Genomic DNA, 72,089 nt, shown 5'->3' on the forward strand with positions numbered 1-72,089 from the left:
GCAATTTAATTGATCCCCAAAGGTTTTTATTGAATAGCGGAATAGGAAATATGATCAAAAAATGTGTATGTATCTCACACGTACAGAAGCACACTAGGCCCCAATTACTATTGTTTGTACACCTAAAAGGATGGATGAGGAGGAGGAGGAGTATGGAACAGGCAGCACCCTCAAAGCTTCAGAAGTATGAGATGAACCCCAAAAACTTGGAAAGGTGGATCTCACACGTACCGACACAGACTATCCCGCAATTTAATTGATCCCCAAAGGTTTTTATTGAATAGCGGAATAGGAAATATGATCAAAAAATGTGTATGTATCTCACACGTACAGAAGCACACTAGGCCCCAATTACTATTGTTTGTACACCTAAAAGGATGGATGAGGAGGAGGAGGAGTATGGAACAGGCAGCACCCTCAAAGCTTCAGAAGTATGAGATGAACCCCAAAAACTTGGAAAGGTGGATCTCACACGTACCGACACAGACTATCCCGCAATTTAATTGATCCCCAAAGGTTTTTATTGAATAGCGGAATAGGAAATATGATCAAAAAAAGTGTATGTATCTCGCACGTACAGAAACACACTAGGCCCCAATTACTATTGTTTGTACACCTAAAAGGATGGATGAGGAGGAGGAGGAGTATGGAACAGGCAGCACCCTCAAAGCTTCAGAAGTATGAGATGAACCCCAAAAACTTGGAAAGGTGGATCTCACACGTACCGACACAGACTATTCCGCAATTTAATTGATCCCCAAAGGTTTTTATTGAATAGCGGAATAGGAAATATGATCAAAAAATGTGTATGTATCTCACACGTACAGAAGCACACTAGGCCCCAATTACTATTGTTTGTACACCTAAAAGGATGGATGAGGAGGAGGAGGAGTATGGAACAGGCAGCACCCTCAAAGCTTCAGAAGTATGAGATGAACCCCAAAAACTTGGAAAGGTGGATCTCACACGTACCGACACAGACTATCCCGCAATTTAATTGATCCCCAAAGGTTTTTATTGAATAGCGGAATAGGAAATATGATCAAAAAAAGTGTATGTATCTCGCACGTACACAACCACACTAGGCCCCAATTACTATTGTTTGTACCCCTAAAAGGCTAGATGAGGAGTAGGGGGGGTATGGAACAGGCAGCACCCTCAAACCTTCAGAAGTATGAGATGAACCCCAACAACTTGGAAAGGTGGATCTCTCTCACACGTACCGACACAGACTATCCCGCAATTCAATTGATCCTCAAAGGTTTTTATTGAATAGCGGAATAGGAAATATGATCAAAAAAAGTGTATGTATCTCGCACGTACACAACCACACTAGGCCCCAATTACTATTGTTTGTACCCCTAAAAGGCTAGATGAGGAGTAGGGGGGGTATGGAACAGGCAGCACCCTCAAACCTTCAGAAGTATGAGATGAACCCCAACAACTTGGAAAGGTGGATCTCTCTCACACGTACCAACACAGACTATCCCCCAATTTAACTGATCCCCAGAGGTTTTTGATTAAATAGCGGAATAGAAAATATGATCCCAAAAAAGTGTATGTATATCACACGTACACAACCACACTAGGCCCCAATTACTATTGTTTGTACCCCTAAAAGGCTAGGAGTAGGGGGAGTATGGAACAGGCAGCACCCTCAAACCTTCAGAAGTATGAGATGAACCCCAACAACTTGGAAAGGTGGATCTCTCTCACACGTACCAACACAGACTATCCCCCAATTTAACTGATCCCCAAAGGTTTTTGATTAAATAGCGGAATAGAAAATATGATCCCAAAAAAGTGTATGTATATCACACGTACACAACCACACTAGGCCCCAATTACTATTGTTTGTACCCCTAAAAGGCTAGGAGTAGGGGGAGTATGGAACAGGCAGCACCCTCAAACCTTCAGAAGTATGAGATGAACCCCAACAACTTGGAAAGGTGGATCTCTCTCACACGTACCAACACAGACTATCCCCCAATTTAACTGATCCCCAGAGGTTTTTGATTAAATAGCGGAATAGAAAATATGATCCCAAAAAAGTGTATGTATATCACACGTACACAACCACACTAGGCCCCAATTACTATTGTTTGTACCCCTAAAAGGCTAGGAGTAGGGGGAGTATGGAACAGGCAGCACCCTCAAACCTTCAGAAGTATGAGATGAACCCCAACAACTTGGAAAGGTGGATCTCTCTCACACGTACCAACACAGACTATCCCCCAATTTAACTGATCCCCAAAGGTTTTTGATTAAATAGCGGAATAGAAAATATGATCCCAAAAAAGTGTATGTATATCACACGTACACAACCACACTAGGCCCCAATTACTATTGTTTGTACCCCTAAAAGGCTAGGAGTAGGGGGAGTATGGAACAGGCAGCACCCTCAAACCTTCAGAAGTATGAGATGAACCCCAACAACTTGGAAAGGTGGATCTCTCTCACACGTACCAACACAGACTATCCCCCAATTTAACTGATCCCCAGAGGTTTTTGATTAAATAGCGGAATAGAAAATATGATCCCAAAAAAGTGTATGTATATCACACGTACACAACCACACTAGGCCCCAATTACTATTGTTTGTACCCCTAAAAGGCTAGGAGTAGGGGGAGTATGGAACAGGCAGCACCCTCAAACCTTCAGAAGTATGAGATGAACCCCAACAACTTGGAAAGGTGGATCTCTCTCACACGTACCAACACAGACTATCCCCCAATTTAACTGATCCCCAAAGGTTTTTGATTAAATAGCGGAATAGAAAATATGATCCCAAAAAAGTGTATGTATATCACACGTACACAACCACACTAGGCCCCAATTACTATTGTTTGTACCCCTAAAAGGCTAGGAGTAGGGGGAGTATGGAACAGGCAGCACCCTCAAACCTTCAGAAGTATGAGATGAACCCCAACAACTTGGAAAGGTGGATCTCTCTCACACGTACCAACACAGACTATCCCCCAATTTAACTGATCCCCAGAGGTTTTTGATTAAATAGCGGAATAGAAAATATGATCCCAAAAAAGTGTATGTATATCACACGTACACAACCACACTAGGCCCCAATTACTATTGTTTGTACCCCTAAAAGGCTAGGAGTAGGGGGAGTATGGAACAGGCAGCACCCTCAAACCTTCAGAAGTATGAGATGAACCCCAACAACTTGGAAAGGTGGATCTCTCTCACACGTACCAACACAGACTATCCCCCAATTTAACTGATCCCCAGAGGTTTTTGATTAAATAGCGGAATAGAAAATATGATCCCAAAAAAGTGTATGTATATCACACGTACACAACCACACTAGGCCCCAATTACTATTGTTTGTACCCCTAAAAGGCTAGGAGTAGGGGGGAGTATGGAACAGGCAGCACCCTCAAACCTTCAGAAGTATGAGATGAACCCCAACAACTTGGAAAGGTGGATCTCTCTCACACGTACCAACACAGACTATCCCCCAATTTAACTGATCCCCAGAGGTTTTTGATTAAATAGCGGAATAGAAAATATGATCCCAAAAAAGTGTATGTATATCACACGTACACAACCACACTAGGCCCCAATTACTATTGTTTGTACCCCTAAAAGGCTAGGAGTAGGGGGGAGTATGGAACAGGCAGCACCCTCAAACCTTCAGAAGTATGAGATGAACCCCAACAACTTGGAAAGGTGGATCTCTCTCACACGTACCAACACAGACTATCCCCCAATTTAACTGATCCCCAGAGGTTTTTGATTAAATAGCGGAATAGAAAATATGATCCCAAAAAAGTGTATGTATATCACACGTACACAACCACACTAGGCCCCAATTACTATTGTTTGTACCCCTAAAAGGCTAGGAGTAGGGGGAGTATGGAACAGGCAGCACCCTCAAACCTTCAGAAGTATGAGATGAACCCCAACAACTTGGAAAGGTGGATCTCTCTCACACGTACCAACACAGACTATCCCCCAATTTAACTGATCCCCAGAGGTTTTTGATTAAATAGCGGAATAGAAAATATGATCCCAAAAAAGTGTATGTATATCACACGTACACAACCACACTAGGCCCCAATTACTATTGTTTGTACCCCTAAAAGGCTAGGAGTAGGGGGGAGTATGGAACAGGCAGCACCCTCAAACCTTCAGAAGTATGAGATGAACCCCAACAACTTGGAAAGGTGGATCTCTCTCACACGTACCAACACAGACTATCCCCCAATTTAACTGATCCCCAAAGGTTTTTGATTAAATAGCGGAATAGAAAATATGATCCCAAAAAAGTGTATGTATATCACACGTACACAACCACACTAGGCCCCAATTACTATTGTTTGTACCCCTAAAAGGCTAGATGAGGAGTAGGGGGAGTATGGAACAGGCAGCACCCTCAAACCTTCAGTATGAGATTGTGTTCACTGTACCCCACAAAGATTGAGTTCACTGCACCCCACAATGATTGTGTTCACTGCACCCCACAAAGATTGTGTTCACTGCACCTCACAAAGATTGTGTTCACTGTACCCCCCAAAGATTGTGTTCACTGCACCCCACAAAGATTCTGTTCACTGTACCCCACAAAGATTGTGTTCACTGCACCCCAAAAAGATTGTGTTCACTGCACCCCAAAAAGGATGTTGTTCACTGCACCCCAAAAAGGATTTTGTTCACTGCACCCCAAAAAGGATGTTGTTCACTCCACCCCAAAAAGATTGTGTTCACTGCACCCCACAAAGATTGTGTTCACTGCACCCCAAAAAGATTGTGTTCACTGCACCCCAAAAATGATTTTGTTCACTGCACCCCAAAAAGGATTTTGTTCACTGCACCCCAAAAAGGATGTTGTTCACTCCACCCCAAAAAGATTGTGTTCACTGCACCCCAAAAAGATTGTGTTCACTGCACCCCACAAAGGATTTTGTTCACTGCACCCCAAAAAGATTGTGTTCACTGCACCCCAAAAAGGATGTTGTTCACTGCACCCCAAAAAGGATTTTGTTCACTGCACCTCAAAAAGATTGTGTTCACTGCACCCCACAAAGGATTTTGTTCACTGCACCCCACAAAGATTGTGTTCACTGCACACCAAAAAGGATTGTGTTCACTGCACCCCAAAAAGATTTTGTTCACTGCACCCCAAAAAGATTGTGTTCACTGCAGCCCAAAAAGATTGTGTTCACTGCAGCCCAAAAAGATTGTGTTCACTGCAGCCCAAAAAGATTGTGTTCACTGCAGCCCAAAAAGATTGTGTTCACTGCAGCCCAAAAAGATTGTGTTCACTGCAGCTCACACACAGAAAAATGGATGTGGATCACTGACACCTGCCTATCTCCAATCCCACACCACACAGCAATATCGATTGTAGTTTGTAGAACACAGTTTCCCTAAAATTCAGCAGACTCTGTCCCTAACAGGATTGAGAAGAGATCGTAGATCAGGATTGAGTGCAGATTCACCCCACCCCCCACACAGCAATATCGATTGTAGTTTGTAGAACACAGTTTCCCTAAAATTCAGCAGACTCTGTCCCTAACAGGATTGAGAAGAGATCGTAGATCAGGATTGAGTGCAGATTCACCCCACCCCCCACACAGCAATATCGATTGTAGTTTGTAGAACACAGTTTCCCTAAAATTCAGCAGACTCTGTCCCTAACAGGATTGAGAAGAGATCGTAGATCAGGATTGAGTGCAGATTCACCCCACCCCCCACACAGCAATATCGATTGTAGTTTGTAGAAGACACTGACCCTATATAATTCAGCAGACTCTATCCCTAAAATGCCTACAACTCGCCCTGCCTAAACACTCCGACCTGTCCCTCAATTCTATCCGGACACAAATGGTTTTTTCCTGCCTATCTTTCCCTAATCAGCAGCCAGCACGTTGATGTGTGCTCTGTCCCTGAATCTAAGCAGCATAATGACGCCGCTGCGGCTGCCTCGAACTTATAAAGACTTGGTCACATGCTTCAGACGGCCAATCACAGCTACTGAGACATTTGCAGGCATGGCTGGGATGGCTTAAGGCACACCAGTTAAACGATTGTTGATTGGCTGTTGAAAGCCCGCCATGAAAAGAGCGCCAAAGCATGCAAAACCCGGAAATAAAACGACCGAACACGGATTTTTACCCGAACATACAGTAAAGTGTCCGTGTCCGTGTTCGGGTACAAAAAATCCAATTATTCGGTACGAACACGAATAATACAGTCCGTGTTCGCTCAACACTAATACTAACTTGTTATTGATGTCAAATTCCAATCAGTATCTAGTAGACAGGATGGAAATGGTTATTTTTCCATGCCCCCAGAGGTAAAACACTCTAGGGATGTCCGAGCAGGGGTGCATGCAGGTAGTATGGTATGATGTGTGTGTTTGCAGTTAACAGTACATCGTATACCCCTGTATTTGGTGGTCGCTAAGGCGCCCATCTAATCATTTTTTCAAACTATCGATGCTCCCTGCTGATACCACTGCTTGTGGAAGAGAATTCCACATCCTTACTGCTCTGACAGTAAAGAACCCTTTTACGAAGTTTAAGGTTAAACCACTTCTCTTCTAATTTTAGTGAATGGCCACATGTCTTTTTAAATTCCCTTTTGCTTAAAAGTTTGTTCCCTATGCTAGGGTTGCCAGTATGGTATTCGTACATTGCATGCCATTGCTGAGCTTGTTGTCTACTAGGACCCCCAGGTCTACTTTTCCATCTTGGATACCCCCAGAGGTTCTTCCCCTAGCGAGTAACTTGCGTTCGTATTTCTGGCACCCAATTGCATTACCCTACATTTTTCAACATTAAACCTCATTTGTCATGTAGTTGCCCACCCCATTATTTTGTTTAGGTCTTCTTGTAAGGTTTTCATGTCCTGTGAAGAAGATATTGCCCTGCATAGCTTAGTATCGTCCGCAAATACTGAGATTGTGCTGGTCATCCCATCCTTCAGATTGTTTATGAATAAATTAAACAGGATTGGATTGGTCCCAGGACAGATCCTTGGAGGACCCCACTTTCCCCACCTGACCAATCCGAGTACTCCCCATTGAATCCGAGTACTCCCCATTGATCACCACCTTCTAGACTCGCCCCTGAAGCCAGTTTTCAATCCAGGTACTCACCCTATGGCCCATACCTACGTACCTTAGTTTGTACAGTAAGCGTTTGTGGGGAACTGTATCAAATGCCTTTGCAAAATCCAGATACACCATATCCACAGGCCTTCCTTTATCTAGATGGCAGCTCACTTCTTCATAAAAGGTTAATAGATTGGTATGGCAAGAATGATTCTTCATGAATCCATGCTGATTACTACTAATGATACAGCTTTTATTACTAAAATCTTGTAGTCCCTTATCATCCTCTCCAATAGCTTGCAGCCCTTTTTTAAATATTGGTGCCGCTTTGGCTTTTCTCCAATCAGCTAGTACCATTCCTGTCAGTAGACTGTCTTTAAAAATTAGGAACAGTGGTCTGGCTATCCTCTGGCTGAAATCCTTAAGATCCCTTGGGTGTAAGCCATCTCGTCCCGGTGACTTATTTATGTTAAGTTTTTTTGAGTCTAGTTCTGAGTTTGTCTTCTGTTACTCATGAGGGTGCTTCCTGTGACGTGTTATTGGCTTTAACATTGCAGTCTAGGTTACTTTATCCCCCCAATTATTTTGTAAAGAGAAGAATTTATTTAGAACCTCTGCCTTCTCTCTGTCCTTTATAGCCAGATTCCCTTCATCATTAGGGATGATCGAACGGTTCGGGTCGACCATCGGTTCGACCCGAACATTGACTGTTCGAAAATTCGTCCGAATTCCGAACTTTTTGCGGAGAAAGTTCGGAATTCGGCAACCAGAACCGACCAAAATGCGATGGGACAGGAACTGGGCTTTAAAAGCCCGTGATTGGACCAGAAACATCAGTAAAATCCAATTGAGGGGGCAGGAGGATGCTAGGAATGTGATTGGAGTGACTAGGGGGTCCAGAGGCCAATTAGTAGTGAATACGCCCCCCAGTATATAACATAGCCCCGCCAAATCTCTAGCACTGTAATACAGGGGCTGTGGAAGAGAGTGGAAGCAGTTCTGTTACTCCTGCTGCAAAAGTGTCATTTAGCAATTATTAGTGCGAGGAAAGGGATATCTAGTGTCGTTAGGGTACTGCATACCACTATAGTTAGATTCAATAATCTAGTTTCTGTAGGGAAAGTGTTAAGTGTCAGGGTGACCGTAGTGTAGTGTAGGGTGAACTGACTCTGACTGCTATGCCAGGGTGACAGAACTCATCCATGTCAGGGTGACCGCCATAAGAAAAAGATCATTTTTCTTAGAATTTTTAGTAGAGCAGGGATGGGGCTCCGCTCCTTGTATGCCAGGGTGACCGAATTCATCCATGTCAGGGTGACCACCATAAGAAATAGATTGTTTGTCTTAGAATTGCAGTAGAGCAGGGATGTGGATCCGCTCCTGTCACACCTGGGCGTTTTTGTTTCAGGCGTTTATTGGGATTTTATGTGGACGTCTTTGGAGGCAGGCATGACATCTGAACTTCTGTGTAGGGGTATATATACACACACACACACACATATATGTATATATACACATACACACATATAGGTGTGAAAGTAGTGGAACCCCATGCATGCGCTAATGAAATTATTTGCAGGGATGTGGCTCCGCTCCTATCACACCTATATGTGTGTATGTATATACAGGCGGTACGGAAAGTATTCAGACCCCCTTAAATTTTTCACTCTTTGTTATATTGCAGCCATTTGCTAAAATCATTTAAGTTCATTCGTTTTCCTCATGAATGTACACATAGCACCCCATACTGACAGAAAAACACAGAATTGTTGACATTTTTGCAGAAGTTCAGATGTTATGCCTGCCTCCAAAGACGCCCAAGGTGTGTTGTTGCAGGCGTTTATTGGGCATTTTTTTGGCGTCTTTGGAGGCAGGCATAACATCTGAACTTCTGTGTAGGGGTATATATATACACACACACATATATGTATATATACACATACACACTTATAGGTGTGATAGGAGCGGAGCCACATCCCTGCGCTAATAAAAATTCTAAGAAAAATTATCTTTTTTTCTGGTTCTGGACATGCTACAGAGCTGAAACTTCACAGGTACACTTTTTAGACCCCCCAGACACTAAATCCAAAGAAATCTCATTTTTTTTTTCAATAATTTTTTCAATAATTGGCTCTCTATCAAACGACAATTTTTAGGAACTTTTTTGTGGGATTAATAGTCCCTGGGGCATGACCCAGAACCCTAGGCACTTTTTAGGGGCATTTATTGGGTTTTAGGGCTTCAAAACTGTGTTTTTTGATTACCGAATTTCGGGTCCCATTGATTTCAATGGGGTTCTGGAATCTGGACCCGAACTTTCGGGAAGTTCAGGTGTTCTGGTCGAACCGATCTTTTCATAAGTTCGATTCATTCCTATTCATCATCCTGTAGCAAGATTTCCAGGCCTATGGCCTGATGTGGGTCTGCCATTAGAACCAAAATGCTCTCCATGTTAGCTGAGTCCCCAGGTGTGATAATTGTAACAGTGACAACTCCGGCATCTTTGTTTGTGGTTTTTATTATAAATTAAGGAGATGGGAGAAGGGAATGAGTGGATACTCCTTTAGGCTTGAACTAATTACAATTGGGACTTGGATCCTGGAAAAATGCCCGTTGGCGCTTCCTTGACGCTAGCCAGCGCCAGCCAACGCTCACTGACTCTGAGAACCCTCTGTAACACAGAGGAAGTATTGAATCCCTGACCTATAGTCCAGTAGATCCAAGACTCAGAACTGTAGAATTCCTGACACTGCTTCCCTGTGTAAGTCTTTGAATACTTTCCCCCGCCTGGCACAGCTTGAGGTAGTATTTTGTAGAACTTCAGATAGCTAACCAATGGTTATGAGTAAGCGATCAGCAGAATCGTGAAACGCATCAACCTGCCCCATGTCTGTGTGATGCACCTGTGTATTTAAGTTTATGGGAATAAACACCTCAAGTTTATCTACTCCAGAGTGCGGTCAATTTTTCTCTTTGAATACCTGACTACTGGATAGCGGATCCGAACGGCACCGGAGTGCCTTTCCTCACCTGAGCGGCTTTTTTCTGTTTGCTACAATTGCCTCTCTCTCTCCGCAGGCTCTCGGCACACTGGATCCCCCTCAGCTCAACTCAGCACTCTGGATTCTCAGGCGACACCCCGAGACATCCACCTTCCTCAGACAGGAGGAGAGACAGCCACACTCTCCCTCCTGGGACTCTGCTCCCGCCAAAGACACCTTGCCACGCACTTCCCCCCAAACTTATACCCACTCCCAGAATCACTTGCAGCATAATCTGCCTTCTAGGGTAGTTATAAGCTGGGATGTGTCCCCTGATTAGGCTTCTCACACTGCCCTATGAGAAGCCTCTCACAGGAGCTAGTGGGGATACTTCTCCCCTCAGCAGGCACATCTGGAAGCCATGACACCCTGACTAGATAAATCACAGCCCTGCTGTTCGGCAGACAAGGCCCAGTATAGTTTTACCTAGCACCTATTTGTAGGGTGCTACAATCCTTTATGGGGCCAATATGTTCTGGCCTCACTTTCTTACTATTTATATACTTAAAGAATTTATTTGGGTTTTTCTTACTCTCTTTGGCTATGTGCCTTTCGTGTTCAATTTTAGCCGCCTTGATTGCGCTCTTACATTTCCTATTGCATTTTTTGTAGTGCTGGAATGCTGCCAATGACCCCTCGGCTTTGTATTTTTTTAAAGGCCTTTTCTTTTGTTTTTTTATGCATGTTTATGTTGAAGTTTAGCCACCCAGGGTTTATTTTAGCTCGTTTAAACATATTCCCTATTGGAATTCACTGGCCAATACCTTTAAGTATGTTCTTAAAGCACTCCCATTTTTTCCCAGTGTTCTTTGTTTCCAGGATTCTATCCCATTTTTAATATCGTCTCGCATAGAGCGCGATTTAGGGAAATTGGCTCTTTTGAAGTTTAGTGTCTGTGTATTACCCTTATGTCTAATTTCAATGATTTATCCTGAAACTAATTGACCTATGGTCACTATTTCCTAAGTTCCCCCTTATTTCTACATCCGCAATCAGGTCTGTATTATTTGTAATTAGTAGGTCTAGTAACGCATTGTTTTTCGTTGGTGCATTCACCATCTGACCCATGAAGTTACATAGTTACATAGTTACATAGTTACATAGTAGGTGAGGTTGAATAAAGACAATAGTCCATCCAGTTCAACCTGTGTAGGTGTGTGTGGCTGTACTCATCTCACATACCCCTGAATGTTCTGATCCTTGAGATGTAAGTCTAAGAGTCTTTTGAAAGCCACCATACTACCCGCAGAAACCACCTCTTGTGGTAGAGAATTCCACAATCTTGTAGCCCTAACAGTAAAGAACCCCCCACGTTGCCTGTGGTTAAAACGCTTCTCCTCTAATCGCATTGTATGCCCTCGAGTCCTCATGCAATCCCTTCGAATGAACAGCTTTTTTTCTAAGCTGGGATCCCCATTAAGATATTTATAAATTGCTATCATGTCCCCCCTCAGACGTCTCTTCTCCAGGGAGAATAAATCGAGCGATTGTAGACGCTCTTCATAGTCAAGGTCCTCCAATCCCCTAATTAGTTTAGTTGCCCTTCTCTGGACTCTCTCCAGCTCCAACACATCCCTCCTGAGGACTGGCGACCAGAACTGGACAGAATACTCCAGATGCGGTCGGACCAGAGTTTTATAAAGTGGAAGGATTATAGTCTTATCTCTGGAATACATCCCTTTCTTTATGCATGCTAATATTCTGCTGGCTTTGGCAGCTGCCGCTTGACATTGCATGCTGTTGCCTAATCTATCATCAACCAAGACTCCCAGATCCTTCTCCATTTTTGATTCCCCCAAGGGTTCCCCTCCTAACGTGTATTGTGTTTTTATGTTTTTAGTCCCCAAGTGCAAAACCTTACACTTCTCCACGTTAAACCTCATTTGCCATGTCGTTGCCCACTCTGTTATTTTGTCCAGGTCATTCTGTAGGATATCTGCTTCATGCTGTGCAGTTATTGCCCTGGCCAATTTTGTGTCATCTGCAAAAACTGATAACGCACTACTGATCCCGTCCTCAATGCTGTTTATGAATAAATTGAACAAGGTTGGTCCCAGGACTGAGCCCTGGGGCACCCCGCTTACAACCTCAGACCAGTCTGAGTATGCGCTGTTTATTACCACCCTTTGGACACGCCCTTTAAGCCAATTCCGTATCCAAGAGCAAACTCTGCTGTCGATACCCGCAGACCTTATTTTATAAATTAAGCGCTTGTGGGGAACTGTATCAAACGCCTTAGCGAAATCCAAGTACACCACATCCACTGGTCTCCCCCTATCTAGCTCACAGCTTACCTCCTCGTAGAATGCTAAGAGATTGGTTTGACAAGAACGCCCATTTGTAAACCCGTGCTGATTACTGCTGATGATGTTGTTGTCTTTAGCAAACTCTACGATATAGTCCCTTATCATCCCCTCCAGAAGTTTACATACTATTGATGTCAAACTGACAGGCCTATAATTTCCCGGGATATGCCTCTGGCCCTTTTTGAATATCGGAATCACGTTAGCTTTCTTCCAATCCCCTGGTACATCTCCTGTCCTAATACTGTCAGCAAAGATCAGGAACAGTGGTCTGGATATAACCTTACTGAGTTCCTTGAGTACTCTCGGATGTACGCCATCCGGGCCTGGTGATTTGTTTGTGTTAAGTTTATCCAGCCTTTCCCTGATTTCACCCTCTGTTAGCCATAGTGGCAAGTCCTGTGTATTACTACTAACCATACAGTCATGGTCAGTGTACCCCTCCGTTTCCTGTGTAAAGACTGACGAGAAAAAAGCATTCAGCACGGTTGCTTTTTCAGTGTCCTCTGTAACCATCCCCCCATCATCGCTAATTATGTGTGCAATATGCTCTGCCCTAGTTTTTTTGCTGTTGATATATTTAAAGAATTTCTTTGGGTTTTTTTTTACTATCCTCCGCTATTTGTCTCTCAAAGTTGATTTTAGCCATTTTGATTTCGTGTTTACTTTTCTTATTTGCCTCCTTGTATTGCTCGAAAGCCAATACAGTGCCCTCTGATTTATATTTCTTGAAGGCCAATTTTTTTCCCCTAATAAGTTTTTTAACGCTACGGTTTAGCCAGCCAGGTTTGGCTTTGTCTCTTCTAAATTTATTTCCCATAGGAATGCACTGCAAGATGCCTTTGCCTAATATGTTCCTAAAGCATTCCCATTTTTCCTCTGTGGTCAGGGATCCCAGGGTTTGGTCCCAGTTTACCCTTTCCATCAATGAGTACAATTTTGGAAAGTTTGTCAATAGATCCAGGACTGCATTTTCTCTAGTCGGAGAATCCACCAACTGTGACATGTAATTATCCAGTAAGGTTTCTGTGAATAGGCGGGCCTTCTGTGAGTTGTCCTGCAAAACATTTAGGAAATGGTGAGCCTTAGAGGACTGTGCGGGTTCTTCTGCCCAGTCTATATCTGGATAATTAAAATCCTCCCAATATAATGACATTTCCCATCCTTACTGCCATTCCAAGCTGTGGTAGGAGGTCCACCTCCCCCTCCTCCCTCTGGTTGGGGGGCCTATAGCATACGCCCCTTAGTATCTTCCCTTTGAAGCTTTACCCATAGGGATTCCACCTCCTCCCTAGCTCCATTAGTGATATCATCCCTCATATTCACTTGCACATCGTTCTTAATATACAGGCATACCCCTCCCCCTTTTTTACCCTCCTTATCTTTGTGATAAAGGGAACACCCCCTGAATGATTGCCAGCCAATCATGAGAGCTGTCAAACCAAGTTTATAGAATTTCCACAAAATCGAAATCCTCCTCATACATTAGCAGCTCCAGTTCTCCAATCTTGTTAGCCAGATGTCCAGCATTAATTTGGAAAATAATGGTGGCCACACAAAATATTGACACTTTGGGCCTGATTTGGATGTTTTAACTTAGGGGTGTACTCACTTTTGTTGCCAGCAGTTTAGACATTAATGGCTGTGTGTTGAGCAAATTTACACTGTTATACAAGCCGTACACTCACTACTATACATTGTAGCAAAGTGTAATTTCTTCAGTGTTTTCACATGAAAAGATATAATAAAATATTTACAAAAATGTAAACACATTTTTGTATGGCCCCTTTCACACGGCTCTGTTCCGTCGACAGAGCCGTTCTGCTCAGTGGGGGATCGATCCGCCAATCCCCGCTGAGCAGGCGGATGACAGCTCCATCTCCGCTCTGTGTACAGAGACGGAGGTGTCGGATCCCCACTGTCCTCTATGGGGGAATCGGATGTGAACGGACCCCCTGTCCGTTCTCATCCAATTCGATCCGCCAGATGGGTGGAAAATAGGGTTTCCATCCGTCTGGATTTGTTGGACAGGATCGGATCGGATGTCAGCGGACATGTCTCCGCTGCCCTATAGAGATGCATGGGCCATCCCTTCAGATCCGCCTGAAAAACTGACAGGCGGATCTGAACAGTCCGCATGTGTGAAAGGGGCCTAAATGTTTTATTATATCTTTTTATGTGACAAAATTGAAGAAATTACACTTTGCTACAATGTAAAGTAGTGAGTGTACAGCTTGTAAAACAGTGTAAATTTGATGTCCGCTCAAAACAATTCAACACACAGCCATCAATGTCTAAACTGGTGGCAACAAAAGTGAGTACACCCCTAAGTGGAAAAAGTCCAAATTGAGCCCAAATTGTCAATAATTTGCGTGGCCACCATTATTTTTTAGCACTGCCTTAACCCTCTTGGGCATGGAGTTCACCAGAGCTTCACAGGTTGCCACTGGAGTCCTCTTCCACTCCTCCATGACGACATCACAGAGCTGGTGGATGTTAAAGACCTTGCGCTCCTCCACCTTCCAATTGAGGGTTCCCCACAGATGCTCAATAGGGTTTAGGTCTGGAGACATGCTTGGCCAGTCATTTGCCTTTACCCTCAGCTTCTTTAGCAAGGCATTGGTCGTCTTGGAGGTGTTTGGGGTCGTTATCATGTTGGAATACTGCCCTGCGGCTCAGTCTCTGAAGGGAGGGGGATCATGCTCTGCTTCAGTATGTCACAGTACATGTTGGCATTCATGGTTCCCTCAATGAACTGTAGCTCCCCAGTGCTGGCAGCACTCATGCAACCCCAGACCATGACACTCCCACCACCATGCTTGCTGTAGGCAAGACACACTTGTCTTTGTACTCCTCATCTGGTTGCCGCCACGCACGCTTGACATCATCTGAACCAAATAAGTTTATCTTGGTCTCATCAGACCACAGAACATGGTTCCAGGAATCCATGTCCTTAGTCTGCTTGTCTTTAGCAAACAGCTGTAATCGCAGCAAAAGGTGGCGCTACAAAGTATTAACTTAAGGGTGCTGAATAATTTTGCACGCCCAATTTTTCAGTTTTTTATTTGTTAAAAAAGTTTGAAATATCCAATAAATTTCGTTCCACTTCATGATTGTGTCCCACTTGTTGTTGATTCTTCACAAAAGAATGTGTTTGAAGCCTAAAATGTGGCAAAAGTTCACAAAGTTCAAGGGGGCCGAATACTTTCGCAAGGCACTGTATACTTGTAGCTGGGACCGGACTACCATATTCTGAAAGTGCAGACTTACCTTCTGTTCCTTTGGATTGTCTTTGCATCCCTTTAGTGTTGGTTTCAGGGATAAATCGACATATCGCAGAGACTGGGAGAACAGCATTGTGGCAACTGTAGTCTTCTGTAAAGTGATGGCTATGTGGCTGGATTGTTTAAGAACTATCTTTCCCATCAAGCTCTGGGACAGTGGAGCATCTTGGGAGAGGCTATAAAGGTATCGGCTAAACAGGCTTGGGGCCTCTTGCTTCCTGGAACCCATCATGTGCACATTGGTCTGCCATGTAGAGAGTGAGACAGCAGATTGTGGCCTACTGCATACCGCCTGATCCATCTGAAGACTCAGCCCCAGCGGAACGGACGTCCATGGCAGTATTGCAGACATCGTTGCAGCATCGCTGATCGGGTGGAGTTGACGGAACACTGTGAGATAGCAGAGCACAGCCATCTTGAGGCCACAGGGCATGGAGGATTGCATTGCCTGTTTCCCCAAGACTCTCATTGATGGACATCAGGATTTGGTGAGAGGTCACCTGCTCAGAGTTCAGACCACACTTGTCACAGTTCTCTTTTACACTGAATACTGACACTTTGCAAATGAATCAGTTACCAAATCTCTTAGGATTATAATCAGCTATCCTGCATCTCTTGCTATATACTAAGTCATACTGGAAACTGTTATTACATGAGCTCCAATGCCGGTGAAGACTTTAGCAAGGCCTTGCAAGTGGGACATTATTATACTGTGTCCCTTAAAGGGGACACGTTACTGTTATCTAGACTACCCTATCTCTCATTAGGATACAGGTGGTATAGGCCAGCCTGAGGTTCCCCTTTAGTCTAAGTGCTTATTATTATTAATAATAATAATAATAATAATAATATATGGATAATTAAAAGATTGTGTTTATTGATATAATATGGTGTTATAACAAACCCACTGGGAGACCCGAGCCACCAGCCGGCATGTCCGCCGGCTGGTTGGAGTCCCGATCAAAGCCAGATTCGGCTTTGATGGGGGTCTCCAATGTAGTAACCCGAAAGCAGCGCGATGACGTCACGTCCGGGTTACTCGGCGGCTAAAGGCGCCGAATTTAAAAAAGTGTCAGTATTCAAAAATGCCAATTTCGGCATTTTAAATACATTAAAGTGCAGTGGAGGGGTCGGGGGTCTTTTAGAGTACCTGTCACTTCCTATTACTGTTGCAAGGGATGTTTACATTGCTTGTGACAGCAATAAAAGTGATCAGATTTTTTTTTTTTTTTAAACTGTGCTAAAATGAAAAAATAAATAGGAAAAAAAAAATTCAAGTGCCCCCGTCGCCGTGAGCTCACGCACGAAAGAAAATGCATACAGAAGTCACTGTTCAAACCACACATGTGAGGTAGTGCCGCGATCGCCAGAGCGAGAGCAATAATTCTAAAGAAAAAAAAAAAAATTTAAAGCGTCGCCTATGGAGATTTTTATTGACTGTAGTTTGTCGCCATTTCGCGGGTGTGCGCAATTTTAAACCGTAAATGTTAGGTATCTAGTTACTCAGCATGACATTATCTTTCACAATATATAAAAAAATTGGCTAACTTTACTGTTTAGTTTTTTTAAATGCAGTGAAATGTATTTTCCCCCAAAAAATGGCGCTTGAAAGACCGCTGCGCAAATACCGCGTGACAAAAAATATTGCAACATCCGTCATTTTATTTTCCAAAGTCTTTTCTAAAAAAATATATATAAAAAATACAGATTTTAACTTGTAAACATGTGTCAGAAATGGGCTCGGTCCAGAAGTGGTTAATTTAGATAAAAGGCTGTCCAGGGACAGATTTTTGTATAATGCTATCCTGGTGGCAACTGTCTCAGACCTCATTTACAGGAAGTACTACAGTGCACAATACACAAAAGCAGCATTTATGTGTATGGGGATGCACAGTCCTACTAATGTCAGTTGGAACACAGTGACTGCATGGACACAGCCACTGCTCACTATTTGACAGCTGTGCGGGTGCATGGCCCCACATGCACACTGTGGGGGCCTTGCACCCGAACAGCTGTCAGACTCCATGCAGAAAAATAACGGTCTCCACCCAAGTGTGCCCTAAGGGCTGAAAGTGAAATAAAGTCTAAAAATGTATTTTCTCCAGGTCACTTCCAGGCCAAACCCCACAACTATATTAAATAGTGTAGCAACCTCCCAGGTAGGTGCTAGTGAGAAAGTATAGCTTTTAGCCTTATCTGCTTACCAGAGGGGCTGCAGGGAAATCTATATTTTCTCTGCCTACCAGAGAGCAGGATCTGTTAGTGAGGTTTGCTCATTGTGCTCAGTATGCAATTAATTATATCTAGAGGAGTGTTTCACTCTGGTCCATTAGGGAGGCATGTTGGACAGTGGGAGGAAACCTGACCAATGGATGCATAGGCTTTGATACAGTCCTGGCAATTGGCAGGGGGCAGGTCACCTCCGTGCATTCTGGAATACTGGGATACCTAGAGTGTCAGGAGGGCTGGACGGTTCACAGGGTCAGAGCAGTGATGAAAGAGAAATAAAAATCGGTGCAAATTCCTGGTACAGATGGATAATGATGGATGGATAAGTGGCCAATCAAATATCCAATCTAATATGTAAAATGGTATGTAAAAATGTCCTCACTCAGTCACTAAAATAATAAAGATGTGATGTGCAGATGGATAAATTGTACACATATAGGTACAGATGGATGAATCTAAAAAAAGTGTGTGTGGGTCAAAATCGTGCTCAAATAAATTAAGTAAAGAAATAGTACAACTGTCAAAGGTACAGATGAATAAGTGAACAAGGAATGATCAAGAAGAAGCGGTACAGATGGATAAAATTCACAAAATGCACAAAGTAAAAATGATCTTCAACTGCAGAATTAGTGAGGTGAAGGAAATCAAATCAGAATCAAGTGAAGGATTATATAGTGCACATAAATAATGATACCAGAATGGCTCAGTGCAATAGTGCAGGTGGCAATATTCAAAGTAAAAGCAACAAATGTTAGCGTGAAATGCGGTACAGATGGATAAATGAACAACTCCTGAAAAATCAGTGAGGTCCAATAAATATCAGTGAAGTGAAGGACTTTATAGTCGTGCACATAAATAATACCAAGGTGGCTCAGTGCAGTAGTACAAAATGAAATTATTTAAATGGTAAAAACCAACAAATGTTGACATGAAATACAGTATATCACAAAAGATATCTCATAAAAGTAAAAAGTCCATAAAGTGAATGATGTGAATGGTGAGGACTCCAAAAATATAAGGTGATTTGCAAAAGTGAGTCCCAATATAAAACAGGTGACTTCCGTGAGTGAACTATACGTGTTGTCTGATGACAGTGATTTTTCACTCCAGTGAACTACATAGACAGATATGTACAATTGCTGCTCACCTCCATGCACACTCAAACGAGCGTGTTTGTAATATATATTACTTCAACTGATGGCACCTCTCCTTATGGGAATGGATGGATAGATTCCACTTTACAGGACCCTCCATCTTCTTGGTACACACCAGTGGCAGCCGGTCTATAGGGGGCGCAGGGGCGCCGCCCCCCCCAATCTGTGGCCCAATAAAAAAAAGGAAAAAAATAAAATTTTTAGCCCACTAGGGGCGCTGGACTAACTGGTGGCTATGGGGGGTTGGGGTTTTGCACCCCACGTGCGTGCAGCAGAGGCGCCAATTGGCGGCCTTCTGGGGATCATCGGAGCGCAGAGCAATGCGCCCCGACACTCCCCACTTTACTGATGTCCTGGCTGTGATTGGTCCAGTCTCCAGCCTGGACCAATCATAGAGGACATCCTGGGTGACCTTGCGTGGGGGGCGGTGCGTGCGTTAGTCATGCACCGTCCCGACGTCACCTTCCCGCCTGCCGTCAGAGAAGAGGCGGGCAGTGACGGAAGAAGACGTCCGAGGTCTGACCGGAGAAGAGGGCAGCGGCGCGCATCCAGGTCGAGGAGGAAGAAGACGTCCGAGGTCCGACTGGAGAAGAGGGCAGCGGCGCGCATCCAGGTCGAGGAGGAAGAAGACGTCCGAGGTCCGACCGAGTTTCCCGAGTCCTGAGCAGCATGCCAGGCACGGTGACGGCACCAGGGTGAGGTAAGTGAGGTGATACCTCACGTGGGCCCACACACTGCTTTGAAGAGGGCACGCGCACACGCTGGTCTCTGCATTGAAAGGGGCATGTATGCTGGTCATTACATTGAAAAGAGCATGTACGCTGGTCACTACATTGAAAGGGGCATGTACTCTGGTCACTGCATTGAAAGGGGCATGTACGCTGGTCACTGCATTGAAAGGGGCATGTACGCTGGTCACTACATTGAAAGGGGCATGTACGCTGGTCACTACATTGAAAGGGGCATGTACGCTGGTCACTAAATTGAAAGGGGCATGTATGCTGGTCACTACATTGAAAGGGGCATGCACGCTGGTCACTGCATTGAAAGGGGGCATGTACGCTGGTCACTGCATTGAAAGGGGGCCTTTACTGTGGGGTTTGTGCTAGGGTGCCTGTACTGTGGGGTTTGTGCTAGGGGGCCTGTACTGTGGGGTTTGTGCTATTGGGCCTGTACTGTGGGGTTTGTGCTAGGGGGGCTGTACTGTGGGGTTTGTGCTAGGGGGCCTGCACTGTAGGGTTTGTGCTAGGGGGTCTGTACTGTGGGATTAGTGCTAGGGGGTCTGTACTGTGGGATTAGTGCTAGGGGGCCTGTACTGTGGGGTTTGTGCTAGGGGGCCTGTACTGTGGGGTTTGTGCTAGGGGGCCTGTACTGTGGGGTTTGTGCTAGGGGGCCTGTACTGTGGGGTTTGTGCTAGGTGGCCAGTACTGTGGGGTTTGTGCTAGGTGGCCAGTACTGTGGGGTTTGTGCTAGGGGGCCTGTACTGTGGGGTTTGTACTTGAGGGGTTTGTGCTTGAGGTTTTTGTGCTGGGGGGGGGGGGTCTGTACTGTGGGGTTTGTGCCAGTCTCAGTCAGTGTATCCCATAATAGGATGTCTCTCACAGTATATCCCATAATAGGGCCCCTGTTCCCTATTATGAGATATACTAGTACTGATGGACCCCTTAACATGTGATATATTGGGAGAATTTGTTCACGCAAGCAAAATACAGGGGACAAAATGGGTGAAATCTGTAAGGGGTGGGGCTTCTGCTAAATGGGAGGGGTCAAAATGGAAGGGCGGGGTCCTGCGCCCCACTATCTTAAAACTTCACCAGCTTGAAAAAGTCAGGTGTTTTGGTGACGCAACGCGTCGGGAGGAGCCGGGTGACGTCACTTCCGGTTTACGGCCGTAACTGGAAGTCGCCTTTGTTACCGCATCTGCGGCCAGCGCTGTTTTTCTTCTGCTTGATTGTAAGTGTTATTCTATTATTAAACATTTATCACTCTGACATACTTCACCATGATGGCCTTTATTTAAATCTCCCTTTGCATGAGATACATCCGAGAAGCACTGGGCCAATCATATTATAATTTATAACGCTTTGAAGTGATCCACACTGAGGGGAGAGCGGTGCATCCTATACGATCCATCCTATCCTGTAAAAGGCCCTGAGTACATCTAAGGAGCTGTCTATAAACACTGTTAAGAGTGTGTACCAAGAAGATAGAGGGTCCTGTAAAGTGGAGTCTATCCATCCATCCCCATAAGGAGAGGTGCCATCAGTTGAAGTAATATATATTACAAACACGCTCATTTGAGTGTGCATGGAGGTGAGCTGCAATTGCACATATCTGTCTATGTAGCTCACTGGAGTGAAACATCACTGTCATCAGACAACACGTATACCTCACGGAAGTCACCTGTTTTATATTGGGACTCACTTTTGCAAATCACCTTATATTTTTGGAGTCATCACCATTCACATCATTCACTTTATGGACTTTTTATGAGATATCTTTTGTGATATATTTCACGTCAACATTTGTTGGTTTTTACCGTTTAAATAATTTCATTTACTGTTACTGTTACTGTACTACTGCACTGAGCCACCTTGGTATTATTTATGTGCACGACTATATAGTCCTTCACTTCACTGATATTTATTGGACCTCACTGATTTTTCAGGAGTTGTTCATTTATCCATCTGTACCGCATTTCACGCTAACATTTGTTGCTTTTACTTTGAATATTGCCACCTGCACTATTGCACGAGCCATTCTGGTATCATTATTTATGTGCACTATAAAGTCCTTCACTTGCTTCTGATTTGATTTCCTTCACCTCACTAATTCTGCAGTTGAAGATCATTTTTACTTTGTGCATTTTGTGAATTTTATCCATCTGTACCGCTTCTTCTTGATCATTCCTTGTTCACTTATTCATCTTTACCTTTGACAGTTGTACTATTTCTTTACTTAATTTATTTGAGCACGATTTGGACCCACACACACTTTTTTAGATTCATCCATCTGTACCTATATGTGTACAATTTATCCATCTGCACATCACATCTTTATTATTTTAGTGACTGAGTGAGGACATTTTTACATACCATTTTACATATTAGATTGGATATTTGATTGGACACTTATCCATTCATCATTATCCATCTGTACCAGGAATTTGCGCCGATCTTTATTTCTCTTTTATCTTTGTTTTACGGTGGAGACACCGATTAGAATTGGCAGCTGTTCCGCTTTTTGGTACCGAGTTTGACCCTATTATTATTCCATCACTTACCTTAGGTAAGTTGTTGTTTTTTTCTTCTGCATTAGGGTCAGAGCAGTGCAGAAGAGCATACACTTAACAGCAACCCTCAAGGGGGTAGTGCTACATACAGTATATCTATATATGTGTGTGTGTGTGTGTATATGTGTATATATATATATATATATATATATTGTGAGGGATTAGCTCGGTGGTAGGCGTGGATGACCCCTTTGGGGGTGCGTTTTCAGAGAGATAGCCGAGCAGTGGTTGCAAACAACACTGATTTATTCATGCAATTTACTTCACACAATTGCAAGCCTCAAAACAGCCAAAATAAAATAAAACAAAATAAATCCTTGCCACTGTGGGCGGCTACCTTCTCACACACTGGAACCTATCTAATGAAGTCTGTCCCCAACCTATTGTTGGGCAGACTTGGCTGGTCATACAGCAGACTCTCAATAGTCCATGTTTTATCTCTCCACCACAGCACATGTTCATTTAAGCTGTCCCTTTGTTTTTCTCTTTGCTTGGCAAACATTCCTTTATTTCTTCCACATAGAAATAGTTTGTTTATTTACCTTGAAAAGTCTTCACAACTGGTTACCCTCCTTAGCGCACATCACTTCAGCGGGTCTTCTCCCATGCTCACCAGCTTGTCGGGAGGCACACATCTGACTGTCCTCCTTCTCCCAGCCCACACGGCGACAGGAGGCAGCAGTCCTTCTCCCAGGCTCACACGGCGTCGGGAGGCACACGTCTGTCTGTCCTCCTCTCCCAGCCCACACGGCGACAGGAGGCAGCAATCCATAGACTTCCTCTGGACAAATTATAGAGGCCTTCATTTCCTCATTCCGAAAAGCTGAAGGCCTTTCAACTTCTTTACACCTTCCTGCTGCCTTTGGCAGCCGACACCCTATAGTAATTGGTGAACTTTCCAAACCAGGTGGGAATGTGTCTCCTCTCTGTGACTACATTCCCAGATTTACCTGACTTCCTGTCACATACCCCCCCCCTCTTGTTTCAACCCTAGGGTTGGGACACAGATTTCCAGACACGCATGTGTCAGGCACTTTTCTTGACTCTCACTGATAAGCCTTCTATTATCCTCACGCTAATGGATGAAACTGTTTCTGTCATCTTCATTGACAGATTTCTCATAAATGTCACACAGTTTGTCTCTCATCTCATATACACATTCTTCAACTGCATTTTTAGCATCATTTCGCTTCTTCTCAAGTTTCTCTGGCATACAAGTTTGTCCTATCCGCCATGGAGGACCGTGATCCATAGGCAACTCAATTGGGCTAGTCTTAATGTCTTCAACATTCTTGAGCCGCCTCTCTCTGCAATCCATAAATGTTTTCCACAAAACTTTGAGAACCTCTGCTTCACTAAGCTTTATTCCAAGTAGGGACGTCCCTCTGTGACTTGAGTTGCCTCTCCATACAGCTGTACACAATCATTGACTCTTTGTTTCTTGAGCTTAGCTTGCTATAAGATGCTGTGCAGAGGGCCTTCCATTTGCCACAACAGGCTGTCAAACATTTCTTCAAAGTGACCCCTGTTCATTTTTCCAGCGACATCATCAACTTTCCTTCCACCAACATATGGGTCAAAGGCAACAACACAGTTGAACCCAGCGATCTGGGTAGTATCCATTACAGATTTCTTCAATGCACTTTCTGCTGAACTATTTGACCGCTCAAGGTCACCTAGTTCCTTTTCTCTATCTGAATTCCACATGGAATGCATCTCAAGATCACGATCAAACTTCTGCCACCTGTCTTTCAGTTCCATTTTGGAAATATTCCCTGAAAGGCACTTATTCATTTGCTTCACGTTTTCACCAATAGCCTTAGTTTTCTCCACTAGGTGGCGTTTGCTTTTTTCTCCCAGATTTATATCACTTGCTTTAGTTTTCTCCGCTTTAGTTTTCTCCACTAGGTTTTCAGCCTGAACTGAGAAATCACCACATTTCTTACCCAGCTCCTTTGTTTGCTGAAGCTCTAATGATACATTTTCCAATGCTTGAAGTTTTCGAAGGAACGGTTTATTCCAAAGGGGTGATTCAAGCCACATGTCATCACATTTCTGAGGCTCACTCAGGACAGACCCCAAAACACTGATCCTTTTAAAAACTGCATCAGGCACACTATCCCCTCTTTGGAACAGATCCTCTGTTGCCTGTAATTCCTCTTCAAGTTCTTATAACTGAAACTTCATCTCTTCTACTTGCTGTTCTAAGGCTCGCTTAGACTTTTCTAGCTCCTGAACGCTTTTCACAACATCATCCTTGGAGCTGACTAAGTCTTCCATTTCTGTACACAGCTGCTTGTAAACTCTTTCTAGTTCAACCTTACACTCTAGAGCTTCCTCCAAAGAGCGAGCCAAGAACAGGGCTTTGCTCTCTTTATCACGCGCCTCCGCTTCTGCGCGGTCGCGTTCTTCTGCATACTTTGCAGACACAGTCTTCTCCTCACCAAGCACCCTATAGTAATTGGTGAACTTTCCAAACCAGGTGGGAATGTGTCTCCTCTCTGTGACTACATTCCCAGAGTTACCTGACTTCCTGTCACAATATGTATGTGTGTGTATGTATATATATATATATATATATAATTTCTTAATTTAAAAGGAGTGATAAAAGGATATTACAACCTCTACCCACTCACCCAGCGCTCAGACTAAACAATATTTATATGCATGAATATTTTAAACAATGTTAATGGAGCTTTTGCTATACATCAAAGATCAAAAACGCCACGTGTTAAAAAATCCCAACTAAAGAAAAAATTCTACCAGGAACCATAACACATTAGCTGCGCTATATAGAGTTCATATTTTCTGCAAAGGAGATTATAGTCCAAGAACAATTCAGTGGGATTCCTTAATGAGCAATCCTTAACCTTCACTAATGTAACTATTATCCAGTACATGCGCCTTCACCACACCGCTTGTGACTCCCCTAGGCAATGCTCATTCACCGGAAACACTTGTACACTGCGCCTGAATCACTGGCTCCAATACATCACTCACTCTGTTAGTGAGGTCTGCTCATTGTGCTTAGTATGCAATTCATTATGTCTAGAGGAGTGTTTCAGACTGGTCCAATAGGGAGGCATGTTGGACAGTGGGAGGAAACCTGACGAATGGATTTATAGGCTTTGATACAGTCCTGCCAGTTGGCAGGGGGCAGGTCGCCTCGGCGCATTCTGGGAAACTGTATAAAAGCCAAGGGCACATGTGCTGTGAGGTCTTTGGCTGGAGAGCAGAGTCCCAGAGGGAGGGAGTGGCTGCCTCCTCCTCTGTAGCAGTGGCATGCAGTCGCAGGAGGTCGTTCTGAGGGCCTGAGGAATGAATGAGAGGAGCTGAACCCAAAGGTCCGGGAGAGCTGACTGAGGGGGAGACACTGGAGACCCTGGGACCACAGTATCATGAGTACAGGGACTGGTGTCCAGGGGCTTGACCTGAAGGGGGGCCACCCCACATGTAGGATAGTCAGTGGACGGGTGTCAGCAGTGAAGGAAAAAGGATGCTAGGGAGAGTGTCCTGAAGATAATTGCTAGCCAAGTCATCTTATCAAGAGGAAAGAGACTTAATCCAAGTTCACTTATAGTGGAAGAGTGAGTCAACGGCCTGGCTGTACCTGAAGATAGGAGACCTTAACCACTTGTGCATAGTTAATTTGGAGTATCTCACTACTTCCTTCTCCTATCCTTAATTTATAATAAACAAAAAACAACAAAATGCCCCTGGACTGATTATTGGAGCGAGCCAAGGAAGGAGAAAGTAAGGACTTGAAACTGTCATTTTTGTATGGTGGTAACTCAGGGGGACCCGAAAGTGTGAAATCTGGTAGTCCTTACGGGGGCAGTGCTACTATAGGAACTTAACTTACTTATTTTATGTATTAAACAAATTGGGCATGGATCAAAATAAATGGTCTGAAATAAAGCAACTGACTGAGGCCTTTTATTTATAAATGGTGAGGGAACTCACTGCTTTGTTAAATGCTAATAAAAATAAATAATATTTTTCTTTTCCAATCTTTTTATTCCGTTTTCAGACCTTAGGATATTCTCCACAGCTTCGTAAAGCAAGGCTATTCGAGAGTCCTTAGAAATGTTAACCATAGTGACTGAATGGATTAAGAATGAACCCGGATCCAGAAACAACGGACCTTAGAACAAGTCCACCATATATGAAGAAGAGAGCCCACCTGACCACAGCCTCTAAAGCAGGAGACATTTTAAAGAGGCATTGTGGCACAAGGTACCATCGCGTGATCACCTTATACCCTGCTTCAATCAGGGCAACATTCATTATGCTCTTATGAATGCGTTCAGTACAGGATTGCCAGTCCTCCACCTTAGTCGCAATGCCCAGATTGCTCTCCCAAGCTATTTGAACAGGACGTTTTGAGGAGGGGAAAAACTGGATTTTTGTAAGAACTTACCATAAAATCATTTTCTCTGAAGTTCATCGACAGACGCAGATCCTTCCCATTACCATCGGGTTATGCTCCTCCAATCAGAAATAGGCACTAGGCAGGAAAAAAATTTACCACGCCCATGGGGGCTGTCCCTGCACACACACTCTGCTTCAGGTTGCAGTTTTGTTGCAAGCAGTGTTTAGAAGACAAACCACCCCATACACTCAAAAGTAGAGGGGCGGGTGCTGCGTCTGTCATTGAACTTCAGAGAAAAGGATTTTACGGTAAGCTCTTACAAGGTGACCAAGTTGTCACCTTGCAAACTTGTCTCGAAGACGATTGATGGTGAAAAGCCCAAGAGGCACTCAGCGCCCTAGTAGAATGCGCCTTCACAGGGAAAGGATGAACCTGACCCTTCAGTGAATAAGCCTGTACCACTGCCTGCCTGATCCATCTGGATATGGCCGCAGCAGACGCAGCCAATCCTTTACGCGGTCCCTCGGTAAGGACAAAAAGAGTGCCTGATTTTCTAAAAGACGCAGTGGCCTCCAGGTAAACCCTGATCGCCTGAACCACCTCCAAAGAATGCAGAGCAATGTCCTTAGAATTCTTAGGCTTGGGACAGCGTGAAGGCAACACAATGTCTTCATTCAAAGGAAAATCAGAAACTACCTAAGGCTCCGTTCACATGTGGGCGTAGCGGATCACGGGCAGAATCACCCCGATTCTGCCCGCGATCCGGAAATCATTGCAAATCGCGGGACGCCTGTGCGAAGCCAGTGATTTGCAATGGCACCCCAAATGCTGTGTGATGTTGCCGTGTTTTCCGCCTGCCGAATCGCGGTAACATCACGCAAACAGAATTGCGGGACGCATGACGCACAAAAAAGGTATAAGAGCTTCATCGCAAAATCGCACAGCATTTGGGGTGCCATTGCAAATCACGGGCATCCCACAGGCGTCCCGCGATTTGCAACGATTTCCGAATCGTGGGCAGAATCCCAATGATTCTGCCCACGATCCGCTACACCCACATGTGAACGGAGCCTTAGGAAGAAAAGACTGATTAGGTTAAAGAACCACTTTATCTCTGTGGACCACCAGATAAGGTGAACGTCAAGACAATGCTGCCATTTCAGAAACTCTGCGGGCAGAAGTGCTAGCCACCAAAAAGGCAACCTTCTGAGACAACGAAAGCAGAGTAATCTCCCAAATGTTCTTAAAAGGAGGCTTTTGAAGAACAGATAAGACCAAATTGAGATCCCACGGAGGTATCAGGGACCGTCTCGGAGGAGTCACATGGCATACTCCCTGAAGAAAAGTACGAATCAAGGTATGCGAGGCTAACGGGCGTTGGAAATATATAGCCAAAGCCGACACTTGGCCTTTGATATTGCCCAAAGCCAACCGCTGTTCAACCCCTTTCTGTAGAAAGGCCAAAACCCTAGCAATGGAAAACAAGCGAGGGTGCACCTTCAGCGATGCGCACCATAAAATGTACAATTTCTACATACGATGATATATCTTCCTGTGGGTCGACTTCCTAGCCTTCAATAGGAGTCAGAATGACCTCTATCTCTCAACACCTGGCTTTCAACAGCCATGCCGTTAAAGCCAGCGAATGTAAAGGAGGGTGGAAGATTGGTCCTTGAGACAGCAGATCTTCCCTGTGAGGAAGTCACCAAGGAGCATCATGACCAACCTTACCAGGTCTGCGTACCAAGACTGGCGAGGCCAGTCTGGGGCCACCAGAATGACTGGAATTCTTTCCACCTCTACCCTGCGTAGAAGCCTTGGCAGAAGTGTTAACGGAGGGAAGGCATAAATCAGCTGATACTGACCCCAAGGAGCCACCAGTGCATCCGTGGCATCAGCCAGAGGGACTCAAGACCTGGCTACAAACCTCTGCACCTTCTTGTTGAGACGAGAAGCAAACAGATCGATCTCGGGTGTCCCCCCACCAAACACACAGGAGATGAAACACCTTAGGGTATAGAGACCACTTACTTTGGTCCAACACCTGACGACTCAGGTTTTCCGCATGCCAGTTTTCCACACCTAGGATGTGCACCGCAGAAAGAGCCGGAACCAAACTGTTCCGCCCAGGCCAGAATCTTGGCCACCTCTTTGGCCACCAAGACACTCTTGGTGGCCCCCTGGTGATTGATGTAAGCCACAGCTATGGCATAGTCTGATTGAATCCGAACCAGACAATCTTGCAGATAAGTCATCCATTGTCACAGACAAAGCTTTATCGCTCTGAGCTCCAAAACATTTATCGACAGTTTGGACTCCTCTGCTGTCCAGGTTCCCTGGGCACAGAGCTTCCCCAGCACCCCACCCAAGCTGGACAGGCTGGCGTCCGTGGTATGCACCATCCAAAACAATGGGAGGAAGGAATGGCCCTGGCATAGTGCTGATGACTGAAGCCACCACAACAGAGCAGACTGTGTGTTGTGGCTCAACCAAATCAGTGTCCAAGGACTTTGGATCCCTGTTCCAATTGATAAAAATCTCCTTTTGCAAAGGTCTTGTATGGAACTGCAAAGGAACCGCCTCGAAAGTTGATACCATCAGACCCAATACCCCATACAGGTTCTCAGAGTGGGCAGATCGGTTTCCAACACAACCAAATAGCCTCCTGCAATTTTTGCAGCTTGTCAGGGGGGAAGAAAGACCCTCACCAAGGCAGAGTCCAGAGTCAGGCCCAAATAATCCAGTCTCGATGAAGGTATCAGGGCAGATTTCTTTAAATTGATGGTCTACCCAAACTCTTCTGCTACTGCAAAGCGAAGAAACCGCTGGTAACTAGCGTAGATAGGGATGTGTAGATATGCATCCTTGATATCCATTGAGGCCAAAAAAAATTCCCTGGTGTGGTGAATTGATGCACTACCGAGCGGATGGATTCCATCCGAAACTTCTGTACCCGCACAAAGCGGTTCAGGGCCTTGAGTTCCAGGATGGGATGCACCTTGCCCTCCTTTCTGGGCACGGTGAACAGGTTTGAATAAAACCCTTGAAAGCGTTCCTGAGAGGAAGGCGGCACAATCACTCCTTGCGACAGCAAATCGTGTACCGCCCCCTCGCAAGTCCCTTAACCGGTCTGAAGATAGGTGAAGAGTGTACGGGAAAAACCTGTCCGACGGTCGAGACCAGAATTCGATCTTGTACCCCGAGCGGATCAGCTCGTGCACCCATTTGTCCTGAATCAAGAAGGTCCATGGTTGCGGAAAGAAGCAAAAACATCCCCCCCACCCCAGAAACCGGTGAGGGCGCCCCTTCATGAAGATGATGATTTGTCTTCAGACCTGGACAGACAAATTTGTAAATACCTATAAATATATTATGCATGCACTTCCTATCCCTAGGTTGTTGGCTTTGAAACCCCAGATGGAGGAAGTGGAAAGAGTGAGAAAATCTCAGCCACATGTCCTGTCCATGCTGCCGATCTGCAAGCTAGTAGGGACGATTATGCAAGTATTGCTATGATCTAGTTTACCTGCAGCTGCTGAGTGTATATCCTTGTGACAGACATGGTTATCTCTGCCCTGTCCTTGTTGTTTTTTCACATACACATTGCTAGATGGCTAGGTCTGTGCTGCTGTATGTGTGGTGGTCACCTTGCAGTATATAGGTATGTGAACCTGTTTATTTAAACTCTTTTATTCTTTTTTACCATGTCCAGTCTGGCTTAGGGCTCAATAACCTGCAAAGGTTAGAGCCAGATTAGGTTTCTGGTGGCCACGTTTGGATCATGGGCTTAGAGGTCTGGTTGCATGTCAGATTGGAAAATATTAGGTAGGAACTAAAGCACAGCATAGATAAGCTGACTCTTCCAGTGCCACACCACAGTTCCTGCAAGTATTAAGCTTGTTCCAGGCTGGTTGGACAACAGTTGGAGGCTCTCTTTTGTCCTCAGATCTCCAACACAAAGATATACACCGCATCCTCCTCAGGTGTAACATTCATCTAGAGGTATCTCTAGTAATACCTACAGTATATATTCCCGGGTATATGTGCACAATTCCACCTGGACTCCTATCAGGCCGTTTGCTGATAATACCTGTTTGTACATTGAATTTATGTACTGTTATTAATCTCTTCTTGAGCTTGTATTATTTATAAACTGGTGTGCATCTATTTGCTTATAATATTATATGCTGGTTGCAGTGATTCTTCTGCTCTTAAGTACTTTGTTTAAAACAGGAAGAAAGTTTATTGAACAAAAAAAATAACAGCACATAACATGCACACGGTGTTACGTATAACAGCATTTTTCCAGAGTTACAGCAGTAGTAAACCGCAAAAAAATGTCCCCTGAAAAAAATAGCATAATGTGCTGGTAAGCATTTCATACTTTCACATTATGAAAAACTTACCTTAGAACGAAGCCCTCCAGCGGCATGCTGTCACCGCTGACAGGGCTTCCATCTTCACCCAGTCTTCCTTCTGGGTTTGTGGGCTTCGCTAGTTTGACTGGCCAATCCGCAATGACGTCATTCCCGCAAATACGCGCGGGAGTCACGGCCACGAAACGGCTCTCTCAATGGACGGAATGCCGGTGGCATCACTGCTTGCTACTATAGTAAATAAGTTTAGGAGATATTTCATATTAAATGTACCTACAGTTAAACCTTATTTTAGGCTTACCTATAGGTACGAGTAAACAAAGTAGGCTTTACTACCACTTTAATACATTGTGCGAATAAACTGAGCAAGTGTAAATCGCTGCCGTACATCCAGTATGCAAATTACTTCCTTTAGATGACTGAGTCAAGTCTATTCACAGAAGCTTTGTCCTGGGTGGAGGCACTGCCAACTTTATTATCAAACCTACCGCAAAGGTTCTGGTTCTCTTATTTACCTACAGGTTTAGTGCAATATCCTGTTTGGGAAGGCCATTTCTCATAACCCCCCAAAAGAGGGCTACACTATTGTTTGTATTTAGTGTTGAGCGAACACGGACTGTATTATTCGTGTTCGTACCGAATAATTGGATTTTTGTTACCCGAACACGAACACGGACACTTTACTGTATATTCGGGTAAAAATCCGTGTTCGGTCGTTTTATTTCCGGGTTTTGCATGCTTTGGCGCTCTTTTCATGGCGGGCTTTCAACAGCCAATCAACAATCGTTTAACTGGTGTGCCTTAAGCCATCCCAGCCATGCCTGCAAATGTCTCAGTAGCTGTGATTGGCCGTCTGAAGCATGTGACCAAGTCTTTATAAGTTCGAGGCAGCCGCAGCGGCGTCATTATGCTGCTTAGATCAGGGACAGAGCACACATCAACGTGCTGGCTGCTGATTAGGGAAAGATAGGCAGGAAAAAACCATTTGTGTCCGGATAGAATTGAGGGACAGGTCGGAGTGTTTAGGCAGGGCGAGTTGTAGGCATTTTAGGGATAGAGTCTGCTGAATTATAGGGTCAGTGTGTTCTACAAACTACAATCGATATTGCTGTGTGGGGTGGGGTCTGCACTTAGTTCTCCTGATCTACGATCTCTTCTAAATCCTGTTAGGGACAGAGTCTGCTGAATTTTAGGGAAAGTGTGTTCTACAAACTACAATCGATATTGCTGTGTGGTGTGGGATAGGAGATAGGCAGGTGTCAGTGATCCACATCCATTTTTCTGTGTGTGGGCTGCAGTGAACACAATCTTTTTGGGGTGCAGTGAACACAATCCTTTTGGAGTGCAGTGAACAAAATCTTTGTGGGGTGCAGTGAACAAAACCTTTGTGGGGGTACAGTGAACACAATCTTTGTGGGGTGCAGTGAAGACAATCCTTGTGGGGTGCAGTGAAGACAATCCTTGTGGGGTGCAGTGAACAAAATCTTTGGGGGGTACACTGAACACAATCTTTGTGGGGTGCAGAGAAGACAATCCTTGTGGGGTGCAGAGAACAAAATCTTTGTGGGGTGCAGTGAAGACAATCCTTGTGGGGTGCAGTGAAGACAATCCTTGTGGGGTGCAGTGAAGACAATCCTTGTGGGGTGCAGTGAACAAAATCTTTGGGGGGTACAGTGAACACAATCTTTGTGGGGTGCAGTGAACAAAACCTTTGTGGGGTGCAGTGAACACAATCTTTGTGGGGTGCAGTGAAGACAATCCTTGTGGGGTGCAGTGAAGACAATCCTTGTGGGGTGCAGTGAAGACAATCCTTGTGGGGTGCAGTGAACAAAATCTTTGGGGGGTACAGTGAACACAATCTTTGTGGGGTGCAGTGAACAAAACCTTTGTGGGGTACAGTGAACACAATCTTTGTGGGGTGCAGTGAACAAAACCTTTGTGGGGTACAGTGAACACAATCTTTGTGGGGTGCAGTGAAGACAATCCTTTTGGAGTGCAGTGAACACAATCTTTGTGGGGTACAGTGAACACAATCTTTGTGGGGTGCAGTGAACAAAACCTTTGTGGGGTACAGTGAACACAATCTTTGTGGGGTGCAGTGAACACAATCTTTGTGGGGTGCAGTGAACACAACCTTTGTGGGGTGCAGTGAACACAATCTTTGTGGGGTGCAGTGAACAAAACCTTTGTGGGGTACAGTGAACACAATCTTTGTGGGGTACAGTGAACACAATCTTTGTGGGGTGCAGTGAACAAAACCTTTGTGGGGTACAGTGAACACAATCTTTGTGGGGTGCAGTGAACAAAACCTTTGTGGGGTACAGTGAACACAATCTTTGTGGGGTGCAGTGAACAAAACCTTTGTGGGGTACAGTGAACACAATCTTTGTGGGGTGCAGTGAACAAAACCTTTGTGGGGTACAGTGAACACAATCTTTGTGGGGTGCAGTGAAGACAATCCTTTTGGAGTGCAGTGAACAAAATCTTTGTGGGGTACAGTGAACACAATCTTTGTGGGGTGCAGTGAACAAAATCTTTGTGGGGTACAGTGAACACAATCTTTGTGGGGTGCAGTGAAGACAATCCTTGTGGGGTGCAGTGAAGACAATCCTTGTGGGGTGCAGTGAACAAAACCTTTGTGGGGTGCAGTGAACAAAACCTTTGTGGGGTACAGTGAACACAATCTTTGTGGGGTGCAGTGAACACAATCTTTGTGGGGTGCAGTGAACACAACCTTTGTGGGGTACAGTGAACACAATCTTTGTGGGGTGCAGTGAACAAAACCTTTGTGGGGTACAGTGAACACAATCTTTGTGGGGTACAGTGAACACAATCTTTGTGGGGTGCAGTGAACAAAACCTTTGTGGGGTACAGTGAACACAATCTTTGTGGGGTGCAGTGAACAAAACCTTTGTGGGGTACAGTGAACACAATCTTTGTGGGGTACAGTGAACACAATCTTTGTGGGGTACAGTGAACACAATCTCATACTTCTGAAGCTTTGAGGGTGCTGCCTGTTCTATACTCCTCCTCCTCCTCTTCCTCATCCATCCTTTTAGGTGTACAAACAATAGTAATTGGGGCCTAGTGTGCTTCTGTACGTGTGAAAAACATACACTTTTTTTTTATCATATTTCCTATTCCGCTATTCAATAAAAACCTTTGGGGCTCAATTAAATTGCGGAATAGTCTGTGTCGGTATGTGTGAGGTCCACCTTTCCAAGTTTTTGGGGTTCATCTCATACTTCTGAAGCTTTGAGGGTGCTGCCTGTTCTATACTCCTCCTCCTCCTCTTCCTCATCCATCCTTTTAGGTGTACAAACAATAGTAATTGGGGCCTAGTGTGCTTCTGTACGTGTGAAAAACACACTTTTTTTTTATCATATTTCCTATTCCGCTATTCAATAAAAACCTTTGGGGCTCAATTAAATTGCGGAATAGTCTGTGTCGGTACGTGTGAGATCCACCTTTCCAAGTTTTTGGGGTTCATCTCATACTTCTGAAGATTTGAGGGTGCTGCCTGTTCCATACTCCTCTTCCTCATCCTCCCTTTAGGGTAGGAAAAAATTTAATCGGGCCTAGTCTGTGTTTGTACGTGTGAGATACACAGTTTTTTATCCTATTCTGCTATTCAATACACACCCTTTTGGTGTAAAAAACATTAAATTGCGGCATAGTTTGCATATTTGACTGTGAGATACACCCGTGCGATACTGTTGTTCTTTTGTTCCGCTATTCAATAAAGACCTTTCTAGGGCAAGATCTTAAATTTCAGAAATATGAGGAGAGCGTCAAATAGGGGCCGTGGCCTGGGTCGTGGTGGTGCTGCTGCTAGAGCTCCTGTTGCAAGGAGAGGACGTGGTCGATCTGTGCCAGCTACACGCACAAGTGAAACACCTTCCTCAAGTGTGAGTAGGCGACAGAACCTGCATCAGTATTTGGTAGGGCATCATATGCCTCTAGAAGTGATGAGGCCAGAACACAGAGAGGCGATAGTAGATTGGTTTGCTGCTGACAGTGCCTCCAGTTCCTTCACATTGTCTCCCACCCAGTCTACTGCAGAAAGGTCAGAGTTGGCACCTGCAGCCAATGTCCAACCGTCTTTCACCTCACCCCCTTGCAAATCAGGCAAGCAGTCTGAGCCCCAAGCCATAGAGCAGTCTCTTATTCTTTTTGAGGACTCTGTCAGCAGGGTTTCCCAGGGCCATCCACCTAGCCCTGCCCCAGAAGTGGAAGAGATTGAGTGCAGCGATGCCCAACCACTTATTTCTCAAGATGAGTACATGGAAGGACCATCACAGCACGTCTCCGATGATGACGAAACGCAGGTGCCAACTGCTGCGGCGTTCAGCATTGTGGAGACCGACAGGGAGGGCAGGGGTGAAGACTGGGTGGAAGATGATGTGGAGGACGATGAGGTCCTCGACCCCACATGGAATGAAGGTCATGCAGGTGACCTGACTAGTTTGGAGGAAGAGGCGGTGGTCGCACAGAGCCACCAGCACAGCAGAAGAGGGAGCAGGGTGCAGAAGCGGAGCGGCCGTGCCCTAGACACTACGCCTGCTACTGCCCAACGCAGCAAGGGAACGAGCGCACCAAAGTCAGCTCAAAAGAGTTCTCTAGCGTGGAAGTTCTTTAGAAAATGTGCTGATGACAGGACACGAGTGGTTTGCACCCTGTGCAATCAGAGCCTGAAGCGAGGCATAAACCTTCTCAAACTGAGCACAACCTGCATGATCAGGCATGTAAGTGCAAAGCACGAGCTGCAGTGGAGTACACACCTTCAAAACCAAGAAACGCCTCTGGCTCATCCTGCTTCCTCTTCTGCTGCAGTCTCGGCCGCTCCAGCCACCTCTGTAGTCATACCGGCACCTGCCACCCCGCAAACAGACGATCTGTCAGCAACACCACCACCTGGGTCACCAACAACCATCTCCACAATGTCCCGTGGAAGCGTTCAGCTTTCCATCTCCCAAACACTTGAGAGGAAGAGGAAGTACCCCCCTACCCACCCGCGATCCCTGGCCCTGAATGCCAGCATTTCACAATTATTGGCCTTTGAAATGCTGTCATTCCGTCTGGTGGAGACGCCCAGTTTTAAAAAGCTTATGTCGGTGGCTGTCCCACAGTACGTCGTGCCCAGCCGCCACTACTTTTCCAGGCAAGCCATCCCTTCCCTGCACAACCAAGTGGGGGAAAAAATCAGGTGTGCACTGCGCAACGCCATCTGTGCCAAGGTCCACCTAACTACCGATACGTGGACCAGTAAGCATGGTCAGGGGCGTTATATCTCCCTAACGGCACACTGGGTAAATGCAGTGGCGGATGGGCCTGAGGCGGATAGCAATTTGGCACATGTCCTTCCACCACCGAGGATTGCAGGGCGCTTCAGTTTGCCTCCTGTTCCTAACTCATCCTACTCCGCTACCTCATCCTCTACCGCCTCCTCATCCGGACAGCGTAATACCTTCACCACCAACTTCAGCACGGCCAGGGCTAAACGACAGCAGGCAGTTTTACAACTTGCCTGTTTGGGGGACAAACCACACACCGCGCAGGAGTTGTGGAGGAGCATGGAACAGCAGACAAATGAGTGGTTGCTGCCAGCGAGCCTCAAGCCCGGCCTGGTGGTGTGCGATAACGGGCGAAATCTCATAGCAGCTCTGGGCCTAGCCGGTTTGACGCACATCCCTTGCCTGGCGCATGTGCTGAATTTGGTGGTGCAGAGGTTCCTTAAAAACTACCCCGATATGTCAGAGCTGCTGCAGAAAGTGCGGGCCGTCTGTGCGCACTTTCGGCGTTCTCACCCTGCTGCTGCTCGCCTGGCAGGGCTGCAGCGTAACTTCGGCCTTCCCGCTCACCGCCTCATATGTGACGTGCCCACAAGGTGGAACTCCACCTTGCACATGCTGCAAAGACTGTGCGAGCAGCAGCAGGCCATAGTGGAGTTTCAGCTGCAGCACGCACGCGTGAGTCGCTCTGCGGAACAGCACCACTTCACCACCAATAACTGGGCCTCCATGCGAGACCTGTGTGCCTTGTTGCGCTGTTTTGAGTACTCCACCAACATGGCCAGTGGCAATGACGCCGTTCTCAGCTTAACTATCCCACTTCTATGCCTCCTTGAAAAAACAATTCGGGCGATGATGGAAGAGGATGTGGCACAGGATGAGGAGGAGGAGGAGGAGGATGAAGAGGTAACATTTCAAAGGCTTTCAGGGCAGTCATTCGCAAGGGGCTCCGAGGGTGGGTTCCTGCACACACAAACGCCAGGGACACAATTGTCCAGCAGGGGCACAGTTCTGGAGGATGAGGAGGATGAGGAGGAGGAGGAGCTGGAGGAGGAGATGGAACCATGTTCACAGCAGGGTGGCACCCAGGCCAGCTCATGGCCATCACTGGTGCGTGGCTGGGGGGATACAGAGGACACGGACGATACACCTCCCACAGAGGACAGCCTTTCGTCGCCTCTGGGCAGCCTGGCACACATGAGCGATTACATGCTGCAGTGTCTCCACAACGACCGCCGAGTTGCCCACATTCTAACTTGTGCTGATTACTGGGTGGCCACGCTGCTGGATCCCCGTTACAAGGACAACGTACCGTCCTTAATTCACTCACTGGAGCACGATCGCAAGATGCGCGAGTACAAGCGCACGCTGGTAGACGCGATGCTGCTGGCATTCCCATCTGACAGCGGGGCCACAGTGGAAGCACAAGGCAGAGGAGGAGGAGGAGGAGGTCGCCAACTCAACCAGGGCACCGCCAGCACCTCAGAAGGCAGGGTTAGCATGGCCGAAATGTGGAAAAGCTTTGTCAGCACGCCACAACAAACAGCAGCACCAGCAGCTCAGATGGAACGTCTTAGCAGGAGGCAGCATTTTACCAACATGGTGGAGCAGTATGTGTGCACACGCCTACATGTAGTGAATGAGGGGTCTGCCCCCTTCAACTTCTGGGTCTCCAAATTGGGCACATGGCCTGAGCTTGCCCTTTACGCCTTGGAGGTGCTGGCGTGCCCTGCAGCCAGTGTATTATCTGAACGGGTATTTAGCACGGCTGGGGGTGTTATAACAGACAAGCGCAGCCGCCTGTCCAGAGACAATGTGGACAAGCTCACGTTCATTAAAATGAACCAGGCATGGATCCCACGGGACTTTTCCGTACCTTGTGCAGAATAGCAATGGATACCGACCTTACCCAGCCATTGTTCCATTTTTGCTCTTTCTCACTCTTTTGGGGTGTACCCTCATTTAAAATTTGTGAAAAGAAGCAGTGTTGGCTACCTCGTCCTCCTCCTTAGGGCCAGATTAACGTAGGGGCTATTGGAGCTGCAGCTCCATGCAGGCCCCTACCTTTTACATAGGCCCCGGGTTGGCCATATTCACTGTGACCGCTCTTCTGTCACTTGTAAACACAGAAGTCTGGCTTCTATGCTCGCTTCCCCAGGCAGCACCCTCAGAACCTCCCCACACAGCGCGAAGGCCGGACAAGGAGGGACAGTTGCCGATGCATGGATGTGTTTATGGGCTTCAGAGACAGCATCCCATTTTGAATTAGGCACGCATGGCTGCACCCTTCCTCCTCTGGGTGCATGCCAAGGCACGGCCCTTAAGGCCCTTCAAAATCCTCAGCACCAAGACCATGATGCTCTTAATCCGGCCCTGGTCCTCCTCCACCGCCGCTTCCACCTACACCGCCCATAGGTGTGCGCAGCCTATTGCATTAGGGTGTGCACCCCAAAGTTGAAATACACATGCATGTGTTTGCCTACATGTACATGGCCCCGATACATTACTCTCCCTGCTGGCAAAGAGAAATAGAGCAGAGCAGGTGCGAGGGAGATCTTTCCCATCTCCTCACTGGCAAACAGAGCGATAATGCTATGTGCCCTAGGTGATTAGGGTGTGCCCAGGTACACCAGGCACACCCTGTGCGCACGCCTATGACACCGCCACATCCACCACCACCTCAACCTCCCTCCTACTCCATATGGGCCTCGTCCTTCAGAGATGAAGAACATTGTTTTATTTTTCTGTTTTTTTTTTGTTGTTTTAAGTTATTTCCCTATCCACATTTGTTTGCAGAGCACTTGCCATGCTCTTAACTACGTTTTGCTGCCATTTGCAGCACTCTAGCCCTTTCCATTGGTGTTTTAGAGCCATTTTAGTGCCTTAAAGTTCGGGTCCCCATTGACTTCAATGGGGTTCGGTGTCCGGGAAAAGTTCGGTAAAAGTCCGGGACACGGACCCGGACTTTTTTTTAAAGTTCGGCCGAACCCGTCGAACACGGACATCTAGGTGTCCGCTCAACCCTATTTGTATTGTTTTTACAATGCTGATGTTAAAAAAGGAAAGTGAGTGTTGTGTCTATAGGTCACCATTAACCACTTGTCACCAAATCATGTACCTGTACGTCATTTGACTTCAAGTGGTTGTACCAAAGTGATGCCTGCAGCCCGGTACCGTTTTTTTAGAGCCGATGGTCAGCTCTCTTGTAATAACAACCGGCTATTATTATAAGTAGCAGGAGGGGAGAGGGGACACCCCTCCCCACCACCTTCCTCCGCTCGCCCGGGCTCTCCCATTCCGTGGGAGACCCGAGCGACCAGCGACACATCCTCCAACTGGATGGAGACTCAAACAAAGTCAGAATCGGCTTTGATTAAGTCTCAGATATGGTAACCCAGAAGCGATCACTTCCGGTTTACTGGCATACTAAAGGCATCAGTTTTTGAAAATCAAAAATATTCAAAAACACAGATCTTGGGGTTTTGAATGCTTTCAAGTGCAAATGAGGGATTTTGTCACGTGCCTATTGCTGTCACAAGAGATGTTTACATTCCTTGTGACAGCAAAGAAAGTGATCATAAAAAAAAATACATTTAAAGCAAGAGTTTAAAAAAAAGAAAAAGAAAAAAATAATAATACAGATTAATAATTATTAAAAAAAAAAATGTAAAGTGCCCCCATCCCCCCTGCTAGCACGCAATAAAGGTGAACACGTGCGACAGTCCCAAATGCACGCAAACTGATATCGTCCCACACATGTGAGGTATAACTGCTAATGTCAGATCATGAGCAGTAAAGCTAGCACTAAACCTCCCCAGTACATCTAAAGTGATAACCTGTAAAGCATGGGTGTCCAACCTTTTGGCTTCTCTGGGCCACATTGAGTGTAGAGACATTTTCTCTGGCCGCATATAAAATATATACTATAGTTAAGGTATATAAGAAAAAAAACGCCACCGCGCCCTTCCCGCGCCGACCCCCCCCCCCCGCACTTATTTAACACAACTAGAGGATGATCAAATGAAATGGAATCGGTATACAGAGGTTTACATCTTCTGAGAGATATAATAGTTATGTAACAACGTTTTTAGAACCTATAACGGATGACCAACTGAGGCAATATTGATCCCTCTATGGAGATTAGCACTTTTCCCACAGTCCTCACATTTCTATCTCACGTGCACATGGCATCGCTCCCTCAGTTCCTGGGTGAGACATCTCCAGGAGACCCTCCACCCCGAGCCCTATGTGGGAACAGTTGGAACTGATCAGTAAGTAATTAACTGTGAAAGGCATTGCTCTAAGTGGGCGTTTATTTTTTAGACATACTGTTATTTAATTGAAATTATTTTTTAAATATTGGATTGCACCTGATCCTGAAGAAGTTATTATCACGAAATGCGTATAGCTTATTGGGATGCAATCCTTTTGATTTTATTACTTCATATTTCTTTCATATGTTTGTCTTTATAATTATTCCTGCCCATCATGGATTTACATCATCATGATTGTTTATGTATTTTGAACTTCTTAGCATGTCATCGTTATATTGTATTATTTATGTTTGAAATTTTTTCATGAACTGTTTCTATCAGGATATATCATTGTTACCATATGCCGCAATTAAATATATATTTAATTTAATCTCATGTTTATCTTTTTTTGTATACAAATATTTCATGTCTATATGCCATATACCCATGTTTGGTCACACGCCTCATATAAAGTCCCAAACCTTCCTTTTTAATTGTTCAAATACAGGGATAGAGGTACAATATTATACGTAGCCTCATAACCAACCCCTTTCTTTCCTCATATATGATTCAGGGATGGAGGTGTGTCACCATTTTTGTTTGTACCCTGTGTTAGCTCGATGTCTTAGACATCCAGGGGGCTGGCCCAACTTGATTTTTGGGTCAGCAATATATTTCATACTTAATATTTATTATTTTTTATTTATTTATATTAATTTACCCATGATCTTGTCAGTATTTCTGATATGATTTTGTTACATTATTACTGATCTGTTTCCTTCTTATTGTGGGTAGGTAGGCTGGATTTTGCCAAATCCCAGGAAACTGTCTGCCCCCCCCCCCCGTCCTCTGATGCGGGGGTGGGGGTGGGTCGTGGCCGTAGCGTATAGGCGCCACGCCTCCTCCGCGCTGGACATGACGCCACGACAGTGGTGTTGTGTTACCAGCACGTTGAATGGTCATCGGTGTTCACCCCACGAGGGAGGTGGTTTTTGGCACCAAACATCTGATCGGTACTCCGACAATGTCATACACACTTCCCACTTTGAACAGCTGTGTGACGCTGGGAGCTATTCCGGTGCACGTGTTAGGGGGTATATATTCACCTCCTTTCATGGAGACTGCCACTCCGCACTCGTCTTGGGCACACTTGTCATTTTATTTCGTTTCAAATACGGAACCACTAGACAACACAAGGTAACTATCTAATGTTGATATAGTCACTTCACTCATATTGGTGGATATCTAACATGTCTTCTCTCTTTCCTTTTTCACCTTAGTGGTTAGCCTTATTTGTAGGTTACTCTTGTCGTTGTCACCTGTTGTACTCCTTTTCTGCCTTTAATGGGTCAGCTACAAACTTTTCTTTATTTTCTTACACATATCATCAGTGTTCACTGTAACCTAGTTTAGGATCTTTTATCTCATCACAACCATAGTGCACATAGATATGCATCTTTGGCACCTGCATCTTTTTCCTCTCTCCTGGTTTTGGGACTCTATCACACCCTCGCTATACATAGGTCACTCATGTTAATCTTTTTTTGTATACAAATATATCATGTCTATATGCCATATACCCATGTTTGGTCCCACGCCTCATATAAAGTCCCAAACCTTCCTTTTTTTGTTTGAGAGATATTAAAGGAACACTCTAACCACCATGACCACTTCAATGATTTGAAGTGGTCATGGTGGTAGAAGTCAGAAACGCTGCACATGCTGGCATATTTACAGTTATGTGCTGGGGGCTAGTTGCACCCCTAGCACATATGATCTAGGCAGCCAGAAAATGTAATGTCCTGATTCATACATGTATAAACAAGGACATGACATATTATGACAAAACAAAACTAGTTATTAAAAAACATATTGCAACAATTTACACACGCTACTGCACATACCTTTTCTTCTTATTTTGCAGACTGTTGCTGCAGTTACTGCTGGGGGGTACTGCTGGTGCGGTTACTGCTGGCAGTTACTGCTGGCGGGTACTGCTGGCGGGTAATGCTGGTCATGCGGGTACTGCTGGAAGAAGCAGCGGCTGCAGTAGAAAGCAGAGCTGCTGCTTCCTGTATAGCTCCTGTCACAGGCGGAGTGCATTTCATATCACTCCACCTGTGACAGAGCCGGGACTATACAGGAAGCAGTGGCTCGGTCACTGACTGCAGACATCCTAAGTTTCCCGCGGTAGCCGGGGGATTGGAGGGCACTTTCAGCCTAGTGCGTGCCAATCCAATGCAGCCTAAACAGTGTCCATCCAATGCAGCTTCACCAGTGCATGCCCATCTAATGCAGCCTGATCAGTGCCCATCCAATGCAGCCTCACCAGTGCATGCCCATCCAATGCAGCCTGATCAGTGCCCATCTAATGCAGCCTCACCAGTGCATGCCCATCCAATGCAGCCTGATCAGTGCCCATCCAATGCAGCCTAACCAGTGCATGCCCATCCAATGCAGCCTCACTAGTGCCCATCCAATGCAGCCTCACCAGTGCGTGCCCATCCAATGCAGCCTCACTAATGCATGCCCATCCAATGCAGCTTCACCAGTGCGTGCCCATCCAATGCAGCCTGATCAGTGCCCATCCAATACAGCCTCACAAGTGCATGCCCATCCAAAGCAGCTTGATCAGTGCCTATCCAATGCAGCCTCACCAGTGCATGCCCATCCAATGCAGCCTGATCAGTGCCCATCCAATACAGCCTCACAAGTACATGCCCATCCAATGCAGCTTGATCAGTGCCTATCCAATGCAGCCTCACCAGTGCATGCCCATCCAATGTAGCCTCACCAGTGCATGCCCATCCAATGCAGTCTCACCAGTGCGTGCCCATCCAATGCAGTCTGCAATGAAACCCTGACCGCCTGGACCACATTCAGAGTAGGCAGAGCAAATTCCTTGGGATGCTTGGGCTTCGCACAAAGTGAAGGCAACACAATATCTTCATTGAGGTGGAAGGCAGACACCACCTTAGGAAGAAAAGATTGGTTGGGTCGCAGAACAACCTTATCACTATGAACGGCCAGATAAGGCGAACAGCAAGACAGCGCCGCCAACTCAGACACCCTGCGAGCAGAGGTGATAGGCACCAGAAAGGCAACCTTCTGGGACAACACAGGCAGAGAGATGTCTCTGATATTCTCAAAGGGAGGTCGTTGCAAAGCGACCAAGACCAAATTCAGATCCCACGGAGGGAAGGGGGATCTCCTTGGAGGAGCCAGGTGACGCACCCCTTGAACAAAGGTGCGAATCAAGGAATTAGTCGCCAGAGGGACGCTGGAAGTAAATGGCCAAGGCCGACACCTGACCCTTAAGCGTGCTCAAAGCCAAACGTTGTTCTGCACCTTTCTGCAAGAAAGCTAAGACCCTCGCCACCGAAAAGGAACGAGGATGCAACCCTTGCGACTCACACCAGGCAATATACGCTTTCCAGGTATGATGCTAAATCTTCCTGGAGGTAGCCTTTCGAGCTCCAGGATGATGCGTCCCATAGAAAAAACTAAGTTCGTAGGCTCATCCCTGTCCGGCGGGGCACCGTAGTGGCGAGGCCTGGGCGGACCACAACCTGCGCATGCTTGCTGGCCTGGCTGGGAGACCATAAGGATCTAGATTATCCAGTGCGAAACCTCAGCCCGGCTGTCGGTTGTAGTTCACCAGGAGGATCCCCCTGACACTAGCTAGCAATAGTGAGTAAAGAAAAATAAACAGAAACATTTCTCAAAGAAAATAAAAAACTGAGTCCCAGCAGGGAAACCTAGGTCCACTCCTAACGCTAGGCAGCAAGAAAACTGATTAGAAAGCTGGATGTGTCTGGGGGTAATGTCTAAGGGGACAGCCCCTAAGGGTGTGTCTAGTGAAAAGATTTTCTAAATAGTTTCACTGCCTGGTCTACTCCTGTAGGTGGCGAATTACCCATTTGTGAGGAAACTATGAAGTGGCTGTTTCTGTCAGAGGACGTAAGAAAAAAAAAAATTCACACGTCAACAAAAAGTGCCAGAAAATGCCTGGTCTTCAAGAAGTTAAAACAGTATTAAATCATACCTCCCAACTTTAGAACTTCAGAATGAGGGACGGCTTGGGAAAAAGGAGTCCTACGGTGCACCGCGGCAAAAAGTGGGTGTGGCCAAAACTGTAAGCAGTGGGGCACAGTTAAACAAACCTGGACTTTATTAACACTTTGCACGAGCCTACCTTAGAGAAGAACTTCATTACAAAAAAAAAAGAGACTGCTTAGCAACCAGCAACTGTAGAGACAATGAACACTTTAAAAAGTATACAATGTACAATATAGTGTGTAAGGCTAAGTGCAGAGGTCAGGGGTTTGTAATGCACAGAATGCAAGGGTCAGAAGTAGTAACGCATTTACTGCAATTGGTGTCACGTTTAGGATATGTAACACAGAGTGCAGGGGACAGGGGTGTGTGATGCATAGTAGGAGTCAGGAGTACAAAATTAAATAAGTGACGGAGTCAGGGGTGTGTAATGCACAGTGTAGGTTTCAGGATAGTGCAAAATTCCCCCCACAAGCAATACTCTCCCCCACTTACCCTTTCAGCAACAATCCTCAATCTCTACCTCCAAAACAAAAACAAAAATCCAGCACTAATCTATGCTCATCCCTCCGAGAAAAAGTCCTTCCCCTCCAAATATTACGAGCATGAATATTCCTTCCTCCCAATCTCCCCTCCAAGAACAAATCCTCTTTCTATTCCTAACGCAAATTCATCTCCTTATCCTGACTCAAACCCCCTTTCCCCATCAAAAATCATCTTTATCACCCAATCCTTACTCCCAGAACAAAAACCCCTGCTTCCAGCACAATCTCCCATATCCTATAACCCCCCCCCCACTTCACCTCCATCACAGCTTACAGCACCCCCCTTCACCTACATCACAGCACCCCACCTTCACCTCTGTCACAGCACCCCCCCTCACCTCTGTCACAGCACCCCCCTCACTTCTGTCACAGCACCCCCCTTTACCTCTGTCACAGCACCCCCCTCACCTCTGTCACAGCACCCCATCTTCACCTCTGTCACAGCACCCCCTCACCTCTGTCACAGCACCCCATCTTCACCTCTGTCACAGCACCCCCCTCACCTCTGTCACAGCACCCCATCTTCACCTCTGTCACAGCACCCCCCCTTCACCTCTGTCACAGCACCCCCCCTTCACCTCTGTCACAGCACCCCATCCTCACCTCCGTCACAGCACCCCCCTTCACCTCCGTCACAGCACCCCATCTTCACCTCTGTCACAGCACCCCATCTTCCCCTCTGTCAAAGCACCCCCCCTCACCTCTGTCACAGCACCCCCCCTCACCTCTGTCACAGCACCCCCCTCACCTCTGTCACAGCACCCCCCTTCACCTCCATCACAGTACCCCATCTTCACCTCTGTCACAGCACCCCCCCCTCACCTCTGTCACAACACCCGCTCACCTCTGTCACAGTACCCCATATTCACTTCTGTCACAGTACCCCATATTCACCTCTGTCACAGCAACCCCCTCACCTCTATCACAGCACCCCCCTCACCTCTGTCACAGCACCCCCCCCCCTCTTTACCTCTGTCACAGCACCCCCCCCCTCTTTACCTCTGTCACAGCACCCCCCTCACCTCTGTCACATCACTCCATCTTCACCTCTGTCACAGCACCCCCTAACCTCTGTCACAGCACCCCATATTCACCTTTGTCACAGCACCCCCCTTCACCTCTGTCACAGCACCCCCTTCACCTCTGTCACAGCACCCCATCTTCACCTCTGTCACAGCACCCCCCTTTACCTCTGTCACAGCACCCCATCTTCACCTCTGTCACAGCACCCCATCTTTCCCTCTGTCAAAGCACCCCCCTCACCTCTGTCACAGCGCCCCCATCACCTCTGTCACAAATATATTACCTGCGAGCATGAATATTCCTTCCTCCCAATCTCCCCTCCTAGAACAAATCCTCTTCCTATTCCTAGCGCAAATTCATCCCCTTATCCTGACTCAAACCCCTTTTCCCCATCAAAAATCATCTTTATCACCCAATCCTTACTCCCAGAACAAAAACCCCTGCTTCCAGCACAATCTCCCATATCCTATAACCCCCCCGCCCACTTCACCTCAATCACAGCTTACAGCACCCCCCTTCACCTACATCACAGCACCCCACCTTCACATCTGTCACAGCACCCCCCTAACCTCTGTCATAGCACCCCCCCTCACCTCTGTCACAGCACCCCCCTCACTTCTGTCACAGCACCCCCCTTTACCTCTGCCCCAGCACCCCCCCTCACCTCTGTCACAGCACCCCCTCACCTCTGTCACAGCACCCCATCTTCACCTCTGTCACAGCACCCCCTCACCTCTGTCACAGTACCCCATCGTCACCTCTGTCACAGCAACCCCCTTTACCTCTGTCACAGCACCCCACTCACCTCTGTCACAGCACCCCCCCCTTTACCTCTGTCACAGCAACCCCCTTTACCTCTGTCACAGCATCGCAGCACCCCACTCACCTCTGTCACAGCACCCCCCCTATACCTCTGTCACAGCAACCCCCTCACCTCTGTCACAGCACCCCATCTTCACCTTTGTCACAGCACCCCCCCTTTACCTCTGTCACAGCACCCCCTTCACCTCTGTCACAGCACCCCCCTCACCTCTGTCACAGTGCCCCCCTCACCTCTGTCACAGTGCCCCCCTCACCTCTGTCACAGCACCCCTCACCTCTGTCACAGCACCCCCCTCACCTCTGTCACATCACCCCCCATTTAGCTCTGTCACACCACCCCCTCACCTCTGTCACAGCACCCCATCTTCACCTCTGTCACAGCACCCCCCTCACTTCTGTCACAGCACCCCCCCTTTACCTCTGTCACAGCACCCCATCTTCACCTCTGTCACAGCACCCCATCTTCACCTCTGTCACAGCACCCCCCTCACCTCTGTCACAGCACCCCATCTTCACCTGTCACAGCACCCCCCCCTCACCTCTGTCACAGCACCCCCTCACCTCTGTCACAGTACCCCATCTTCACCTCTGTCACAGCAACCCCCTTTACCTCTGTCACAGCTCCCCCCTTTACCTCTGTCACAGCACCCCCCTCACCTCTGTCACAGCACCCCCCCTTTACCTCTGTCACAGCACCCCCCTCACCTCTGTCACATCACTCCATCTTCACCTCTGTCACAGCACCCCCCTCCCATAGTCTTAGCTATCTGTGAAGTGGGGCTTTGCATTATCTATGGGGCTTTGCAGTATTTGGCCAAAGTCGATTCCCATGTAAGCCCATGTAAAAATTAGGCATTGGCCACAAAAACGTTGTGTGGCTCCTAGAAGTTCTCTAGTATTAGTTTGCCAAGTATGGTGCACTTAACCCCTGTGGTTTGAGTACCGCAGCGCCCTAAATTTATAGCAGCTTGACCCGCGATGTTAAACTTTGGCATTGTCGTAGTCTGGGCATTTGAGGGACTGGAGCTCGGCCCCCGAATGAGTCTGTGGGGCCATATTTGGCACAGAGGTAGGGGAGGTCTTCCTTTACCAAACATTTTGGAGTCACTAGCCCAAAATGTCCTGGTAAACTATTTCCAGGGCCACTTGCGGAGCGGGGAGTGCAGGGTACAGCACAAATCCCTGGACTCTTAGCTATTCAACAGTACCGAGCAGGTATTCCACAGTGGTTAGCCAAATGTACTAAAGAACGACCAGTTATCTGCAACACCGATATATCAAGGGTAACAAGGTAAGGGAAGTCGGTAATCAGAAAAAAAATCAGCTGCTGGGAGACCACAGGATATACTGGTATCTAGCCCAGTGCCCTCTACCTGCCTTTTTGGGACAGTTCAGGCCCCATTTAACCTCTTGGCGCCAAGCACACAAAAATATGCGGCTTCTTGGATGCAGGGTCTTGGAGCCGAGCAGCCGCATATTTGCGTGCAGTAGCGCTAACAGTGCTGTGCCTAGAGCGCGCGCCCTGCGTACTCCCGTCACAGTGATCGCCAGCTAACAGAAAACTCTCGATCGCAAAAAACATGTGAATGCTATGACAGCCAATTAAGGCAGTCACATTTCCGTAACCCCAGCTCCACCTCCCAGCCTAGCAAACCCCTTGAAGGGCCGGCAGCAGCTGGCTCCAAGTGGATAAGATTAAAACAAACCAGTCGGGAGGCTGATATAGGGGCTGCCATTGTTGAAAATGTTTGCTGCCTGGCTTTCATGCAAGTCAAATGTTCTTCTCTAACTTGCTGCCAACTAGATGAAATGCCAGTATATTTCTCTTAGTACAAGTTTTCTTTATTGAATAATGGACTTATCCTTCATATTCTTCTAGACTGGATGCTGTAAAACTTAATTAATATATTGTTGCCTACTGTATAGCTCCCGAGGCTATATGTATATCACTAAAGATATTATTTTGTCTGATACCTGGCTTCATTATTTTGTGTTCCGCACACAGCCAATTTAATCCTGTCCTTAAACTCAGCATGCTATTGACCGCAGCAGTCTATATGGGGAATTAATTCAATTTATAGACTTTCTATGGCTCTCCCACTGGGGACAGCGGCTGTGAAAGGACTGCATACGTTTTAAACCTCTGCTGAGTAATGCTAATTAAGTGGGTAGATGTCTGTAATAAAATAACCAACGTTTGCCATTTATTATATCGTACTACATCTATTTCAATTAAATGGACAGAGATGAAAGGGAATATTTTTAGTTGAGGTTTTTGCTGCAGGCGATCGTTGATCCTTTGTTTAGTTTTAGGTAACAGATCCATTTCGAAAGTTCTTACATTTGAATAAGAATGAATTTAGGACAGGGTGAATTGGGACAAGTCCACCATTCTGCTGCTTGACCCTGGTACCCAGACCGCGGCTACTGGGACATTGCCGCTTCAGTGGGTTACTGAGTTTACTTATCTGGGGGTCCGGGTCTCTGCTCGAGTGACGGACTATCTCAGCCTCAATCTGCTGCCCCTGCTGGATGTCCTCAAGCGGAGGGTAGAGGTGTGGAGGAACTTGCCATTATTGGTTCTTGGGCGTATCAATCTAGTTAAAATGAAAATTCTCCCAGTCTTCTTGTATTTTCTCCGGAATTCTGCGGTGTGGGTTCCCCGTCCGTTTTTCCATAGGGTGCATGGCCTGATTGGGTCCTTTGTCTGGGGTAGCTCTCCTCCTAGAATAGGCCTCCAAGTGCTTCAGGAACCATGGGGACAGAGGGGGGGCTTGCCTTGCCTGATTTGTACAAATATTTTTTGTCAGGACAGGGAGTTTTTGCACGTAGGTGGCTTTGGGGTGATGACGGGGATTCTGCCACGGTGTTGGAGGCGGCTGTTTTGGGCTCATATGAGAGTCTCCGTCTCCTCCTGCATCGTGGCTCGGGGCCGATTTCCCCCTGACGGGGACAATGCGTACCACTATTAAAGCCTAGGACCAGATGCGGGCATTGATAGAGCCTGGAGCGTCTGGGTTTTCTCCTGCCTCCCCCTGTGGCGGAGTCCTCGGTTTCCTCATCTTGACTCGATACCTGACCCTGTCATCTGGGCGTCACGGGGGGGGGGGTCAAGACGCTGGGTGATGTTACGTCCGGTGGGGAACTGTGCCCCTTTGATGCCCTGAAAGCCCGATTTGATCTGCCGAATCCATATTTGTTCCGATACATCCAGCTGCGCCATGCTTTTCTTGCACAGTTTGGTTCTTCTTGTATTGAGATTAAACCTTCCGTGTTGGAAACTGCTGTGCAGGCTGAGGACATGCAGAAGCCTCTATCGGAGCTCTACAAGGAGCTGTTTGTCACCTCCCTATTGACAGTGCGTAGGTGCAGGGAATGGTGGGTGGAGGAGGTGCCGGACTTGGATAGCGATGACTGGGATGGCATGTGGTGTTCTCCATTCACTTACCTGGTTTCTGCTAGGGATTGTTTAATCCACTTTAAATTCCTGCACAGGATCTACTACACGCCCGCACGACTGGCTCGCATTTACCCGGGATCTTCCGCTGAGTGCTGGCGCTGTCCGCATTCCCCTGTGGATTTTGGGCACATCTTCTGGCGCTGCCCGATGGTTCAAGACTTCTGGACTGCTGTGCTGGCCTGTATTGAGGAGGTGGCGAAGGTGCCAGTTCCTAGATCTATGGATGTTTGCCTGCTGGGGTTAGTTGATGGGGTGGTTGCCACTAGGGCCATTCGCACGTTATTGAGCTTGCTGCTCTTTTATGCCCATAAGCCCCTGCTCCTACACTGGAAGAGGCCGTTGGCTCCCACCATCCTATTTTGGAAGGGTCTGGTGAATAAGGTGACTCCGCTCTATAAGGCTACGTATCTCAGTAGAGGTTGCCCGTGTAATTTTGATAAAGTATGGAGGCTGTGGCTGGACTCTCCGACCTCGACCTCTGCTGACCGGTCCTGAGTGTCTTAGTGGAACTGTGTGCTTAAGCTGCTGTGAGGCGTGTGCTGTTGAACGCTTTCATTGACTGACTGAAGCACAGGGAAGGGTATTGTATGGTACTGTATTTCTTATTATACTTGAAGGCGAATGCTGACATATGCTGTTCATCTACTGTACTTTTTACTGGCACTATAGTGATGCTGTAGGCATGCTGGGAATCTTTTAAAGGGGGTTTCTCTAGCCTCCTTTGAGGCATATCCGTTTTTTGTACTGGGCCTGCTGGGTGGAGCCTGGGGTTGTGGGGGGGGGGGGGGGGAGGGGTTTTTTGCTGGCCTGTTGTCAGCTGTTTTCTGTTGTGTAGAGAGAAAAGCAGCCGCACTCCTACTTGAAGGTATGAAATATAAAATCTGTTTATTTAGAATTCAAGAAATAAAATCAATCCAAAGTACAGTCCATAATACAGTCAGAGACAGGGGATAAAAGCATAGTAGTTGACGCGTTTCACGGATTTACGTCCGCTTAGTCATAACCATGTGAATACATGAAAGGATACTGCTTAAATAGTAGCATGCACTTTTAGAGCTCATCATTGATCATTGTTAATTAAGCACACAGTTGTGAATCATTGGTGCTTGATTACCAGATAGAAAAACAGCATAGCAGACTTCCATGTATAAAAAGAAAAAGACAAGAAACAAACACCACCCAAAGCAAAACAATTGCAATAGGTGTAAATAACATAAAACAAAATTAAATGAACTAAGAGACAATAGGAACTCATGAAGGATAGAGAAATAAACAAAACGAAATAAGAAACCATGTGCGCAAAATGCATGTGTATAGTTGGAATAAAATCCCAATGAGCAAAACCTCTAAAAAAGAGTGAACAGTTCAGCATACACACATACACCGCAGGGATGGCAATCAGAAAGAACATGCATATCGGTCCCATGAAATATAAATATAAATGTTGCCGCCTGCGTAACACATATATTCGGGGACAAAATAGTGGGCTTTAACGCTCACACGCCACACTTATGCATCACTGGGTGGCCGATGTTCCTCTGCTGAGAGTGCGCTTACTGTGCACTCCCAGCACATAGACTGGGCTGTTAAAGAAGCTCTCAGTCCTCACTAATGACTGGTAGCCAGCGAGACTGGCTCCTAATCATGTGATCACTGTAACAGTGGTCACATGATCACCAAACAGAATGGACAGGTGGGAAGAGGCTAAAAAAAAAAATTATTATTATTATTAAGGATTTCTATAGCGCCAGCAGTTTACGCAGCGCTTTACAATATTAGAGGGAGACAGTACATATACAATACAATAAAATACAACAGGATTAAGCGGGCCCTGCTCAGAAGAGCTTACAATCTAATGGTTCCCATTAAAGGAGTTGTAAAGGCAGTAGTTATTTTTTAATTAAATGCATTCTATGCATTAACATAAAAAGCCTTCTGTCTGTAGCAGCCACCCCAGCACCCCCTAATACTTATCTGAGCCCCATCTCTATCCAGCAAAGTCCACGAGTCCCTCAGCCATCTGGGATTCTCTCTCCTGATTGGCTGAGGCACAGCAGCAGTGCCATTGGCTCCCTCTGCTGTCCATCAAAGTCAGTTAGCCAATCAGCATAGAGAGGGGGTGGGGCCGAACAGGAGCTCCATGTCTGAATAGACACACGGAGTTGCAGCTCAGGTCGGGTTTCAACGGGAGGGAGGGGCCAGGAGCAGCAAAGAGGGACCCGAGAAGAGTAGGATCTGGGCTGTCCTGTGCAAAACCACTTCACAGAGCAGGTAAGTATAACATGTTTGTTATTTTAAAAAAGAAAACAAAGGACTTTACAATCACTTGAAAGCTAAACTCCAGTCAAACAGCTAAGTATGTTGCTAAATACGTATATGGGAGCTGCTTTACCTGCCAAAGGCTTTGTAATTCTACTCAGCTAGTCCTGAGATTTACACAGTAATACCAGTCAGTAAAGCTAGGTCAATGACCTTACTTTTCTCCACGGCAGTTAAAAAAACAATCACTTCCTTGCCCCCAGCCTTTAAGGAACATGGTTACTCTATGGTTTCCTGAGTTACTGGGGCCATGATCGAATTGGATGCTGGCTGCCTATGTGATTATAGTGGCCATGTTAGGTGTGGCAGAGTCTTTTTAAGACCCTGGACCTGTCAGGGTGCCAGGAAACCAGACCACACAAATGTAAGTAAAATAAAGCAGTTTATTACGGCAACAACAATAAATGCACAGCAAGAGCGAGGAGCGAAATCATGAACAGCCGGGGTCAAGTCCAGTGAGGGTAGTCATCCAAGCCAGGATCGAGTCTAGAAGCGGGTAGTCATCCAAGCCGGCATCGAGTCTAGAAGCGGGTAGTTATCCAAGCCGGGATTGAGTCCAGAGGCGGGTAGTCTGCCGATGCGGAATCGAGAGCCAGGAAAGTCATCATGAGCCAAGCCAGGTCATGCACGGAGGAACATGGAGAACAGAAGACTGCTAGCAGTGAAGCACCTTGGATTACAAACACAAGGGCAAAGGACTGCAAGCCAACCGTTGATATACAGTATCTCAAAAAAGTGAGAACACCCCTCACATTTTTGTAAATATTTTATTATTTCTTTTCATGTGACAACACTGAAGAAATGACACTTTGCTACAATGTAAAGTAGTGAGTGTACAGCTTGTATAACAGTTTAAAGTTGCTGTCCCCTCAAAATACCTCAACACACAGCCATTAATGTCTAAACCGCTGGCAACAAAAGTGAGTACACCCCTAAGTGACAATGTCTAAATTGGGCCCAAAGTGTCAACATTTTGTGTGGCCACCATTATTTTACAGCACTGCCTTAACCCTCTTGGGCATGGAGTTCACCAGAGCTTTACAGGTTGCCACTGGAGTCCTCTTCCACTCCTCAATGACAACATCACGGAACTGGTGGATGTTAGAATCCTTGCGCTCCTCCACCTTCTGTTTGAGGAAGCCCCACTAGGGTTTAGGTCTGGAGACATGCTTGACCAGTCCATCACCTTTACCCTTAGCTCCTTTAGCAAGGCAGTGGTCGTCTTGGAGGTGTGTTTGGGGTCATTATCATGTTGGAATACTGCCCTGCGGCCCAGTCTCCGAAGGGAGGGGATCATGCTCTGCTTCACTATGTCACAATACATGTTGGCATTCATGGTTCACTCAGTGAACTATAACTCCCCAGTGCCAGCAGCACTCATGCAGCCCCAGACCATGACACTAGAACCACCATGCTTGACTGTAGGCAAGACACACTTGTCTTTGTGCTCCTCACCTGATTTCCGCCACACACGCTTGGCTGAGCACGTGCACTCACCTTCTTTGGTCGACAATGGCGAGGCCTGTTCTGAGTGGAACCTGTCCTGTTAAACCGCTGTATGGTCTTGACCACCGTGCTGCAGCTCAGTTTCAGGGTCTTGGCAATCTTCTTATAGCCTAGGCCATCTTTATGTAGAGCAACAATTCTTTTTTACAGATCCTCAGAGAGTTCTTTGCATGAGGTGCCATGTTGAACTTCCAGTGACCAGTATGTGAGCGTGAAAGTGATAACACCAAATTTAACGAGTCACCTGATCTTTATGGCTCTCAACTTATAAATCTGTTCTGAAGAGAAAATGTTGCTCTGTTTAGCCAGCCTTACCTTATTACCTCTTGATTAGTTAGTGATGGGGGTGGGTGCTTATCAATTAACAGTATTTAAGTAAGCATATCCTTGCAAAGGCATGTTTGCAAGGGGCACGTTTGCTTTTGGGGCTCTCTTCTCAAAGTGGGGCGATTTCTCTAAGTGGGAAGCACTTCTGATTCTGCACTTTTTACCCCTTCAGCTCTCTCCTTGTAAAATGCACTCTCTACCACTCCTTCTGACAGCAGTGTTCTCTATCCTTAAACTCGCTCTGCTTCACCCCTCTTCTCCACCCCACAGCTTATATATATCACCCTCACTTCTGTCCTCACCTTATTACTGCACTCACTATCTCCTGCTACTTCTAAATCCACACGCACACAAAACCTCCAGGACACTGGGGCATGTCCCTTCATAAAAATCACACTCTCATATTACCACCCTCACCTTTCTGCTTCTCCTAGCCTCTGGAGACATATCCCCATCATTTAGCCGTGCTCAACACACCACTTACCCTGCACCCTCTGGCTGCAGCCGCAGTCGGCACAATCTAGTTCCCATTTCTCTTCTTCCCAAGACCAGACTCCCTTTCTCTTGCGCCCTTTGGAACGCCCGCTCTGTCTGTAATAAACTCACCTCTCTCCATGACCTTTTCATCTCTAACTCTTTTAATCTACTCGCCATCACCGAAACCTGGCTTCCCGAATCCGACACTGCGTCTTCTGCTGCCCTATCCCAATTTGGTCTTCTATGGACTCACTCCCCTAGACCCAATGGACGCAAGGGAGGGGGTGTCGGGATCCTTCTAGCCCCACATAGCACCTTTCAGGTACTTCACCCACCTCCCTTTCTGTCACCCTCCTCATTTGAGGTACACTGCACTCATCTTTTCTCCCCTGTTTCTCTAAGGATAGCTGTGATCTACCGCCCCCCTGGACCAGTATCGACCTTTCTTGATGACTTCTCTGCCTGGCTACCCTACTTTCTCTCTTCTAAAATCCACATAATCATTCTTGGCGACTTCAACATCCCTATTAATACTAACACTCCTGCCACTTCCAAACTTCTCAGTCTAACCTCCTCCTTTGACCTGAAGCAATTTATACATGCTTCTACTCACTCTGAAGGCAATATCCTTGACCTTGTTTTCTCCCACATATGCACTCCGCACAACCTTACAAACAATCCTTTCCCTCTCTCTGATCACTACCTTATTAGTTTCACTCTCTCCCTCTCCTCCACCTCCTCTCCCTCCAGCTACCTTACAGTTACCCGCAGAAACCTACGCCATCTCAACCCTTCTGTTCTCTACTCTGCTACCGACCACCTCTATGACAAAATCGCACCCCTGTCCTGCACCAACCTAGCCACTTCTGTCTACAACGCTTCACTCTTAGCCTCCCTGTCACAGTGCTTACCTTTGTTGGAGTCTGTAATGCAGAGATGTACGCTCACCCTTGCAGATATCCACAGTCCAGGGTGACCAGGTAAGAAAGCCACCTGGTGCTGTGAATTTGTGCACGGGGGCTTGGCAGGAAAGGTGCTCCAATAAGCAGGACCGGCAGGAATACAATGGGAAGGGAAGTCCAGGAATAACAGGAGTCACTGGAAGACACGAGTCCGGATAAGGTCGCAGGAACAACAGGGAGCGAAGGCAAGGATGGAAGCCGGAGTCAGTCTGGAACACACGCTTAGGAAACAGGAACAAAGTCTGTCAAACTGGAACAACGATCAGGAGCAAGGATCAGCAATGAACTGACACTGTTCTAAGCGAGAGTCAGTGTTATATAGCTTGCTTAATTGACCAATTAGCTTCAGGTGGTCAATGAGAGACAAGAGCACACTCAGGTGAAGTCCAGCCCCCTAGTGCTGCAGGCAATACCAGATTAACAAGACTGGATCCATATATGAGCTGAACTGTGGCTCAGAGGTAGGATAACAGGACAGAATGTCAAAGTACACAGGTTCAAATCCCATGTCAGGTACTTAATGACAGCCACACCTGACCGTCTGAAAGTCACGGTGAGAACCGTGACAGTACCCCCCCCCCCCCGTTAAAGAACCCCTCTGGACAGAAACAGGTTCTTTGCTGGGGTCTTTTTCAGGATAGGCATTTGCAGCTTTTAATACTTCCTCAAACAACTTCAGGTCCTCCTTACGTACCACAGTGCCATTAGAAGCATAAGTGCAGTCAGGTGAAAGAACTTCGTTGTCAGGGCAGGAAGTAATGAAGGTGTTTGCTAGAACAGGAGTTTCTTTAGAAAAAGGTGTAGAAGTTACTGAAGCTGGAGGAGGGACTTCCACAGGGGTATTGGTTTCAACGATTGCCATAGTCTGGGTGCCCTTTTCAGACACAGAATGGGGACAGGGCTGGCACCAACCTTTGCAGTTTTCTGGCTGTATTTCTGGGAAGACAGGACAGATCTGCATGGTATCCACTGGGGGAGCCTTAGGCCTGGATGGACGAGTTGGGCAAAATGTGATAAAATGTCCCCTCTCTCCACAATAGAAACAAAGGCCACAGTTTCTCCTACGGTCTCTTTCTTTGGAAGACAGCCTGGTGCGCAAGGCGCCAATCTCCATGGGCTCCTCTTTAACCTCTGGAGGATCAAGGCATACTGGATTAGTGTCAGGGTGACAAGGCTGGCTGGTGCAGGCAGGCTTGTACTGTGACCAGGCAGAGTCATATTGGTATGGGTTTGCTTTTTCTCTAGGTACTCGAGGTCTGCGGGAACCAGGCGCAGGCTTGGAAGTAGCTTTCTGGGAGGTAAGGCACTTAGAGTCCATGGCATTTATAAATGACTCCCAATTGTCCAAGATAGGACTTTTCTCCTGCAGCATCTGGTATGCCCATGTCTTCATCCTTCCGGAAAGCAGATTAATAGCGGAATGAACCTTGATAAAGTCACTGTAATAGGTCCTGGGCTTAAGGACAAACAGGAGCTCACAATCCATCCGGAAGGTTGTAAATGAGGAACGGGAACCACCATCAAATCTGTCAGGTAACAGGACATAGGGTTCTGGATGTGCAGGTTCCAGGGCTGGGCGTACTGTGCCTTTAAGTATCAGCACTTCTTGCTGCAATTCAGCCACAGTCTGGGCCAGGCTGGACACCTGTTGGGTGAGCTGCTTGTACATCTCTGCGGACTCCATATGGTCAGTTCATTATGTCACGGGGCTTACCTTTGTTGGAGTCTGTAACGCAGAGATGTACGCTCACCCTTGCAGATATCCACAGTCCAGGGTGACCAGGTAAGAAAGCCACCTGGTGCTGTGAATTTGTGCATGGGGGCTTGGCAGGAAAGGTGCTCCAATAAGCAGAAACGGCAGGAATACAATGGGAAGGGAAGTCCAGGAATAACAGGAGTCACTGGATGACACGAGTCCGGATAAGGTCGCAGGAACAACAGGGAGCGAAGGCAAGGATGGAAGCCGGAGTCAGTCTGGAACACACGCTTAGGAAACAGGAACAAAGTCTGTCAAACTGGAACAACGATCAGGAGCAAGGATCAGCAATGAACTGTCACTGTTCTAAGCGAGAGTCAGTGTTATATAGCTTGCTTAATTGAGCAATTAGCTTCAGGTGGTCAATGAGAGACAAGTGCACACTCAGGTGAAGTCCAGCCCCCTAGTGCTGCAGGCAATACCAGATTAACAAGACTGGATCCATATATGAACTGAACTGTGGCTCAGAGGTAGGATAACAGGACAGAATGTCAAAGTACACAGGTTCAAATCCCATGTCAGGTACTTAATGACGGCCGCGCCTGACCGTCTGAAAGTCACGGTGAGAACCGTAACACTCCCTGGACACACTGCCCCCCCTCACCACACACCGAATCAGGCCCGACCCCTTCAACCTTGGCAAACAGATAACACTAGAAGTCTGAAAAAGCATAGCCGTGCTCTTGAGTGCCTATGGCGTAAGACGAAGTCTCAGAAGGATTTCAACCGATATAAATCTGCCCTCCAAAAATACAATTCCAGTCTCCACACTGCCAAACAGACCTATTTTATCACTCTCATTAACAGCCTGTCATCACGCTCCCGGCAACACTTCGCTACCTTTAATTCTCTACTCCGTCCACCACTACCCCCTCCCACCGACTCACTCACTGCCCAGGAGATTGCCTACCACTTCAAACAGAAGATTGATACAATTTGTAAGGAGATCATTGCTGTTCAGATACCTTCCATGCCTTATGCTTCATGCCCACAGGTGCGATCATTACTTCCCTCAGTCAATGCTGCCACTATAGATGAGGTGGCTAAACTACTTGCTAACGTCCACTTAACGACCTGCCCTCTGGATCCTGTTCCCTCGCAAATGCTACGTTCACCTTCTGGCCCTATTCTACCCTCTCAAACCCACATCTTCAATGTCTTCCTCTCTTCTGGCATCTTCTCCAACTCTCTAAAACATGCACTAGTCAGCCCCATACTTAAAAAGCCCTCACTGGACCCAACCGATCTGAACAACCTCCGCCCTATTTCCTTGCTCCCCTTTTCATCCAAACTCCTCGAACGTCTAGTCTACAACCGACTGTGCGACCACCTTGCCGAGAATAGCCTCCTTGATCCCCTTCAGTCTGGATTTCGGCCTCAACACTCCACTGAAACTGCTCTCCTAAAACTGACAAACGATCTACTAATGGCCAAAACCAATGGACACAATTCTGTACTCCTACTTCTGAACCTTTCTGCTGCATTTGATATGGTTGACCATCCCCTCCTCCTCAAAAAACTCCATGCCTTTGGTCTCCGTGATTGTACTCTTCACTGGTTATCTTCCTACTTATCCAACCGCACCTTTAGCGTTATGTACAATTCTACTTCCTCCTCTCCTCTTCCCTTCTCTGTTGGGATCACCCAAGGCTCTGTTCTTGGACCCCTCCTATTTTCAATCTACACCTCCTCTCTGGGTCAGTTGATAGCCTCCCACGGCTTCCAATACCATCTCTACGCTGACGATACCCAAATCTATCTATCCACCCCTCAGCTCTCTCCCTCAGTCTCCTCACGTATCACTAATTTACTATCAGATATATCGGTCTGGATGTCTCACCACTTCCTCAAACTCAATCCATCCAAAACCGAGCTTATAATTTTTTCTCCACCACGTGCCCCTTCCCCTGATTTCTCTGTCAATATCGATGGCATTACTATCAGCCCATCCCTGCATGCCAAGGTCTTAGGTGTTGTCCTGGACTCTGAACTCTCCTTCAAACCCCCCATCCAATTGCTGTCCAAATCTTGCCGCCTCAGCCTCCGCAACATCTCCAAAATACGCCCCTTTCTAACCAAAGACACAACAAAGCTCCTAGTTCACTCCCTGGTCATCTCGCGCCTCGACTACTGCAATTCCCTTCTCATTGGCATACCTCTACACAGGCTATCCTCCCTTCAATCCATCATGAATGCTGCCGCTAGACTCATCCACCTTACCAATCGCTCAGTGTCCGCTGCTCCTCTCTGTCAAGCCCTCCACTGGCATCCGCTCACCCAACTAATTAAATTCAAAATACTTACAACATCTTACAAAGCAATCCACAGCTTAGCCCCTAGCTACATCACTAGCCCAGTCTCAAAATACCAACCTAATTGCTCTCTTCGTTCCTCTCAAAACCTCCTGCTCTCTTGCTCCCTCGTCACCTCCTCCCATGCCTGCCTCCAGGACTTTTCCAGAGCCTCTCCAATCCTATGAAACTCCTTACCCTTATCTGTCCGATTATCTCCTACTCTATTAGCTTTTAGGCGCTCTCTGAAAACCCTCCTTTTCAGAGAAGCCTATCCTACCCACACCTAACAAATATACCTCCTTTTTCTCCATCAGCCCATCCCCCACGGTTATTGCCTTTTGTTTCACTTGACCCTCCCTTCTAGATTGTAAGCTCTAACTAGCAGGGCCCTCTAGTTCCTCCTGTTTTGAATTGTATTGTAACTGTATTGTCTTCCTTCACATTGTAAAGTGCTACGCAAACTGTTGGCGCTATATAAATCTTGTATGATAATAATAATAATATAGTCAGGTGTGCAACATCATCACTGAGCAACGTTCAGGCAGCAGGCAAGTGATGATGTAAACAGAATTTATAAAAGACAGCAGTCTGCACATGTCCAAGATGGCTGCCAACAGGAAGGCAAGGTAAGGCCTTGACAGTACCCTCCCCTAAACGTCCCCTCCTCCTCGGAGCAAAAGAACGGTTTCTGAGGAAAGCGAGCATGGAAAGCACGGAGAAGGGCAGGAGCATGAACATCAGTGGAACATATTCCTTCCAGTGCACCAGGTATTGAACCTGACCTAGGAACAGACGAGAATCCAAGATGCTGCTAATCTCATACTCCTCATGATTGCCCACAGGAATTGGACGAGGACGAGGAAGAAAAGAAGTATAGCGATTGCACACCAGTGGCTTCAAAAGTGACACGTGAAAGACATGGGAGATACGAATGCCAGGAGGAAGATCAAGGGCATAGGCCACCAGGTTCACCTTACGGAGGATGCGAAAAGGCCCAACAAAACGGGGTGCCAGTTTAGGAGTAGGTACCCTGAGGTTGAGATTATTTGTCAACAACCACACCCTCTCCCCCCGACCTGGTATGAAGGAGCAGATAAACGTCTCTCGTCTGCCTGGAGCTTCTGACGCTGTGCAGAGACCCGTAAAGACTCTTGAATCTGCACCGAAGAGGAACGGAGGGCACAAAGATGATCCTCCACAGCCGGGATGTCCTGTGGCGAGAATGACTCAACGCAACACAATGGGTTGGATCCCATAATTGGCAATGTATAGAGACATTCCGGAAGACGAGTTGAGGGCCCAGAGTAGCAGAACAATTCAGTTGTCCTGATGGTCAGAGATATAGCAGCGGAGAAATTGCTCCAGAGCTCGGTTGGAACTCTCAGCAGCACCATTGGACTGAGGAGAAGGAGAGTTGATTACCCAACTGGGAGCAAAAGGCGTGCCAGAACCTGGAGGCAAACTGGCTCCCACGGTCCGAGACAATCTCCTTAGGCAACCTGCTTTAGCAGAAAACCTCCCTGGCAAACACCGAGGCCAGCTCCTAAGCGGTAGGCAGCCACCTAAACAAAACACAATGGCACAAGAAAACGTAGGAGCTAATCTGGTTGGAGGCCTTTCCTTAAATGATGGTCTCTCCCTGAGCCTGGTATCAATCAAAATCAGGAAAGAAATTAGAGCCTCGAGCTCGTAAGGGAGATCCTTGGCGGCACTCTCGTCCTTCAATGCAACGAAGAGACCATGAGAGAAGACAGCCACCGGAGCCTCATTATTCCAGGCCACCTCTGCTGCCAGGGTAGGAAATTCGATGGCATACTCGGCAACGGTAACGGTTTGTATACCCTGTTGAAATGACAGGAGCAGCTTAGCAGCAGAGGCAGAGTGAGCAAGCACATCGGATAGGAGGCAACAAAATTTGGGCAATCGAGTATTACAGGATTATCGTTTATCGTTCTCCCACAAGGGATTCGCCTAGGCCAAGGCCTTGTCTGAGAGCAACGAGATTAGGAAGCCCACCTTGGACCTGTCAGAGGAAAACGCCTGAGTAACCATCTCATAATGAATGCCCACTGTGTTTAGGAAGCCACGACACTGACTCGATTCACCCCCATATAGCTGCGGGATTGGGGCTGAACTAGTCATCCCTCTGGTAACAGCAATTCCAGCTGCAGGAGCAGCAACAGGAGCAGCAGCAGGAGAAACCACCGTTTCTAGCAGCATCAGGAGCAAGGTGTGCTGTGCGTTCAAGCAACATCAGCAATGCCTGAGCTAAGCGACCGAAAAGGTGATCTTGTTGGTCGAGCCTGAAAACCAGCATGGGGAGCGTAGAAGCACCTGCATCGTCAGGTTTCATGGCCCTTGTGAACTGTCAGGGTGCCAGGAAACCAGGCCACACGAAGATTAAAGTTAAATAAAGCAGTTTATTAGAGCAACAACAATAAATGCACAGCAAGAGCAAGGACCAAATCAGGAAAAGCTGGGGTCAAGTCCAGAGCGGGTAGTCATCCAAGCTGGGATCGAGTCTAAAAGCGGGTAGTCATCCAAGCTGGGGTTGAGTCCAGAGGCGGGTGGTCTGCCATTCCTGGGTCATCTGCCAATGCCGGGTTGTCTACCAATGCGAAATCGAGAGCCAGGAAAGTCATCAGCCAAGCCAGGTCATGCACGGAGGAACACGGAGAACAGAAGACTGCAAGCAGTGATGCACATTGGATTATAAACACAAGGGCAAAAGAAAGCAAGCCAACAGGTGATATATATATATAGTCAGGTGTGCAACATCATCACTGAGCGACACCCAGGCAGCAGGCAAGTAATGATGCAAACAGAGTTTATAAAAGACAGCAGTCTGCACATGTCCAAGATGGCTGCCAACAGGAAGGCAAGGGCAAGGTAAGACCTTGACAGGACCCTGGGTTTGGTTCGCATTCACATGTGGGCAGTGTAGGGACAGGTTCCTTGCCTGCCAGGAACAGTATTAGTAGTATAGAAAGGTTCCAGATGACAAGGGAAAGCTTAGGGCTCACAATTTCTTAAGCATCTTTTTGTTTGGATACAATACAGCCAGCCTGTATTCTGCCCCTCCAGACAGTCAGTTCAGCGGTTACCTGCTCCGCTACACACGGTTGGTATTCTTGAGTGCTCCCCGTTGGGCCCTGTCCCACCGGGTTTTTTGTGAATCGTTCTGCCTTTACTACCTTACAAGTTCTACTAATTGCACCTGCAATTGCACCTGCCCTGTGTGTGTGTTATTACTGTCGCACCACGCCACACCCGCCACATACATTTATAGATTAACTCCAGACAAACCGCTATATACACATTTGGAATACATTGTCCTGAGATATATTCAGCTCTGCCAGATAGCACAGCCGAGCTGGTTACCTGACTTTCTCTACTGTAGTTATGAAATACAGTCTGGTCACTAGGATCTAGCCTGCCAATAAAGGACTAGCAGTACAGTTAGTACCCTTCCCCTTGTAATAGTACCAATCATTTACTCAATAAAGACTAAAGGGTGTCTTTCCTTTTCTGGTTCTCAACACCCAGCACCTTGTACATACCACCTCAGTGGCCCACTGTCTGCTCTACAGGGCATGACATCATCACATCACAAAATACATCTTGGCTGAGGTAACCACCAAGTTAACTGAATGAGCAATGCCAATGGCATAATTCAAACCACTCTTGGTACTGTCAAGATAAAAGCTTGAATACAATGCACAACATGACCCTATGGATTTGAATAGAAGGAGTTTTAGTCCTGCTTTGGTACCTTAAGTTACTGAAATGTGACATAGGTGTACCTCCTTTCTCCTCCCCCAAGCCAAGACTGTATCTGAAGTGGTGGAAGACATACAGGTCAAATTATCATATTACCAGTCCAAGAATTAGGATAATAACAAAATTGTTTTGTTATTATTAGGATAGTAACAAATGTTTTGTTTAGATTGACATATATACTGTATGGGCACTAGGCTTAGGAAACAGAACTGCTCTTCCTTCCATCCTAGAATCCTCTTGCTCAAACAATGAAGAACAGTTCCATTAGTTAAATGAGATGATAAAAAATAGGTTCCAAAGTATCTGTGCTATACCATACCTGGGGCCCTGGGTCCCACACATCACTTTTCAACAGAAGCCTCAGCAGCCCCAAGTCCAGTAGAATTCCAAGCAAATTTTGACCAGCTCCCCTGGTTGACAGTCTGGTGCAGCCTCCGCTTTCATTGCTCTTAATAAAATGTGAGAAAGACCCGATTAAAGTATTTTTTAGCTACTGACACATCTCAAACACATTCCTGGCACTCTTCCATTATGGCACTGGAGGATAGGCCCATGCCAGTGTTATACACACTTTGGCATTTTTGGCGCCAACCTCTGGAACATAAAAACACTATGGGAAACAGACAGTACAGAGTGCACCGGTCTCACAAGGATAATCAGAGGACAGGACGTACTTATCTTATGTATGGTTTCACGTCAAACCTTCCAACCAATTTACCGGTCTTTGTAACGACCTTAGTTAGCACTATAATATTTTGCTCTACTGCATGAGCCAAGATTTCTCGTTTCTCAGAACAAGGGTGGACGCTGCGTACCCTATGATCCTCACACCGCAAGAGCATGTCGATTTTTTCCAGGAACGCTGTAGGTTTACAGAGGAACATCTCATCATCTTGTTCCTTGAGTGCATGCTCTTTAGATTGTAAAAAAAATGGAGGCATCATTTTAAATTAACATTTGATAATTAAAAGATCATTAATGGTGCCAGTTTTTTTATGTGCTTTGAATATAATTCTAAATATTAAAATCTGGTTCCAACTAACATTTCAGTTTTTGGTGAGGGCTGAAATTGTCTATTGGCTGCTTTTGATTATCCATGAAATGGGTGGGGTATCTTCCAGTGAGAGATCATAGCTTTAGTATGGGCATTATTTGTTAACCGAGCATCAAGCCAAGCAGAGTAAATGCATTCTTTTGGCCCTTGTACTTTCATTGGAAAGGAATAATGTCAGCCATTTTTTGGTTTTGGCGCTTTTTGGTGAGGTTAGCTTTTAAGACCCAACTTCGGCCAACATTTTTGTTCTAAGGGAAGTGAGTGAAGGTTAGAACATTTGTTAGGTTTTTATTGTTGTCTCTCTCCCAATTGGGAGGTTTTCCCTCACCTCCTGTCCTCATGACTTCTAAATAGTAGTCTGTGTTTTGGTGTTTACGCAAGCCAGTGAAAGAAAATATTCTTAGAGTTGCTGGTTTGGGTTCTGTTACAGTATCTTAATTTTTTTGCTGTCCATTCCTGTCCTCTTTATTTACTTTTCTACAATATTGCTCCTGAGGCTTAATTCAACCTGAATCTTGCATCTTTTTAAAATTTTTAATAGTAAACACTAAAACATATGTAGCAGGATTTCCAGGCATTCGGCCTGATGTGGGTCTGCCATGGTCACTGGTAACACCAACAGCGCATTTAAGCTGATTGCCCAAGTGTGAGATCTGAGACAAGGAACAGTCCGGCATCTTTGGTTTCTTTTGTTTATTTTATATGGGGATGGGAGAAGGGAATGAGTGGGATACTCCTCTGGCTCAACTAGGTACAAATTGGGACACTTGAGAGAAAAATGCTTTTCTGACTTGACCCCGGCTGGATGCCAACCAACGCTTGCTGGCACTTGAAATCACTGACTTGCTGAAATGTGTTGAAAACTGACTTCTGACAATCTGGTTAGCTCAAAAGTCCTTGACTGTACTGAAGTCTAACTTCTGACACTCTTGTTAGCTCAAAATTAATTGACACTGCTCTCTCCAGTCCATCCTGACTGAGGTAGCCTCTTGTAATGCTGCTGCAACTCTTAACACTGTACACACTGCACTGTACTCTTCAGGGTCAAAACTAGCACCCCCTTTACTTTGCTCCTACACCGGCTAGCTAGCTCCTGGATCCCTCTGTCCTTCTCCGGAGTGGTCCCCTCTCACTAGGCAGACCCCCAGGGGCAGTTTGCAGTACTCATGACTGGGAATGCTTTCCTGAAACTCGTCCCTTCTCAGCTCTGCTGGTCCTCGGCACACCGGATCCTCTCTGCAGCTCAGCTCAGCCCTGTATCCCCTCAGGCAAGCTGCCTGGGATACCCAATCCTTCCTGTCAGGAGTAGAGACAGTTGTACCCTCCCTCCTGGGACTCTGCTTCCCGCCAAAGACAACCTGTCATGTGCTCCCCACAGACTTATACCCCCTCCCAGAATGTTCTGCAGCAGAATCTGCCCTTCCAGGATGGATACAAGCCCTGGTGTGCTATTAGTTAGGTTTCCTCCACTGCCCAATGAGAGCCCTCATTGGGACACAGTGGGGAGACTCCCCAACTCAACAGGCACACCTGGGACACATGCCAGCCTAGCTGAAAATCATGGCCCTGCTGATAAGCAGACAAGACTACTACACTTTACCTAGCACCTACCTTGTAGGGTGCTACACATAGACTACTGATAGCAGAGGCCCAGGGGCAACTCAGTAAGTGTCAAAAAGAGAGGTGATCCCATTTGCAGGTTTTTAAAAGCTTTAACAACTCTTAAAACAATATCAGATAGTTTGGGTTAGAATATCACACATTGTTGAGGGGGTTTTTTGGTGCCTCAGGCCAAGAAAAATGGGACTTTATGGGCAAGTGAATAGGTATAAAGCTAAGTATTTACAGAAATAATAGAAAAATAGCTAAAATGAACAATAATTTATTCACAACAGATGTTATTCCAAGTATTATTAGATAACGTATTGGTGAACAATGTGCTTGGGGGGAGGCCAAAGTGTGAAGGAAGTAAGAAAGGGGTTGATTCAACAAGGAATCAGTGACAATAGTGAAATTAGTGACATATCATGAGGATTTCCAGTAGATGTTTAAAGGGACACTTGTCCCCTAGAAGGATCCTATTGGCTGACGCGTTTCGGCTCTCGCTTGAGCCTTTTTCAAAGCGTTAGGTCACTCTGTACTTTAATCTATAGAAATAATATATATAGGTTTATTTAAGTCCTTATTGTCGTCAGGTATAATTATAATTCAGATTCAGAAAGAGTTTTTACATACATGGATGTAGCTAGCAGTTACTGCGCACGGCTCCCCTCATCATGTTGCAATCGCAGCGGGATCGCGTTTTGCATATAGCCTAGGATGGTAATGGAACTTATTAAATGGTTTATAGGACACATTGTATCAGATGTCTCTAGAAAGGTATGACCACTTACATTCATGTGGGCTGAAGGGGTTAAATACTTCCTCCACGGGGGATGGTTTTTCCCTCTCTCTTTGTCTGGATTCTTGGTCTGTATTATAATGTAGTAAGAGTGGTCTTTATTTACCTTAATCACTATGTAAAAATACGCATATAGTGACTTTTACCCCAAAGTAGGTGTTATAAACTCCTTGTGTTTGTACAATGAAAAGGTGACTTTCGGTGCCCAAAGTTTATTGAAAGATAGGGAGTCCATAGGAGCTTACGTTTGTGTAGAAGGAACTGGTGGAGGTGATCCGTCCGGCTAGCGCAGATTTTCGTCCGTCCTCTTCCCTCTGCTGGAGAGAAGTGAGGACTGGACGTCGATCCCCGGCCTTTTAAAGTCCTCCGCGCATGCGCAGTGGCTACTGCACGTCGGAGGGCTCGCTCGGAGCGTGACGTGGCACCTTGTCGTGCGCCTGCGCTAAGTGGATGCGCGCGCAGGTTGCTGGAGTGTGTAGTAGTAAGGGACGCTCATTGGCCGCCAGCACGGGAGGAGGGGCCCTCCTTTCCCCTAGGGTGATTGGTGGGTCCCGGACAGCCCCTACGAGGATACGTAGGGGCTACCCGTGCTGGGTGAGATTGCAGGGATCAAGGGGGGGGCCGGTCTGCAGCACCGACAGCTATGAGTCATGCAAGCAAAATATCCTTGTATCAATGGTTGGATAATCATTCTTAAACACAGAGTTGTGTGCATTCAATCTTTGTACTGGTGTACTAAGATATATTATCAATGGTAAATGAATAAATATATACAAAAAGCAATACAAACATGAAGTATTTTTTACAGCAGCAAAGTATATATTAAAACCCACTTCTCAGTGAACCTGATGGATGGGGAGAAGGAGTCCCGATAGCAAGACCATCCAGGGTTGTCCCAGGATCATGTTTAACGGGATCGGACATGGAAGATCGGTATATACAGGGTATATATACATTGAAAGGTTGAAACCTCTTATGTATAGGGGCATATTTTAATATCTCATTCAAGGTCTAATTGATTGGGGAGCAGGTAAAAAATGGAAAAAAGAATTAAGGAGTATGGAGTATGGATAGATCTTATAGAATAGGTTGCCATAGACCGTACAATCTCTTTTGGAGGATGGGAGGAGATAACTCAAGACAGAAGGGTGTGTTGGTCGGTGATTATACCAACGTTTGCCATCTGTTTATTTACCTAGGGGAGGTTTGGGTTTATTTAATCTGTCTTTCCTGATGCAAACCCCTCCAGGAACGGATGAAAACTCTAGTTTTCGTTTAGTCCAGGTGGTTTTGTGGCTTGGAGGCGTCTTATCCACCTCATTTCCATTTGTAGCAAGTGTTTGTTCCAATCCCCCCCTCTACAGGGTATGTGAATCCTTTCAAGTGCTGTGAATGTTACTTTAGGCATTTTGTTTTTGTGGTGATGTGCTACGTGTCTGCCAAGGGGTACATAGAAGTTACACATCTGCATACTATTGATGTGTTGGTTTACACGTTTTCCAAATTCCTGTTTGGTTTTTCCTACATAATAGGATTCACATTGGCACCTCATGAGGTAGACCACCCCTCTTGTTCGACAGTTTACAAAATGTTGAGGTACAAAGGGCTCTCCATTGGGGAGTGTTGTGGTTATGCACTTGATGACATTACATTACCCGCAGTTTCCACATGGGAATGTACCCTTCTGTTTGCAGGGATCCTTTCTTGTTTCTCTATACTCACTGTGGGTGAGTGATTGTTTCATAGATCCCGCTTTTCTATATGTAATCTGATGGTATTCCGGTATGAACGGTTTTATCGCAGGGTCCTCCTGTAGGATCGGCCAGTGTTTGGCTATGATATTCTTTATTCTGGGGTGGTCATTTGTAAATCTCATGATGACCCTAGTCTGGTTTTCTTGTTTGTCTGATATCTGTTTCTTTTTAAATAGGATCTCGTGTCTTTCTTGTTGTTTTACCCTATTGAAGGCTTTTCTTAGGGTCGTCTTTGTGTAACCCCTTTTCCTTAGTCTGGCAGTCAGGGAATCGGCTTCCCTCTGGAAGTCTTGTTCGGTGGTACAGTTTCTTCTTAACCTAAGGAATTGACTGTATGGGATTACACTTTTAAGTGAGGAGGGGTGAAAGCTGGATGCATGTAATATGGAATTACCTGCCGTTTCTTTTCGATATAAAGTAGTTTTAAGGAGTCCATTTTTGTCTTTCATAATCCACGTGTCCAAGAAGGGAATTTTTTCCTTGTCATAATTGATTGTGAAGAACATATTATATGTGTTCTTATTCATGGCTTGAAGACATTCATTTATCATACTCTCTGGGCCTGTCCAGATTATGAATATGTCATCTATAAATCTCTGCCAAACGATGATATTGTTGGCGAAGGCACTGTTTTTTTCTTCGGCTAGAAATTCCTGTTCCCATGCTCCAAGATATGTATTCGCGTAGGACGGGGCACAACTAGTGCCCATTGCGACGCCACACGTCTGTAAGTAGTATGTGCCGTTGAATACAAAGAAGTTATTATTGAGGATATAATCCAACATCATGATTATAAAGGCATTAAATTTTATGTCCTGTCCACTTAGTTCTTCTAATGTTCGTTTGATGACTTCCATTCCTTTTTTATGTGGAATATTATTGTAAAGAGCCTCAACGTCGATAGTGATGAGGAATGCATCGTCTGGTATGGTAATACCCTCAATGATATGCAGGAGGTGTCCTGTGTCTCTGGTGTATGAGGGAAGTTTGGTTACATGAGGTCTTAGGTAAGCATCTATAACTTTACTCGTGTTTTCTGTTAAATTACCATTCCCTGATATGATGGGTCTGCCTGGGGGGGTGTTTTTATCCTTATGGATTTTAGGTAAGGCGTAGAAGGTCGGGGTTCTAGGATGTTTTGTCCTCATGAACTGCCAAAGTGTTTCTGAGATCATTCCTTGGTTCCGAGCTCCATCAATTTTTTTGTAGAAGTCCTCTTTGTATGTCTCTACCATGATGGGCATAATCTTTTTGTAACATCGTGTATTATCCAGGATCCTCTGGCACATTGCTTTGTAGTCATCATTGTCCATTAACACAATGTTCCCCCCTTTGTCAGAGGGTTTAATTGTGATGGATTCATTGTTTTTGAGTTCTTGTAGGGCAGTTTTTTGTTCCTTGGTAAGGTTTTGTGTTGTCTTATTGCCTTTTAGTTTTTCAAGTTCTTTTGTCGTTTCCCTAACGAAGAGGGCTATTGAGGGGTTCTCATTCAATGAGGGAAAAATATGAGATTTTTTCGTGAACGTGGGGCATTTGGCTCCTTGTGGTTCTTCTACTTCGTCGTCTTCACTTTCAGTGGATTTGTTTTCATCTGTCCAATCATCGATTGCTCCTTCCTCCAATAGAATATTAAGGTCTCCTGAATTCGGCTGCAGTTAGACTCGTTGGTGGTATTTCAACAGTTGTTTTTTTATTGTATTTGACTTTGAGGAGTAAATTTCACGCGAAAAGGTTGACATCCTTGATTATTTCAAATGTATCTGTCCCTCTATTTGTCCCACAGTGAGTATAGAGAAACAAGAAAGGATCCCTGCAAACAGAAGGGTACATTCCCATGTGGAAACTGCGGGCAATGTAATGTCATCAAGAAATGCATAACCACAACACTCCCCAATGGAGAGCCCTTTGTACCTCGACATTTTGTAAACTGTCGAACAAGAGGGGTGATCTACCTCATGAGGTGCCAATGTGAATCCTATTATGTAGGAAAAACCAAACAGGAATTTGGAAAACGTGTAAACCAACACATCAATAGTATGCAGATGTGTAACTTCTATGTATCCATTGGCAGACACGTAGCACATCACCACAAAAACAAAATGCCTAAAGTAACTTTCACAGGACTTGAAAGGATTCACATACCCTGTAGAGGGGGGGATTGGAACAAACGGTTGCTACAAATGGAAATGAGGTGGATAAGACGCCTCCAAGCCACAAAACCACCTGGACTAAACGAAAACGAGAGTTTTCATCCGTTCCTGGAGGGGTTTGCATCAGGAAAGACAGATTAAATAAACCCAAACCTCCCCTAGGTAAATAAACAGATGGCAAACGTTGGTATAATCACCGACCAACACACCCTTCTGTCTTGAGTTATCACCTCCCTTCCTCCAAAAGAGATTGTACGGTCTATGGCAACCTATTCTATAAGATCTATCCATACTCCATACTCCTTTTTTCCATTTTTTACCTGCTCCCCAATCAATTAGACCTTGAATGAGATATTAAAATATGCCCCTATACATAAGAGGTTTCAACCTTTCAATGTATATATACCCTGTATATACCGATCTTCCATGTCCGATCCCGTTAAACATGATCCTGGGACAACCCTGGATGGTCTTGCCATCGGGACTCCTTCTCCCCATCCATCAGGTTCACTGAGAAGTGGGTTTTAATATATACTTTGCTGCTGTAAAAAATACTTCATGTTTGTATTGCTTTTTGTATATATTTATTCATTTACCATTGATAATATATCTTAGTACACCACTACAAAGATAGAATGCACACAACTCTGTGTTTAAGAATGATTATCCAACCATTGATACAAGGATATTTTGCTTGCATGACTCGTAGCTGTCGGTGCTGCAGACCGCCCCC

This window comes from Pelophylax lessonae, assembly GCF_965119305.1.
Source record: "Pelophylax lessonae genome assembly, chromosome: 4".
Classification (NCBI taxonomy): domain Eukaryota; kingdom Metazoa; phylum Chordata; class Amphibia; order Anura; family Ranidae; genus Pelophylax; species Pelophylax lessonae.